Source organism: Schistocerca nitens, chromosome 4 (genome assembly GCF_023898315.1).
Source record: "Schistocerca nitens isolate TAMUIC-IGC-003100 chromosome 4, iqSchNite1.1, whole genome shotgun sequence".
Taxonomy (NCBI): Eukaryota; Metazoa; Arthropoda; class Insecta; order Orthoptera; family Acrididae; genus Schistocerca; species Schistocerca nitens.
Genome location: NC_064617.1, coordinates 393,979,519 through 394,051,607, shown reverse-complemented (window position 1 = coordinate 394,051,607; position 72,089 = coordinate 393,979,519). Strand labels below are relative to the sequence as shown.

At 44.5% G+C, this 72,089-nt stretch overlaps 1 pseudogene; it reads right to left on the bottom strand.

Moving 5' to 3' along the window:
• Positions 1-1,197: 1,197 nt before the first annotated feature.
• LOC126254208 (5S ribosomal RNA) lies at positions 1,198-1,315 on the bottom strand (annotated as a pseudogene).
• Between the last annotated feature and the right edge of the window lie 70,774 nt (positions 1,316-72,089).

Here is a 72,089-nt window from a genome sequence, read left to right as displayed (position 1 = left end):
TCTGCTAACAGTCATTGGATCTCGACCAACGCGAGCAGCAATGTCGCGATACGATAAACCGTAATCGCGATAGGCTACAATCCGACCTTTATAAAAATCGGAAACGTGATGGTACGCATTTCTCCTCCTTACACGAGGCATCACAACAACGTTTCACCAGGCAACACGGTCAACTGCTGTTTGTGTATGAGAAATCGGTTGGAAACTTTCGTCATGTCAGCACGTTGTAGGTGTCGTCACCGGCGGCAACCTTGTGTGAATGCTCTGAAAAGCTAATCGTTTGCATATCACAGCATCCTGTCGGTTAAATTTCGCGTCTGTAGCACGTCATTTTCGTGGTGTAGCAATTTTAATGGCCAGTAATGTGTATTGACAATGTGCTGCCGATAGTTTTATAGGCCAGTACGTCGATATTTTTTCGTGGAAATATATACGTATCAATACTGTCTTCGATATTCGGTTGCAAATTATAAAATGCTTCAAAGTATCGATATATCGGATTCCCGATATTTTTAAAAATTTCAACAGTCCTAGTCTGTATGTCGTTGTGGAGGACAACACGAAGAGAGGTCAGCAAACGCAGCGTCTTGTATCGTAGCCTTTGCCGGTAATCCGCCGTGGCCCCCAGTGTGGCGAATGCCCGCATTAGCGCTCGCCTGCACCGCGCCTCGCCGACACGCGGTTTCCTTTCGTGGACAACGCAGTCGTGTCGTGCGTGTCGACGCGCCCTCCAAGTCAGGCGCAGGTATGAGTTCGCTTAGAAAGTCGCCGCGCCGCACCGTTAGCTGCTTGAGTTTCCAGCAGCGTTCGTCCTTCTGGCGTAACTGGCACTTGTGAACGACAGAGTTAGCGTGCAAATGATTAGGTTGACTGGGAAAATTCTGTAGAATTGTTCCTACACTTTTCCTTCCCTATCAGGAGAAAGTTTCCGCAAAAATATCAGAGATATTCTCGTTGAAGTGTAGTTCGACAGACTTCTGAGTACACTGAATTCACCACGACATCTCGAATGTGCGTGCCCAGAGTGTATACTTTGTAATCAAACGTATTTTATTTATTTCTCAAGTAAAGACCTGCGGCCTGGTGTACGTTGTGTGACTCTCCCGGTCGTTATGATGGTATTCTTGACCGAAGCCGCTACTGTTCGGTCGCGTAGTTCCTCAATTGGCATCACGAGGCTGAGTGCACCCCGAAAAATGGCAACAGCGCAAGGCGGCCCGGATGGTCACCCATCCAAGTGCCGGCCATGCCCGACAACGCTTAACTTCGGTGCTCTGACGGGAACCAGTGTATCCACTGCGACAAGGCCGTTGCCACAAAAGCATAAAATAAAAAAATAAAAGTAAACATTATACAATAATTACAAAAGTATATGCACAATTTTGTTTAAGCTTGTTTCTAACTTAGATAATGATAATAAATACGATATATGATAAGTTGTGGATTAAAATTAAGAGTATGTTTAATGGAATAAAAAAGAGATGGCAATTTGACTTAGATATGATGTTTCCTTCTGCTACATACGTTGTCTTGACGGTGATAATAATAATATAATGTATTGTGAAAAATATTGAAAACACAAGAGTCCCGTGTATAGTCGCGTCCAATAGAGGTCGCCGATTTCTTCATTTACATTTGCACTACGAGTTGATTCAATGTCTCTAACCTAACAAACGCTTTCGAGATGTTCCCGGCCGCCTAAAATTACTCACGTACGATCTATCGGAATGCATGATTATGTGCAGAAAAGTGAACAGATACGAGCATGTGGAGAAAATACGCTTGACGAGTCAAGATTTTGCCGTTGCTTCACTCTGCGCGTTTCATTAATTGTTCTTAGAAAACATTCTGCCATGTTAAACGATAGAGTGTTCGTGGCCGTAAACTGAAACTTAGGTTTCATAATGCTGGTAACAGGTGCAAAAACATATAACTGTATTTGATGTATATTTTAGAATTATAATTAATTTGTCACTCAACGTTTCTAGCGTGATTTTAAGTATGATATGATGCCACAAGATCATGAAGTAATAGAAAGATGTTTGTGTAGTGATGCGCCACTGTGTAGCAAATGTTGTTCTGAAAAAACTCCAAGTTTGAAAAATGTCTGCAGAATGATGTCTACTGGCCTTTAGAATTTCGTTGGAGTATGTAGTTGGAGAGCTCCTTGTGCGACACTCTTTCTCGTCGGACTGTTAAGTTAAACCATTTGCATGTTTCTCATAGAAATTTACGAGGACGCCCGGGTCCTACCACGAAGAATGCAACGAAGACAGCAGTTGTTTTTCTGCAGTATTCAGAAGTTCTTCAAAGATGTCTGAGACCTAAACTCTCTTTCCTTATCTCTCTGTTCTCTCAAAAAAGAAATATATGTAATAAGTGAACTAAAAAAGGTATAACAATAATATTAGAAAAATGAAGTTTTTGCTTTGATCAACGCTACATAATGAAGCAGTTGTCTGCCCTTTTTCGCAGCTCTGCGTATCCATTATTTCCTCATGAAGCGAACATATTTGCACATATACGTTAACGTAATGTAAAGAGCAGTGGGTGACAACTTCCTACACGTGGAATGAAGCTCATGCTGTGCCGTTCTGTCGATGATTGTGATGTCACTGTGTGCACTTGATATGATCCCAGCATCTGAACAGAGGTAACAGGGAAAAGGTATGCAGGCTATGAAGTATTGTCCCTCAGGTATCAAGTATTCTTGTCGCCTGACTGATGCTAATTGGCAAATGTTAGAAAATTAAGCCAGTGCTACTGACTATGATATGGTTTTATAAAACATAAGTCTGGGCATTCAAGACAACTAAGGATTGTTGTGTTTGATTCAGAACCGACTCAGCTTCATTAAAATAGGACTTTGGCGCTGTCTATTTCTGTGTGTGGGTATTTCTCGTAACAATTTTGAAATAGCCTTGATCAAATGTTTCTTGAAAGTGATCAGGGTATTTGAGAAAGTAAAGAATACCAATCATTTAAATTCATTTTTAATGGTTTTAATGGTTTTAATGGTTTATGAACAAAACTTGAAAAAAATTGAATAAAAAGTCAAATGTTTTGTGAAATGATTTAGCTAAAAGTAAGGAAAAAAAAGTTAGAGAACCATTTAAAGCGCCTCAGATACTCGAAACGTCGACTGAGGATTTGAAGTTCAATGTTAAACTTAGAGGCTTATAATTGTAAAGAGTACGAGTCGTATTTGCTGTGCATTATTTCGCAAAATATTTGATCATTTTTTTCAAGAATTTCTATTAGAGTTTTCAACTAGATTATTTCACATACTTAGCAAACCTCTCATTAGAGCTCCAGTGTACCAAACGGATGAAAATGGTTTGCTAAAATGTTAATAGGGTACGGTAATTGCGGATGTAGTACTGATGCGGATAGCATTTATTTTATCCACGCAGACCTGTAACTATAGTTAACTGTGTTTAGGAATAGTTCGCATATTTCTGTCATGTACTACATCTCTGTATATCAACAGATGTCGTAACTACATGGGAATATAAGATGCTGGTTGGTTCAAATGGCTCTGAACACTATGGGACTCAACTTCTGAGGTCATTAGTCCCCTAGAACTTAGAACTAGTTAAACCTAACTAACCTAAGGACACCACACACATCCACGCCCGAGGCAGGATTCGAACCTGCGACCGTAGAGGTCTCGCGGTTCCAGACTGCAGCGCCCAGAACCGCACGGCCACTTCGGCCGGCAATATAAGATGCGTTTGAATGTTTTTATACAGTTTCACCGATATACGGGGTATAATTTGAATGTGTCGTACAATCACTAAATTATGTGCTACAGTCGCAGGTTCGAATCCTGCCACGGGCATGGATGTGTGTGATGTACTTAGGTTAGTTAGGTTTAAGTAGTTCTAAGTTCTAGGGGACTGATGACCTCAGATGTTAAGTCCCATAGTGCTCAGAGCCATTTGAACCAACTAAATTATGTGAAATTTCGGGATGTAAATTCAGCATCTAAGTACACGTTATTCTTGATGCTACAGTATTTTTGTTGTGGTCTTCCACCAGAAGACTGGTTTGAAGCAGCTGTGGACGTTTGTTTATTCTGTGCAAAACCCTTCACGTCAACGTAACTACTGAAACCTCCTTTCGTTACTATAGTGAACTCTTGGTCTCCCGCTAAAATTTCTATCTCCTACCCCTTCGACACACAAACACACACACACTCTTCCCTACTTTACCAAACTGAAGAGTCCTTGAGAAATCGAGTTTCGTTCATGTTGTTCCGCGATATGGAAACTGTGAATATTTAAAACATAAAAGACCAATTAAAACAATTATCAGTCTAACTCACTTCTATTTTCTTCGACGAGGTGTTTCAAGACTTTCTCAATGATGCACCTGAGGACTAGAAGTAAGCTGTCAAAAAGCGATGTAGAAGCAATTAAATTAGACTGACAGAGATAATTGCTCAAATTTGTGTTTTAGGACAAAGATCTGTACCGCTTTTAGGTTGTTCAGTCTGTTATTGTGTGGTCTTTCCGAAGACGTATATCTCCTCCTCAACTTTTACCCCCTCCCCTGCTTCTCGCCCCCCACACGTATTGTACCGTGTGGCGCGATCAGCGATATTCCCGCCGCCGGTATGGGTCATCTTTCCGTTGGTGTGCGCAGAGCGCTCTGTAGCGCCCCCTACTGGGCCGATCGGGGAGCGAGGCGTAAGCTCTAGCAAGTAGCGAGGATTTTGCTTTGGGACGCCTGGCAGTAACGTCGTTTGCCAAGTCTGGCGGACAGTGCAGGTGCCGTGCGAGGCAGCAGTAAGAGCACATCTAAAAGGGGCTGTTTACCCGTGTGACGGCGCCGTAGGAAATATCGCCGGCGTGGAAGCAGTCACGTTACTGGGAAGCTGTTGGTGTATTTCGCTTGCTACATGTCCCCTGGCACCGGGATAATCGGCTGCTGGCTCCGCAGCAAGAGGGTGGGGACCTTGCTTGTGGTGTAAATTGTGGCCGGAATCGACTACTGGGTTCAGTGCTGTTGACTTCATTTTCTTGGCCGGCCGTTACTACTCCTACTGAGCCGTCCTCGAATGTGTTAAATTCAACTTGCTTAGTACGATTGGTTCGTGTGAGAGTTGTATGTGATGTGATGATTAACATTTACTACTGCTTGGAGTGCTGATACATTCTGTTTGTAGACTGCTACTGTCAGTGTTAACCGCCACTGAAAACAGTTCGGCTGGTCCTTGTCTAAGTGCCGCCTGGTTATTGTATTTATATCACACGACGGAGTTAAGCTGGCTAATTGCTATAGATATACATGGATAAACTTTTTCCTGGATGTATTTTGCTGCGAATTTCAATAACATTACTGTTACATTTCTATCTGAACTGATAGTGTGTGAGAGACACGTGTCTAATTCTAAATGAGTAGTTTCATAAATTCGTACAAGTTACAGTTGTAATGGTGTATTTAAATAGTTTGAAACTGATTCTATTAATGAATGTTGTTGACTGTACTCTGAATTACTTTGGTAATACCAGTCACTGCAGTAACGAAAGACTACATTTCCTCGTTAAATTTTACTAAATTGTTCCTCAGGTTGATCATAGTTTTCGAGTAAATAGTTTTTAACTCATTTTACTAAATATGTAATAGGCCATAAGTGCCGTGATTTATGAATGTTTAAATTTTGAAGTAACTTGCTGTCACCTAAATGGTGATTTTAAAAATGTGTTGATGGTTTTATTTGTTATTTGTCTTGTTTAAATGTGCCAAATAAATGTTCAGTGCAACTGTCGATGGTGATTGCCTGATGTGTCACTTGGTGCAGTCCTACCACCCCACAGCCTATTGTGCTGAGCTTGTGTCGCTGTGTAAAAGAATAATTCCATGCTGTGCTGACACATCACGTACTACTATCGCCAAACAGATATTTTCTTGGTGCCTCAGGATGTGTCCTATCACGCAGAGCCGCTTCTTTTACACGTTATATCACAATGGTTTTTTCTGCTGTGTAGCACCACACTTCAAAAGTTTCTGTTTTCTCTTCGTCTATTCTGTTTATCGTCCACGCTTCACTTCGGTGCAGGGTCTTTTTCTTGATATTCGTTTCCAACAAATTTCTCTTTTACAAAAAACCTTTTCTAGATGTTGCCATTCTGAATTTTATATCGTTTATAATTTCGGCTATTGTAGGTTATTTTACTGATTAAACAGAAAAACCCATGTACTGCTTTCAGTCTATCTTTCCTAACCAAATTCCCTCAAGCGTAATCTGATTTCAGTTCACTACATTCCATTACTCCTGTTTTATTTTTGTTAATATTGATGTTGAAAGCTCTTGTCGACACAATATCCATTCCCTTCAGCTGATCTTCCAGTCTCTTGACGTCTGTGGCATCGGCAAACAAAGAGTTTATTTCTTCCTCGTGAACTTTAATTCCCATTCCAAATTCCTCCTTACTTTCCAATAGAATATGCATTTTTTTTTTTTTTTTTTGTACCCTGCTCGATGAAGTTAATACACAACAGTTTTCAGAAATAGTGAGTTGCAGTGCTGGAAGAAGGTGAGAGTAAACAAGCATTGGGTACATGGTTGCCTGCGCGCTACCAGAGCAGGTAGCAGGTTGAGCCAAGCCAGCCGATGCTGTGTGGTGTGGTGCGGTACTGCGCTGCGAGCCACGGCGCGCTGCGGCTCCGTTCCCGTTCCACCTCGCCCCTTGCGCCGCCGTATAAATCAGATTCGCAAATGTAATTTAAACAGTTTTTCTGATATAAAACATGGCAGAGAGCGTGCGCGCGCTGGGCTAAAATCCACCGAGGCTCCAATTCATCTCGCGTCCCAAAGTTATTTTCTCTCCTTCTTTTCCTTCCTCGTCCTCTCTTGCAGCGTGGCATGTGCCAGAACCCTCGCGAGACGAATGAAGAATTGACGGAACTGAAGTTTTCCTTTTACAGAAAATATAAAAAAATCTGGAAGAGAGCACGTTGCGAAGTGAATACTGCCGCGCCGGTGTTCATAATATTGGAGTGAGCGAGAGTGCCGAGGTCGCCGGCAAATCAAACAATTCGTTCACTGCCTCTCAGTTACTGGCTGGCGCAGCTCAGACGCTTTTCTGTCCTCACCTTCCGCCAGCTGTGTATGTCAAGCTCGAGCAAAGGCACTTTTTTGTACGTTTTTATTTGATTCTCGAACCTTGGAAATGGAAAAGACGTTCTGTCGATTGATGGACGTGGAATTTACTACAGTGGCTAAAAGTTATCCTCCACCAGTGACATCAGATCAATGTATCTTCTTTCTTCAGAAGCGTAAAAGGTACAGCTCGTCGTACGCTGCACTGCCTTGTATCACCTCCAACACAAACACACACACACACACACACACACACACACACACACACACACACACACACACACACACACACACACCATCACGTTCCCACAAGAAACTGTACAGTGTGTCTCGAACTGGAGATAGTACTGATCAATAATAAAAGAAAATTTCCTGTAATTATGTGTCTGGAAACCAACACCAGTTAAGATATGGACCGTTATGCCGGGTGATCAAAAAGTCAATATAAATCTGAAAACTGAATAAATCACGGAATAATGTAGATAGAGAGGTACAAATTGACACACATGCTTGGAATGACATGGGGTTTTATTAGAACTAAAAAAATACAAACGTTCAAAAAATGCCGACAGATGGCGCTTCATCTGATCAGAATAGCAATAATTAGCATAACAAAGTAAGACAAAGCAAAGATGATGTTCTTTACAGGAAATGTTCAATATGTCCACCATCTTTCCTCAACAATAGCTGAAGTCGAGGAATAATGTTGTGAACAGCACTGTAAAGCATGTCCGGAGTTATGGTGAGGCATTGGCGCCGGATGTTGTCTTTCAGCATCCCTAGAGATGTCGGTCGATCACGATACACTTGCGACTTCAGGTAACCCCAAAGCCAATAACCGTAGGGACTGAGGTCTGGGGACCTGGGAGGCCAAGCGTGACGAAAGTGGCGGCTGAGCATACGATCATCACCATACGACGCGGCCAAGAGATCATTCACGCGTCTAGCAATATGAGGTGTTTTTTTTTTTGTTCTAATAAAACCCCATGTCATTCCAAGCATGTGTGTCAATTTTTACCTCTCTATCTACATTATTCCGTGGTTCATTAAGTTTTCAAATTTATACTTACTTTTTGATCACTTGGTACTTGCGACGATTAATGTATTGTATTCATCGGTGCCGACAGAATGGACAGATGAAAATCCTCGACCAGTCATGAAATTGAAACACCAGGATCGTTTCAGTATCAATATCTGGGCAGGAATTGTCGGTGACTGGTAGACACATTATCAGGTGCAACGTATCACCAATTTCTGCGCGATGAATTACCACCGCCATTGGAGAACGTTACCCTTGCAGGAAGAAAATGCCTGTGCTTTAAGCAAATTTTCTGTGGATCATGCAACAGTACATGGCGAATTGGTCAAGAGCGATCGATAACATGGCCTTCGCGTTCACCGGAAATGAGTCCGTGGATTTCTGACTATGGGGACATTCAAAGTCATTGCTACACTCCCAACCATTCGAAAATGTGCAGGCGTCACGGGAGCGTGAGACCAATGCATGTGATGCAGTCTGAATAGAACCAAGTGTATTTGAAAGGGTGCGTGATTCACTGCGAAGAAGGGCTGAAGGATGTGTCACGGTGCGTGCCTATAGGATTTCTTGTATCATTATAGCAACTTTTCTTTCACTTGCGGCAAATACTACCTCCTGTCGGAGAATGTGACTCTTTGTTTAAACACTCTTTATCTCACTAACTTATACATATGGAATCTTAATCCAGCTGCTGAACCCGACTGATGCACCGCACGTTTCAATTTGACGGAATAGTAGCCAGCATTTTCATTCTCTGTCGAATGTCGTCGGGCCGCGCGGGATTAGCCGAGCGGTCTGAGGCGCTGCAGTCCTTGACTGTGCGGCTGGTCCCGGTGGAGGTTCGAGTCCTTCCTCGGGCATGACTGTGTGTGTGTGTGTGTGTGTCTGTGTGTCTGTGTGTGTGTGTGTGTTTGTCCTTAGGATAATTTAGGTTAAGTAGTGTGTAAGCTTAGGGACTGATGACCTTCGCAGTTAAGTCCCATAAGACTTCACACACATTTGAACCTAACTCGTTATTTCTTGTCCTGTGTATCTGGTTTTCCGATGAAACCAACACTTCCTTTTGATTCATTATTTTATCCAATTCGAGTGCTGCGAATCTCTTCTATAGCTACCGGTGATGTAGCACTTGAGACTGTAGAGATTTACATATCCCTCAGAGTATAATAGCAGCTCATGAACGAACCAACGTCAACGACCTCACACGTAGTTTCTTTTATTTTTTCTGCTTCACCTTCCTAAACTAACTTTTTTTCCCCACTCGTACACTCAATCTTTGATTTTCTGGTATTCATAGGCTCTTGTTCCCTTCATTGTATCAAGAAACCGTTCACTGTTTAATACACATGTACAAATGTAAAGTTTCAGTCATCAGAAAATCTTGTTGCTTCCACAGGGCTGGAAATTAAGGACGTCAGCTGTGATTTTCTAAATTGAGAAGAAAAAGGATAATCTCTACTTTTCGTCCTGACTGATTTCGTAGCAACTACTGCTTCACTGTCAGGCACTTTACCACTGTTTTTGATGTGATCTACGAGTCTTATAATTTTCGCAGTGGAATATGGTGGGGTTCATTACCGGAATATACTTAGAGTTGTGTCTGTCTTCGTAGCCTAGTGATCAGCGCGACATAACCTCACGAGAGGAACCCGGGTCTGATTCCCGGTTCTGGTAGGAATTTTTCCTTGGTGAGAGGGCTGGAAAGGGCTCCAGTCAGCCTCGTGATGCCAACAAAACAGCTACCTGACTGAGAGGTGAGAGGTAGCGGCTCCAAGGCCGAAACGTCGGCAACTGCCGGGAGTGCGGTTTGCTTACCCCGTGCTCCTCCATACCACATCTTATCATGAATGACTGAGGATGATACATAGGTCGGTCGACTATCGCGTCGTCTTCTGGGCCTCATCGCGGGGTTTCCTTTTTTCTTTCTTTTTTACCTGCATTCGTACATCACATCGACAACAGTGCTAAAGAGCCTAAAGACGAAGCCTAGCTGCTTCTAGATCGATTGCAAATAAATTAAAACAAGAAACATAGTTGACAGGAAGCAACGTAATAAGAAAATAACCTTCCCTACATAAGATAATATTTTTATTTCTTCATTCATTCTAAACGCGAGAGAGAGGTTCAAACATTATAAAATTCGGATGTTTCACGTCAGTCATTGGTTCTCGCAGCGTGAGATACATTTTGAAGTACCATTTCCATGAAGACTCCAGTGATCTTAAATGCAATCATACACCGTATAACTTACCTGCAACAAATAAAGCCTATGTTCATTTGTGAAAATGGACTGGATAAGCAAATGGTTCAAATGGCTCTGAGGGCTGTGGGACTTAACTGCTGTGGTCATCAGTCCCCTAGAACTTAGAACTACTTAAACCTAACTAACCTAAGGACATCACACACATCCATGCCCGACGCACGATTCGAACCTGCGACCGTAGCGGTCGCGCGGTTCCAGACTGTAGCGCCTAGAACCGCTCGGCCACTGTGGACGGCACTCGATAAGCAACCTGAGCTATCAGCCATCGGAATCTAACCTGCATAACACGGTGTGCGTGTTGTATGAGTGTCTGTTTCACTGTCATTTACGCCCTCAACAAATTAACATTTGGATGAGCTGTCTGACTGCAGCCGGCCGAAGTGGCCGTGCGGTTAAAGGCGCTGCAGTCTGGAACCGCAAGGCCGCTACGGTCGCAGGTTCGAATCCTGCCTCGGGCATGGATGTTTGTGATGTCCTTAGGTTAGTTAGGTTTAACTAGTTCTAAGTTCTAGGGGACTAATGACCTCAGCAGTTGAGTCCCATAGTGCTCAGAGCCATTTGAACCATTTCTATCTGACTGCGTATTTGAGTATGAAAAGCTACAGCAACAAATGAACCTGTAACAATAAATACCTAAGCTATCTGACTGCATATTTGAATAAGAATTTATAGGTGATACAGAATCTGGCTTGTGCAACGGAATTTACTGGATTAGAGTACATGACATTTTGTGGTGCGTCAGTGTCTCTGTTTTGGCCCTAAGTTTTACACTCACCTCTTTAGATGACTGCCTTTTTTCATGTGGTTTACAGGAATTCGCAGACGCATGCAGCAGCAGCAGCGGCTAAGCTTGTTACTAAGAATGAATTTAATAAAAAGGAGTCCTGTTAACTACTTAATAACTTGTAAATTACGTATATTTAAAAACTCAGAAATCATCATGACCAATAATAGTTTGACAAGTATTAATAATGGCGAAATGCTTGACAATGATCTCAAGTTATCAGTAATGGCTGAGTGCCAGATTAACGAATTATTTCAATTTCAGAGTTACATTAACATGTAATAACCACGGCATATTTATGAACTAGTTGTGGAAAATAATTTTTATTATTTGGTGGATAAGGAGGCTTCTTTAACTGATAAGCAAAACATGAGATTCTTGCAAACTCGGATTAACAATCACGAGCCTAACCCTTCAATTGCGCTTTATACTATGATTACGAATGTTACCTTGAATTCCATCTTCAAGCGTAGCTAAGCCATCTAAATCTCTCCTAGCCATATAAATGAAATCGGGCCTCGAGTGGGGTAAGATCTGCCATCACCGACGTGAGGGCAGCATGACACGTCTTCTGTCTCCGAGCTGCCGACCAACACTACTACATCCACTCTCGCAGACAGACCTCGTCTCACAACAATGCTTATAATCGCGCTCCCATGTTTCGCCCTCAGATTGCTACTATCGATATCTGAGTGCTTATTTATCTCCTTAGACAATCGTAAAATGCAAAGAATAACATTACATTGGCTACATTGTTTTTGATAGTCAGTGGAACATTTAATCAATGTGATGGAGAGTTCTGACACATTCCTTGCAACCGTCCATGCAGAAGGTTCCTAGACGGGCTTTTCTTCTAGCGTATAAGTGACATCAGCGCCGCAACTACGGTAGCAACTTGAACTTCCAACTGTAAACAGTAGATGTGCATTCGACCAGTCAGTTGTGAGCACGCGGTGTTAGACCCTAAGTAGTCGACGTGCAGCCGTATTGTGTCAACGTTATTGTGTTACAAATCGCAATGGAGCAACGTCTCTAAATCAACGGTACAAGATATTCTCCAATTTGAAGAGAAAAGTGTATGCAAAGTTTGTCCCGACACCTTAACTCCAGAACATAAACTACGACGCGTGGACGACTGCCGCGACTTTACAGAAACACACAACGCGGACAATAATTACCTGGGAAAAATCGTCACGGTGCTATCAACACGAACCGCCACAAAATGATGAAGTGCAGAAATTCACATGAAGAATCAACACTTTGACCACGTAACCGACATTCAAACCAATATGACACGCGTGTTGAACGACATCCGGAAGAAGGGAGAAGGGCTTTTCTGACAGTTTCACGTGGTTATATAAACGTTGTGTGCGTTGTTCTCAAGTGTGTGTGTTCCTCTATTTTTTATTTTTTTCAGCCTCGAATCTTTTTGATTGGCGGGGGTATTAACGCAAAAAGTGCTTCGACTGAAGAATTAAGGTAAGCTGAGCGCTCTTAAAATAATAATATATATGGTATTAGGTAAGTGAAAACTTCACGAAACGGGCAGTTGGTTTCAACTCTACATTATTGCAAAAATGTTGTGTTGACAATCCATTGATAATTATATGTAGTCTTTTGACAAAAGCAGTAATTATTCCTGTGTTGTGATTGTTGAAAACAATTTGCAAATGAAATACACTCCTGGAAATTGAAATAAGAACACCGTGAATTCATTGTCCCAGGAAGGGGAAACTTTATTGACACATTCCTGGGGTCAGATGCATCACATGATCACACTGACAGAACCACAGGCACATAGACACAGGCAACAGAGCATGCACAATGTCGGCACTAGTACAGTGTATATCCACCTTTCGCAGCAATGCAGGCTGCTATTCTCCCATGGAGACGATCGTAGAGATGCTGGATGTAGTCCTGTGGAACGGCTTGCCATGCCATTTCCACCTGGCGCCTCAGTTGGACCAGCGTTCGTGCTGGACGTGCAGACCGCGTGAGACGACGCTTCATCCAGTCCAAAACATGCTCAATGGGGGACAGATCCGGAGATCTTGCTGGCCAGGGTAGTTGACTTACACCTTCTAGAGCACGTTGGGTGGCACGGGATACATGCGGACGTGCATTGTCCTGTTGGAACAGCAAGTTCCCTTGCCGGTCTAGGAATGGTAGAACGATGGGTTCGATGACGGTTTGGATGTACCGTGCACTATTCAGTGTCCCCTCGACGATCACCAGTGGTGTACGGCCAGTGTAGGAGATCGCTCCCCACACCATGATGCCGGGTGTTGGCCCCGTGTGCCTCGGTCGTATGCAGTCCTGATTGTGGCGCTCACCTGCACGGCGCCAAACACGCATACGACCATCATTGGCACCAAGGCAGAAGCGACTCTCATCGCTGAAGACGACACGTCTCCATTCGTCCCTCCATTCACGCCTGTCGCGACACCACTGGAGGCGGGCTGCACGATGTTGGGGCGTGAGCGGAAGACGGCCTAACGGTGTGCGGGACCGTAGCCCAGCTTCATGGAGACGGTTGCGAATGGTCCTCGCCGATACCCCAGGAGCAACAGTGTCCCTAATTTGCTGGGAAGTGGCGGTGCGGTCCCCTACGGCACTGCGTAGGATCCTACGGTCTTGGCGTGCATCCGTGCGTCGCTGCGGTCCGGTCCCAGGTCGACGGGCACGTGCACCTTCCGCCGACCACTGGCGACAACATCGATGTACTGTGGAGACCTCACGCCCCACGTGTTGAGCAATTCGGCGGTACGTCCACCCGGCCTCCCGCATGCCCACTATACGCCCTCGCTCAAAGTCCGTCAACTGCACATACGGTTCACGTGCACGCTGTCGCGGCATGCTACCAGTGTTAAAGACTGCGATGGAGCTCCGTATGCCACGGCAAACTGGCTGACACTGACGGCGGCGGTGCACAAATGCTGCGCAGCTAGCGCCATTCGACGGCCAACACCGCGGTTCCTGGTGTGTCCGCTGTGCCGTGCGTGTGATCATTGGTTATACAGCCCTCTCGCAGTGTCCGGAGCAAGTATGGTGGGTCTGACACGCCGGTGTCAATGTGTTCTTTTTTCCATTTCCAGGAGTGTAATACATAAGCTTGATAGTATAGCGGCCTGAGGAAACGAATGACGAAGGGAGAAAAGTAACAAGTAACCAAGTACTACTCAAAAGTGATGCCTGACAACGTTTCAGATACAGATCAGGTTGCCGTTTGAGGCATAATAAGGTGGGTCTATAAAATACTGTTGACAAAGCAAGACGGAATAAGTTATTAGTAGCCCTGAGACGAAAGGGAATATCATATAGACGTAAACAAGTAATTCTGTGTCTATATGACAATAAAACAGGCACACTGTAAGTGGGAAACCAATAAAACGATGGAAGTTTGAGGTTGCAGCAAATCACATGTGTATCACTAAATCAGAGCGAAAATCAAACAAGCGCAAGATGGTGTAGGAACAGAAATGTAAGAGAAATAGATTGCATTGCTTACTTTATCAGCGGATTCTTGAATCTTAAATTCTACTCGATGCCCCCTAATGTGTTGTTACCAACTGAAAAATACACCATCACTTGGGAACGAATTAATCCGGTTGCAACGTATTAATGTGGTCTGTCAAAGAATTGCTTCCTGGCTAACTACAGGATAGCATGAAGGGCAAAAGACGTGTTTGAATCGTGGTAGAGTGTCATGAAATTCTGGAAAATCTGAGCAGGCAGATACTTGAAGAAACACGCCTACAATTCACGAAAACCGCCTTAGAAGAACTGGGTTTCAGAGCAGATAGTGTCAACATGCAGAAACCCATATTCGGACAGGGCCACCGTAGGTCAGAGACACTTTGGTGCCATTCTCCGCCTCCGAACCAAGGAGGGGAATCTCAAATTAATGTCAGCAAGACCATGTAGACAGGTTCAGACAATTACCAACCAAATATTACCGAGGTATATAAGCAGTTGTCCTTTCTACAGTTCACCTGCGAAATGTCGCTGTGTTATACAACAAAAAATATCCTCTGGCAAACGCTTTGGAGTGATCTACGGAGTGTACATTAATACACAAGGTGTTTCAAAGTCATTGCATTAAACGTCTAGGGGTTATAGATCGCGTCATGGAGAACAACTTTCGTCCAGGACAAAATGTTCGCTGATGCTTCGCGGCGACAAAAGGCCTCGTTTTGCACTTGTTATGCCCCTGAGAGTGGCACAGCATAGGCACCCAGCTGTGTCTGTATGCGATGTATGTTGCCTACCATCCAGTCTTCCGGCCAGTGTGAAAGGGTCTAGGCAGAGGAAAACTGAAGATCGTGATTCTCTTCTAAAATATCTTTCTCCACTTAGACAAACATGTTCTTAAGGTCTTCTTGTTGACCAGCCGCGGTGGCCGTGCGGTTCTAGGCACTTCAGTCCGGAACCGCGTGACTGCTACGGTCGCAGGTTCGAATCCTGGTGATGTTCTTAGGTTAGTTAGGTTTAAGTAGTTCTAAGTTCTAGGGGACTGATGACCTCAGATGTTGAGTCCCATAGTGCTCAGAGCCGTTTGAACCATTTTTTTCTTCTTGTTGAAAATCACTCTATTTGCTAGGGTAGGCAGTAAGCAGCACATCCAGTTTGTAGACACAACTTGTTCGGGGAAATCACATCGTCCCAGAGCCGGCAAATACTATATAGTACGTCCAGTTTACCCAGGAAGCGTCAGTGAAGATCTTGTCTCTAGCAAAATTTGTACCCCGAGAAGATATCACCCTGAGACGTTTCGTACAAAGACTTTGAAACACCCTGTACAGATTTAAGTGCGTTCTCAGTGTCCTCTGGCCACCTAATGACAAAGTAGTCAATATGAATTGTAGACAAGTAACACTGGGAACACCTCTCAACAAAATAAGTGTTAGTCTTCGAATTCAGATCCGGAATGAAGTTTTAGTACTGAATGTTTCGAATGAAATTCATTGTTCATATCGAATAGGTAAAATAAGTCTGGAGAATTGTGGACTTAGCAGCCTGTCAAGTGAACAACATTCTTTAGTCTGAAGGGCACTGCATACAATGTGCGCACTAACAAGATTCGTGACCAGGAGACCGGAGCCGCTCCTCCAGCCAGCCATCCGCAGTGCGCAGCGCCGTCTGCGGAGTCGTATGGCGGCCGATGGGGGCGAGCTATGGTAATAAGGCGGGCCGCCGAATAAAACGCTCAACACATCCAATAAGGCGGGAACCTGCGGGTCGCCATGGCGACGGCAGACGTAACCTCGTTCCACATTAGGTCGGGAAAATGGCTTTCCGCCCCGCTCCGCCCCCCACGTCGCCACTGCTGTTGAATATCAAATGCGAGGAGGCGGCGGTGGAGGCAGAGGCGAAGCGAGGCGAGGCTCCTAACCGACGCCGGGGGTGGAGGCGGGGGCGGGGCGGACGTCGTGGCGCTTATCGCGCGTCCGCCGGCGCGCTCGTTGCGACTGCGAGGTCGCCGACGCCGCCTCCGCGCTGCCGAATAAATTTCAGCGCGCGCCGTCCGATAAACTAAAAACGGGCCCGAGCGAGAGGCGTCGAAATGGAAGAACTTGGCTCTTCGCTTAACGTTCGTCACACGTGGGAAAGTTTCGATGTTTTACCTTCTCTAATCTGCGTTCATATCTGAGGCCCTACCATATATTAATGTGACGTACAAAAGCGAGGTAGCCTGTTCGAATCCCTGTGAACTAAGAAATTCTCACAACTAGCATTTGGTGCGTGGGGGGAGGAGAGAGAGTGGCAGCTCCTTATACTAGATGGTGCGTTGATACCGTAACTGAAATCCAAGATTTTTCCGATGTGTCTCGAATGTTGATGATGAAAAGCTTTCGGTTTTCCAGCTGGATGGACTGACTTCGCCAGACGATGAGTTACTAGGAGCGTTCAGTAAGTAAGCAACACTTCTTTCCCTGTGGCAATTTCGGTTGAAAAAATGCAGAATTTGTTTGTGACATCGTGCAATATCCCTCCTTCAGCCCCTATAGTTCGATGCGAGGCGGCTCAATACGTAGCCTTCAAAATGGCGTCTGTAACGGAGGTGTGTACCAAGCAGAGAGTTTCTTTTGTCGGAAAACACAGCATCAAAATATTTGTAAGCGCCTGCAGAACGGCCGTTGACAAAAGCACGTTGAGTCGCTGGGCGAGATGTCTGTCATCACGGAAACAAGGTTTCGCAAGGCTGTCGTATCTCCCGCGTGCCGGCGCACACAGCTGTGACTCGTGAAGTGTTGGAACGTGCGGACACTGTGAGTCGAGGTGATCGACGGATCACAATCAAACACCTCGCTGCTTAATTGGACTTATCGGTGGTACACAAAGGTGTGGCCGGCCGGAGTGGCCGAGCGGTTCTAGGCGCTACAGTCTGGAACCGCGATACCGCTACGGTCGCAGGTTCGAATCCTGCCTCGGGCATGGATGTGTGTGATGTCCTTAGGTTAGTTAGGTGTAAGTAGTTCTAAGTTCTAGTGGATTGATGACCTCAGAAGTTCAGTCCCATAGTGTTCAGAGCCATTTGAACCATTTGAACCACAAAGGTGTGTACCCGCTTGGTTCCTCCTCACGTAACAGAAGACTATAAGGAGCAACGAAAACCTTCTGTGCGAAATTTCTTGCGCGTTACGGGGCTGATCGTGACAATTTTTTGTCGAACATCGTAATAGGCTACGACGTCGACCAGTAAATTGGTACCACGCGGGAAAACAGGCTCTCTCAGTAAGGTGGCGTAAGGCAGCCGCATTGAATGGAGATTGTATTGAAAAGTAGGGTTTTGTAGCCCAAAACGTGTGGAATAATATGGTGTATGGGAATCCTGAGTAGAGATGTATTACATTCCTTACTGAACGTCCCTCGTATGACCTCGTCGAAACGTCGACATGTCTCAAGACAGCCACCCGGTTTGAAGCCCGAGAGCTTGTCATCGCAGTAAACGCAGGGAAAGTCTACATTGTTAGTGGTTGGTAGGGAGCGTTCGAAAAAAGGCACTGAGTACTATGGGACATAACTTCTGAGGTCATCAGTCCCCTAGAACTTAGAACTACTTAAACCTAACTAACCTAAGAACATCACACACGTCCATGCCCGAGGCAGGATTCGAACCTGCGACCTTTTCGGTCGCGCGGTTCCAGACTGTAGCGCCTAGAACCGCTCGGCCACTTCGGCCGGCTAGGGAGCGTTCGGTTTGGCTTTTTCGTTGACGATGTTCGATAGGAGAGGCTCACATAGTGTCAATGGATCCACCTTTTCCATCATCCTTCATTCCATCTTTCAACATTATAAGATACTCCATTCAAATCTCCACCCGATATTGCGTTCCAGTGGATTCCCTAAATCGCTACAGGTGAATGCTTTGCGGTTTGTTCAATAAGTTTCTTTTCTGTTTCCCATAATGGGTTCTTCGGCCATGCCCGATTTCATCTCTTAAATTACAGCTCGGTGTCCAACAATGACCCTGACGTCGACGGAGCTTTACATAACACTGTTCACTCACTAATCGACATCCATAAAACCATCCCCTAACACTTCGTATACTATCCGAGTATTCGTCACAGTCTTCCACGTGGCCGATACGAGGCTGAAGCACTACGATGAGGAAAATGGGCTACCCTGTATAATTAATTAAATCTGTCAAATAATTACTCATGAAAATTGGTCACAGCGTTTGGTCCCGAAGTAAGGAGTAGGCAGTATATTCTACCGGTTACAGCACGGTCACTAATGCGTAACCCCGGCTGCCGACAAACATTATCGCCCTTCGAACGTTGAAACAGACGAATTTGTGGGAGTACTTACAAACTGAATCTGAACAGCCGGTAGACTTTGAAATCTGAGCTTTGTTCTGTTTTTGAGAATCATGTATTTCCCGACGCTGATACGAAACCAGAAAATGCGCTTAGTATTACGTATTAAGTTACTTGCAAACTCAACAATATCAAGAAACTGGATTGGCAGTATTTAGTTGTAGAATTCACTTTTAGTACTTCAAGCCTATTGATTATTTTAAAAAAATCTAAATTTAAAGATAATTTTGCATCTAAATTTCCATTTCCTTCAGTTAGCATTCGGGCTCAAATCCAGCAGTAGGGAGTCATGTATCACCGTGTAACAGCAATTCAGTAGATTATTTGTGGCGCTACTGTAGCATGAGACGAATAACTGATTTGCGACATACCCCCTGCAAAGCATAAATTCATTCAGCTGAATCAGATTACGTCATCCTAAACTCCATGTAACTCATTTAATCATTTTAGTTAACGACGCTCCAAATGTAGCGATTCTCTTGATACGCTCCTCCGTTCGAGTCACACAATCTATCACGCACCAGCAACACAAACTATTTCTTTCCTCAGAACTTATAGACAGTATATCTGATGATCCAATCCCTCACGGTGACTTTGTCTGGTATTGTCAGGAAATGGAGGAAAGCGTGAAAGTTGTAGACCATGGCCGCATCTTCTAAGTCGACATTTATCTTATTATCCGGTGCGTAGTTGCTTAGGCAGTGTCTGTGGTTTTCCATTAGTTTGCTGAGGACGTTAATTTCCGCTGTACTTTATGACACTGCGTGTCAGCTCCGGGTTTTAACTTCTCCTTCGCCTCAATTTCCTAAATCAGATAGACATAACACTAGATTCAGCACGCACTTGTTATGTGTTTGCTTCTTGAAGTTAAGTCCAAAAGTGTATGAGAAACTGAATTTAAAATTTTCTTAGAATATAGTAAGTCAAGTTATTCAGATAAAAATTTACAGTAATCAAATTGATATTTCTTATTATCTCTTCTCTTGGCACGTAAAACAGGCCCCTAAAGTCAACACATGAACTTAAGTGACTGGCACTCCTCTTCTGTCGAGTTAGAATAAAACTCTTGCAGGATTCCCAAATACACGTCACTGTTCACTGTCGTCTCAAAAGATAAGGGCCACATAATGCTTGTGGAGGAAATGGCACGCCAAACATTAATCTTCTCGTCATGCAAGGGTACCTGGTGGATCACATTGGATTTTCTGTCGACCTGTACCAGTTGTTTTGGGAATCTATGTACCCAGGCAGGTGGAACCACGCCTCGTTACTCATGATGTGCCTTATTGGGTCCAAGACACCAATGGCAACATTTGTCAACAGGCGAGTAAATGCACCCTCTTACACAGGTCAGTCTCCATCGGTTATTGCGCAACACTTATCCGGTACGGTTTTAACTTCAGTACCCAGAAAACACGTCTGCAACTCCTGATTGACTTATGAGAACTTCTTCTCATTATCTCCTGTAGCTGTCTCTTTAATTCAGGTGTGTACACAGGTTGTGGTCTGTTCGTGGGAACATTTTGAACCGATCCTGTACGCCGCCATTTTTCAATTAATTCTTGTATGGTGCTTCTTGCTGGCACAGAACGTCCTGGAAATTTCTCCTGAAACAAATTCTTTGTCTTTATAAAAGATCCAGTGCGAATGAACGCTTCATCAATGGCAGCTCGCTCGGATAACGAATACGGCATTATCATACACTCACACTGTTACGGCCTCACACAACGAGGTCTTTTTCTCAATTGGCTTCGACAAGTCTCACTGGCTGCAGATGCGACTGCAACTGCATTACAGGACAACAAAGATCCGTGCAGTGTCGGTACATCATAGGAAATTGTTAGTTCGTGCGCGTTGTGTACGACGGGCCGGTTTTACATGCCGCGCCGTGTATATGTAAGAGAAGTGACAATATGAAATATTAATCTGAGAAGTGATCTAGTTGAAACAGGAAGGGTGAAAAAAGTGATCCACGCAGGAATCGATCGCACAAGTTCTCCTTTCCAGCCACGTGTTCTACTGCCAGACCACCAAAGCAGATGCGAATCGTACTTGCTGCACTTTCAAGCCACTTCTGCTGGCAGCTCTTCGCTAGGTAGCACATTTTCACAACGTAACTTTAATTCATCAGGATTCAGGAAATTTATATGAAATGTTTATAAATTACATACAAAATCCTTTCTGGTGAAACAGTGTATCTATTAATGAAAACCGGATCATAAACCATCCATAGAGCAATTCCTGAAATTAGACTGTACATACTGAAACATATATAAATTGATGTCGCCTTTTCACAGTCTGTTTTCAGGAACTGCTCTAGGGGTTATGATTCGGTTTTCACTAATAGATACACTGATTCGCCATCATGGCGTTTTGTATGAAATTTATCAATATTTCGTAGACATTGTCAGAATTCTGAAGTAAATGATGCCATTGCGACCTAACGAAGAGCCGCCAGCAGCAACAGTGACTTGAAAATGCAACAAGCAAGACCAAATTAGTATCTCGTTTGGTGGTCTGGCAATAGAACATATGGCTGGGAACGAAGGGCTTGTAGGGTCGAATCCTGGCCGGGTCACTATTTTTCACTCCTGCTCTTCACCTATCGTTTACTTCTCAATGATGTGGAGATTCGCCTGAAACAAAACGCGGATCGGATTCCACGTTACACTGTAGCTCCCCTTTCCCAGATTAGATAACTGATTTAGGGACATGCAAACCGCCTAAGTGACATCCATTTGATTGCAATCGTTTGAGAACAATTGTACGGCGGAAAAACGAGCGAATCCAAAACCTGTGATTTTGAGTTCTTTATGCATGAAGTAAAACATTTTCCGAAAATACGCTTCAACATTGTATGTAGCTATCCTTCATTTAAAGAAAGTTTTGCAGCAGCACTGAAGATTACTCAGCTTCCATTTTTCTGCTTTCCTTGCTTCAAAGGTGCGAACATGATTCTTTTGTGTGATGGCATGAAAGATATTTGCTCGACACTTATTATATAGAAGACTACTAAACACATTTCCAAAGGCGGAAAAGCGATTTAGGCCTTTTAAATATTGTGAAGGCATAGGGGTCCGTCTTCTTGAATGGGATACAGAAATTTCTTGCGGCTGGATTCACAAGGTTTCGAACTACTTGCACAGATGCTTGAAGGACACATTTTGAAATATGACAATTTATGACTGTTAATTTCTGCTTCTCTCAAATTGCTCCATGTGATCAAAAGTATCCGGACACCTCGCTGAAAATGACTTAGAAGTTCGTGGCGCCCTCCATCGGTAATGGTGTTGGCCCACCCTTATCCTTGATGACAGCTTCCACTCTCGCAGGCATACGTTCAGTCAGTGTATTTACTCATTAATGAAATATGTCCTAAATAATATATCTCTTTTTCCAACAAACAGCTCAGTTCATACATACAATACCTGAACAAAAATGATCTGCACAAGGACTTAAAAGCACTTACTTTAGTTCAAAAAGGGGTCCACTACTCAGGAACACTCATCTTCAATAATTTGCCAGTAAACATAAAAAATTTAGTTACAAATAAAGATCAGTTTAAAAGGAGCCTGAAAGACTTACTAGTGGCCAACTCCTTCTACTCCATTGACGATTTTTTTAATAGAAACAAATGATGTATATATTCATACTATTAGTATTGTTATTTCAGCTTAAAAAAATGACATGTTCCACATCCACGAGGATCTCCTCAGCACGGATCTATGGAACGAAAAACTAATCTAATCTAACCTAATCTAGGTGCTGGAAGGTTTCTTGGAGAATGGCAGCCCATTCTTGACGGAGTGCTGCACTGAGGAGAGGTATCGATGTGGGTCGGGGAGACCTGGCATGAAATGGGCGTTCCAAAACACCCCAGAGGTGCTCTATAGGATTCAGGATAATAACACGACACCTAAATCGAAATAAGTCCTCTGGAGTGAACTTCATCCCATCAGAATTACTGAAATCCTTCGAGTCTAAGATATTGTCAAGATAGCAGGAGTAAAATAACGGGACTGAAAGGGTCGAAAGACATGAAAAAGATGCAGGAGTGGACAAGGGAATGAGACAGCGTTGTAGCCTATCCCGATGTATCTCTATATGGGGCAAGCTGTGAAGGAACCAAGGAGAAGTTAAGAAAGTGAATTAAACTTAAAGCAGAAGTTTTCCGGTGACATTCTAATCTGTTTGAGTCCGCAAAGGACTTTGAATAGCAGTTGACTGGAATGGTTAGTGTCTTGAAAAGAGGCTATAACATGGACATGAAGAAGAGTGAGAGTGCTGTAGTCGGATTAAATCAGGTGATTCTGGGGAATCAGATTAGGAATGAGACACTAGAAATAGTAGAAAAACTTGCTTTTTGTGCAGCAAAGTAACTGTCAACGGATGAGTTGTAGAGGATACCAAACGCAGACTGGCAGTGGCAAGAAAAGCGTGATTGAAAAAAAAAAAAGAAATTTTTTGATGTGGAATACAGAAGAATGATGAATATTAGATGGGTAGATCCGATAACTAATGAAGGGTTAGTGAGTGGAATTGGGTAGAGAAGAAATTTATTATACTTCTTGACTAAAAAGAGGGAGTGTCTGATATCGTGAGGCAACAAGGTATCGTCATTTGGGCAGATGATCGAAGAGTGTGTGTGTGTGTGTGTGTGTGTGTGTGTGTGTGTGTGTGTGTGTGAAAACAATTGACACATCACCACCTTACGACGATAAGGACACTGTACAGATTTCTCTGTTACTAATGACTGCAGATTCAGGCTTCAGGCTATGAAGCTGCAGCAGTAAGACGCCTGTCTGAGGCGCGCCCACAGAATTAGAAAGGCGGCGAAGCGGCCGCCGCCGCTCCCCGCGCGTGCTGTGTGCTGCAGGCGCTCTTGGCCGCGCCTGTAGCCGCTCCGCCGCTGGAGATAGCGCAGCCGGCGTCTTTTCCATCCAACACCGTCTCCTCGTATATATAAATTTTATTGCATCCATTCCTCTTGCCTGAAGCTCTCCTCCGCCTCCGCCGCCGCCGCCGCCAGGCATCCCCCTATCGGCCCCCGCGCCTCTCTTTCTCTGTTTGTCCGCTTCTCCTTCGTCCTTGCTCCCTATTGCAGCTTCCAATTTTGGCGCCGAATCTGTCAGGATATGTGCAGCAGTAGCAGCGGCGGGGAGGCGGGCGCGCCGGCGCTCCACCATTATTTCTTTCGGGGAAAGCCTTTCCTTCCTCTTCCGCCGGCGGGAGCGGTTTCTTTCCTTTTCCCGGGCCCTGCCACCGCCCCGGGCTTGCGCAGAGCGCGCCGCCGCTGCCGCGCCCTACCTCGTCCATGTGTGGACGCGGGAGTGTGTGCGAGAGCGGAGGCGTGTTCGCTCACTTGCCTGGGAGAGGCACGGCCGCTATATTGCCCCGAGTCTTCGCGCACATATGCCCGTAACTCCACAGCAGCTACTGCGTCGATCACATCATTGCTCATAATGCTCTTATTGAAACTGTTATTTTATAACCAGGCGTAAGGTTTGCAGAAGCATTATATCTGCATCTGCATGTACATCTACACTTCGAAAGCCATCTTACAGTGTGTGGCGGAGGGTACTTTGTGTACCACCTTTCCTGGTTCACGGGAAGAAAGGTTGTTGCTAAGCCTCCGTTTGAGCTCGATGCTCTCTCATTTTACTTTCATTGTCTTTCTCACGAGATATACGTAGGAGGAAGGAATATATTGGTTGACTCTTTCGGGAATGTACGCACTCGGAATTTTAACGGTGGATTCCACCATGACGCATAACGTCCGATGAGCGTCTCTGTGACGTTTTCGTACTTACTAAATGAAGCTGTAACGAAACGCTGAAGTCCCCTCCATGAAAAACACGACCACACCATAACACAACCGTCTCCGAATTTTACTTTTGGCACTACACACACTGGCAGATGACTTCCACCGGGCATTCGTCATATCCACACTCTGGCATCGGATCACCACATTGTGTACCGTGATTCGTCACTCCACATAACCTTTTCCACTCTAGAGTCGTGCAATGTTTACACTCCTTACGCCAAGCGAGGCGTCGTTTGGCGTTTACCGTCCTGATGTGTTGCTTATGAGGAGCCGCTCGACTATCAAATCCAAGTTTTCTCACCTCCCTCTTAACTGTCATACTACTTGCAGTGGATCCTGATGCAATTTGGAATTCCTGTGTAATGGTCTGGATAGATGTCTGCGTATTACACATCACGACCCTCTTCATATGCCGGCGGTCTGTGTCAGTCAACAGACGAGGTCGGCCTGTACTGTCCCTTCACGTTTCCACTTCAGTATCATATCGGAAACAGTGAACCGAAGGATGTTTAGGAGAGTGGAAATCTCTCGTACGGACGTATGAGACAAGTGAGACCCAATCACCTGACCACGTTCGAAGTCCGTGAGTTCCGCGGAGCGCCCCATTCTGCTCCCTCACGATGTCTAAATGTGTAGTTGCTGATATGAAGTACCTGGCGGTAGGTAGTATCAGAATGAACCTGATACGAAAAACGTATGTTTTTGGGGGTGTCCGGATACTTTTGATCAACGCTACTAGCCCGATGGTTCGTAGTGGCCATAAATGGTCGTTGTGTTCTGTGTCTGAATTGACTGGTAATGTCAGTGCATTTCTTTTACTGATTGCGTTAACTCTCTTGAAGTGCGCACACAGTTGAAACCACCTGGTATTGTATAATCCTGATATTATCTAAAGAGTGATGCTATGCTAGTTTTGTACAATTCTCTGCTGCGGCTTGGCTGTTCACAGGTAGGATGTGTATGTTAATAAATCCGTTGTTGTGTATGGTACATGCAATATTCGATATAGCGAAGTGTTTTCTTGGAAGGATAGTGCAGCATTCTGGCAATACCTGATGCTCAGGTAGTGTTGGTTTGTTCTCCGAAAAGGAGAATGCTGTAGACTGTAATGGACTGCACTTTGTACTTGATTTTTGTTTCATATAGGGAACACAAATTACTTCCTCCCACTTATATCTTCTGGAAGGTCAACAAGGCACAGTGTCTTAACCCTCTGACTACCAGTTTGATTTTAAAACCATTAATGTTTGGTTATTTTAATTAATGTCTTAGTCAGTAGTCAGAAGTAACAATATTAAAAGAATGTTTCCCAACATTTCATATTCCTTGGGGGGGGGGGGGGGGGAGGGGGGCTTAGCATATACAGGATTACTGCTAAGTACCTCCAGAAGACAGATGCGCAAAAACTACAAGACATACTGAAATCTGATACACATCATTGGACAGAGCGTGTCTCCAAGTTTGTAAGTCAGAATACAGGTGCTCAATATGGGCTTCGATGTGATGTGGCAAGCGTCAGTTCGTGGGTGCAAGTCGCTGGCGCTGTGTGTCTGGGATGGCGCAGGGGCAGCCCGCACTTCTAATCTGGTGACTGGGTTGCATATTTGCAGGTGCCAACTAATTCGGTGTCACAATATGGAGACGGGGGATAACAGTGAAACTTGGGGACAGCACAACCTACAGATGGCATCTGTAGTTGTAACAATTCTGCTAATCATTAGTAGGCTGCCCATTACCAGTGAGCCAGCGATACAGTGCAGTAATGTGCAGCAGTTCTCTGACACCTGTAGTGGGACAAATACGTCCCGTTGTCTGTCAGAGGGTTAGGCATTCAGTCGACTCAGTTTGTTTACGGAAGATACGGGTTGATACGAAATGTAGACCTCGAAAATAAGGGTCTGCCTTTTGTGAAATAAGGATTCTATAATTACCTTCGCCGACCGGGGTGGCCGAGCGGTTCTAGGCGCTACAGTCTGGAACCGCGCGACCGCTACGGTCGCAGGTTCGAATCCTGCCTCTGGCATGGATGTGTGTAATGTCTTTAGGTTAGTTAGGTTTAAGTAGTTCTGAGTTCTAGGGGACTGATGACCTTAGAAGTTAAGTCCCATGGTGCTCAGAGCCATTCACCATAATTACCTTGTTTCTTGTCCCATGAAATGGTCTTCAAGACGCAACCCGAGAAGACCATAAGAGTGCACACATATGGGCTGCTTTTCTTGTACCTTGGAACATACGATGCTTCTGTAGCTTTTGAGTGTCTCATTGGCGCGTACATATGCCTCATTTTCGCATCAAAAGCATGTTTTCAGATTTCGTATGGTGCAGTACTGGCGCCCCACCCCCTCTTCACCCCATCCCTCCCGCTCGCAAGTATTTATTTATTTATTTCTGTTTCTCTAAGAGCTGGTTCCAATGGAAGCTTCACTTTCTTCCCAAAAACTGCAAGACGATTGAAAATTCGGATATTGTTAAACAGATGGTACGAAAGCAAATGCGTGGCGATCCGCCTTTGCAAAACGCAATTATAATATGAAATGAGAGAAGCGAAACAATTCCTCCGAGTCGTAAGACAGCAGACGGTACAACGGTTGTCGGCAGGGGCTTTTTCCGCGCTGTGTCCTTGCCGCCAGAATTCCCTGGCGACGCAGCGCGTAAGCTCCTTTGCAGCGGGGCGCGCTGCGCGTCTCGCCAGTTCTCCTTTAATGAGAGACCCGCTCATTTAGCGGCTGGCGGCAGCGCCCATCTACGGCTTCGCCTTGTTTACTCGCGTGCTGTGCTGGCCGCTAGCGAGCTACCAACGTTCCTCTTTGTTTTAATAACACGTCTCCATGGAACCGACTGCTTTCTCATCCGCTCATACACCATGGGTGCAATAGTAGCCTGTTAGACATACGCAAAATGAATCGCTTCTTTCTGTATACAACTTATTGTTGAGTTTTATGTTAACTGTCCGGAACTGCGAAAAAAGGAGTAAAACATCTGCACAAAACTGAATATTTGAAGAAGAAATAATAGACTTATCTATTGTTATTTTCTGATACCAGTCACTTTTACCTGTTTTATGTTCAATTTAACATATTGCAACGGGTGTCGAACATGTTCTGATCATCCTTAGGCGTTTATACATGCAGAAAATCGTTACTTAAAAATAAAATGTGGTAAACTAAATTAACACAGAACTTTTTGTTTATTGCTCGCTACTGGTGTGGCCGTAGGAGTCTGTGGAGAGAGGGGCCAACTACTGCCCCGCCTCTTCCCTCCAAATACCCCAACAGCCACACCAGTAGGGAACAATAAACAAATTCTTCTATGTTCTACATCTCATTTATACTCCGCAAGCCACCCAACGGTGTGTGGCGAAGGACACTTTACGTGACACTATCATTACCTCCCTTTTCTGTTTCAGTCGCGTATGATTCGCGGGAAGAACGACTGCCGGAAAGCCTCCGTGCGCGCTCGAATCAAAAAATGGTTCCAATGGCTCTGAGCACTATGGAACTCAACATCTTAGGTCATAAGTTCCCTAGAACTTAGAACTACTTAAACCTAACTAACCTACGGACATCACACACACCCATGCCCGAGGCAGGATTCGAACCTGCGACCGTAGCAGTCTCGCGGCGCTCGAATCTCTCTAATTTTACATTCGTGCTCTCCTCGGGAGGTATAAGTAGGGGAAAGCAATATATTCGATACCTCATCCAGAAACGCACCCTCTCGAAACCTGGACAGCAAGCTACACGGCGATGCAAAGCGCCTCTCTAGCACAGTCTGCCACTTGAGTTTGCTAAACCTCTCCGTAACGCTATCACGCTTACCAAACAACCCTGTGACGAAACGCGCCGCTCTTCTTTGGACCTTCTCTATCTCCTCTGTCAACCCGACCTGGTACGGATCGCACACTGATGAGCAATATTCAGATATAGGTCGAACGAGTGTTTTGTGAGCCACCTCCTTTGCTGATGGACTACATTTTCTAAGGACTGTCCCAATGAATCTCAACCTGGCACCCGCCTTACCAACAATTAATTTTATATGATCATTCCACTTCAAATCGTTCCGTACGCATACTCGCAGATATTTTACAGAATTAACTGCTACCAGTGTTTGTTCCGCTACCATATAATCATACAATAAAGGATCCTTCTTTCTAAGTATTCGCAATACGTTACATTTGTCTATGTGAAGGGTCAGTTGCCACTCCCTGCACCAAGTGCCTATCCGCTGCAGATCTTCCTGCATTTCGCTGCAATTTTCTAATGCTGCAACTTCTCTGTGTATCGCAGAATCATCCGCGAGAAGCCGCATAGAACTTCCGACGCTATCTACTATGTCATTTATATAGATTGTGGAAAGCAATGGTCCCATAACACTCCCCTGTGGCACGCCGGAGGTTACTTTAACGTCTGTAGACGTCTCTCCTTTGAGAACAACATGCTGTGTTCTGTTTGCTAAAAACTCTTCGATCCAGCCACACAGCTGGTCTGATATTCCGTAGGCTCTTACTTCGTTTATCAGGCGACAGTGCGGAACTGTATCGAACGCCTTCCGGAAGTCAAGGAAAATGGCATCTACCTGGGAGCCTGTATCTAATACAGTTTATGACATTTTATTTTTAAGTAACGATTTTCTGCATGTATAAACGCCTAAGGATGAGCGGAACATGTTCGAAACGCGTTACGATATGTTAAATTAAACATAAAACAGATAAAAGTGACTGATAACAGAAAACACAAATAAGTAATTCTTCCAGAAAGTTATGATTCCCAAATGTAGCCAGTATGTCCGCAGGACACGGATTCAAGGAGAGGAGATGGGGGTACGGGATAAGGGCAGAGGGAGAGTCATGACGCCTCCTCCAAAAGAATCGAAAAAAAAACGTTTTAGTAGAAGTGTTTTTGTTTTTACGTACGTCATTTTCCTAATTTCGCAGTTCATTTTCGGAGAAAAAAGACGCATCAAAATTAAAAGTCTAAAAAATGGTAAGGAGTTATAGAAATTACAAACTATGTTTACACAGGGTAATTTACATTTGCTACCTTCCAAACTTCACAGAAGTGTACCTGCACGCAGAAGCACTTCTGGATGGTAGGAGATGTGCTGATGGAAATAAAGCTTTTAGGACGGATCGTGAGTCGTGCTTAGATAACTCAGTCGCTAGTCCATTTGCCCGCGAAAGGCAAAGGTCCCATGTTCGACTCTCGGTCTGCCACACAGTTTTAATGTGCCAAGAAGTTTCAAACCATTGCACACTCTGATGCAGAATGGAAATTCATGAGACAGTATCGCGATGCCATTTTTCAAAAGGACAATTCTCGTCCGCATTGCACGTGTCTCCATGAATTGTGTTAACGTACTGCCGTGGCCAGAAAGATCCCCAGATCCGACGCCGGACACGTTCGGATATCATCTCCGTTCCAGTGACAGTGTCAGGGATATCGAGCACCAGTTGCACCAGTCGTGGGCTAGCTTGCCTTAGGAGAGGGTACAACGGTTTTATGACACCCTTCCCACCAAACCAGTTCATACAACCAGTCCATATGGGCTGCAATGTACTGACAAGTGAGCTCATACTGCAAAGTTCTTTTTAAATTTGATTCGATATTTTAATCACTGAAATAACATCACATACCCTCTCAATCAGTGAACCTGCATTTCATTTCATTCTCCCCTTCTGAGTGCTTCGTTTATTTTCTCATGCAGTGTATTTAATTGTAATTAAACAGTTTACTAATGTTATCATTGTTGTTGGATTAAAACGTTTTATATATTTTGTTATTATTAAAAGTATAAGCATCTGTGGCAGATTAAAAATGGTAAGGCACTTTCCTGTTCAAACCGACTCTGTTGCTGTCAACTGCTTTGTTCAGTAAATTCAGCTACTGCTGCTTGGAAGAGAACGGATCGTAGCAGCTTCTTATCCAGGACAACTTCACGATACTGCGGGAGTTTTGACGGGTTTTGCAGATGGCTCTGCTGTATTCCTGGTTACGCTGGTTAAGTATCACGCCGCAGAGATTCAGCATACATTTGCAAATAGTAGGCATATTTCTGTCCTCGACGATTCTGCGGAGACTCTTCTCCTTTCGTATCTATCCGCAAAATTTTCAGCTTCCCTCTGTAGTATCACATCTCAAACGCTTCGATTCTCTTCTTCTCCATTTCCATCACCGTACATGTTTCACTTCCATCTAATGCTGGACTCCGGACATACGTTCTCAGAAATTTATGCCCATGTTTGCAATCAGTAGATTTTTTCAGTCACGAATGCAGTCTTTGCCTCTGCTACTCTGCTTTTTACGTCCTCTTTGGTTCGTCCGTCCTGTGCTATTTTAGTTCCGAGGTAGGATAATGCCTTCACTTCATATACTTCGTAGTCCCCAGTTTTGATATTAAGTTTGTAGCTTATCTAATTAAAGCTTCTTCCCATTACTTTCGTCTTCCTTTGATTTACTTTCAGTCCATATAGGGTGCTCTTTAGTTAATTCTGTTCAACAGGTCGTACAAGAGTAATGATATCAGTGAATCATATATTCGAAACCCTCCACCTGAATTTCAGTGCAACCCCTGAACCTTTCTCTTGCTTTCGTCATTGCTTTTCAATGTGTAGATGGACAAGCGGGGACGAAAGACCACATCTCTGTCTCATACCCTATCTAAACCCAGGATTTCGTTCTTGGTCTGTCGTTCTATTGTTCCTCTTGTTCTTGTACACATTGTTTACTACCCATCATTCCCTATAACTACGACATATTATAAACTATTGTTCCGTCTCTTCTTGAAGTGCAAATGATTCAAATGGCTCTGAGCACTATGGGACTTAAGATCTGAGGTTAAAAAAATGGTTCAAATGGCTATGAGCACTATGGGACTCAACTTCTGAGGTTATCAGCCCCTAGAACTGAGAACTACTTAAACGTAACTAACCTAAGGACACCACACACATCTATGCCCGAGGCAGGATTCGAACCTGCGACCGTAGCGGTCTCGCGGTTCCAGACTGTAGCGCCTAGAACCGCAGGGCCACTCCGGTCGGCTCTTGAAGTACAAATTCGTAATTGTAATTGAAGCTAATTCGTAGAACATCTACAATTTTTTGCGTCTCGTTTATAATCACATCGATTTTCCTGCCGCGCGGGGTAGCCGCGCGGTCTCGGACCCCTTGCCATGGTACACTCAACTTCGTCCGTCGGAGGTTCGAGTCCTCCCTCGGGCATGGGTGCTTGTGTTGTCGTTAGTGTAAGTTAGTTGCAATTACATTAAATAGTGTGTAAGGCTAGGGACCGATGACCTCAGCAGTTGCCGGCCAGAGTTAGTTAGGTTTAAGTAGTTCTAAGTTCTAGGGGACTGATGACCTCAGAAGTTGAGTTCCATAGTGCTCAGAGCCATTTTTTTTAACCTCAGCAGTTTGCTCCCATAGGAACTTCCAACACACATTCCTATCGATTTTCCTGATCGCTGCGAGCATCCAGCACCACTTTACATTGTCGTTGTTTTTATAGGGTGCCAAATCCTATGAACGTGTCTTTAATTTTCGTAAGTCTTGGTTCCATTATCACGCGTAGCTAACACTCTGATGGCTTTACCTTCCCTAAAGCCAAACTGATTTTCATCTAACAGATTGTCATGTTTCCTTCACATTCTTCCGTGTATTACACTTGTCAGCATCTTGAATGCATGAGCTGTTAAACTGAATGACTGGGTGTTGTGTGATGTCCATAGGTCAGTTAGGTTTAAGTAGTTCTAAGTTCTAATGGACTGATGACCACAGATGTTAAGTCCCATAGTGCTCAGAGCCATTTGAACCATTTGTTAAACTGATTGTGCAGTAGTTCTCGCCCTTATTGCCCTTGCTATCTTCGGAATAGTGTGGACGCCATTTTTCCGAAAGTCTGACGGTACGTTATTTAGGACTGTGCAATATCTGAGCCTTGAAGTGAGGACACTGCACAAAGCAAGGTGAACATGCCTAATACAGGGATCTGCCATCCGGCAAGCCAGCTCGTGATTTGAATGTCGAATGATCCACTGTGGGTAGTAACCGTACACGGTCGGTTACGTACTCTCGCACTGCGGCGAGGCTCGACCAGGGCTGTGTACACACACTGTATATGGAGTGGGTGTGGGTGGCGAGGCTGACGTAGCGACGTCGTTTCCGGCGGCGGCGGCGGCGGCGCACGTGCTGGCTGGCGGCGTCTCCCCTCGCCGAGACGACGCATGTCTGCCGGAATGCGCAGCCAATGGGCGCCGCCGCCGCCGCGACATGTGTGAGCCGGCGGCCAATCACCTGAGCCCGCGCCGGCTTCTTACGTCGCCTACGCATCCTGGCTGCCGCGGGCAGCCGGCGAACAAGCGTCTCTGCATTTCGTACCGACGCCTTCTGCATTGGTGCTTATCTCCGTAGCAAAGAAGCAAAGTCTCCCACTGGCCAAATGTGCGGCTCCCGATGTAGTGGAATCGTTTTTGAAACGACGCCACTCGGTTGACTCGCTGCTCAACTTCGCTGCTTAGAAGTCTGAACAGGTTTTCTGTTGGCTACAGAATTCTGACTAGACCACTACGTATCACTCGACTGACAAAATTTCGGAGCTGATTATGAGATATTTCCTGAGTATCTTGGTATAAAGTGCCTGTAACCTCCCGTGGCTCCTTACACAGTGATTGCATTTCGCCTGTCTTCTTACTACTTTCGTGTTTGTACCTGTGTTCCACTGAAAATATCTGCGCAACGGTGCAGACGTCGAAGATATGACCTGCCCATCTTGGTTGTAAATAAAATTATTCCATTCACTCACTGTACTTGGTACTGAAAACAGTAATGCCGACTATACTCCTGGCGCTCAGGCTTGCATTCGTACTGCTCTGTTTCGTATCGGGGTTGTTGTTCCGGCAATATTCGTTGTATGTTAAGTCATGTGCCGGCCGGAGTGGCCGAGCGGTTCTAGGCGCTACAGTCAGGAACCGCGCGACCGCTACGGTCGCAGGTTCGAATCCTGCCTCGGGCATGGATGTGTGCAATGTCCTTAGTTTAGTTAGCTTTAAGTAGTTCTATGTTCTAGGGGACTGATGACCTCAGTAGTTAAGTCCCATAGTGCTCAGAGCCATTTGAACCATTGTTTTGTTAAATCATATGTAGCAGTATGAATAGGTTTACAACGTTGGCAATACTGTGATGTAATTGCCGTCGCTAAGCTAACAGCTCAGTATAGTACTGTTGTGCTGCTCTCATTGCATTCAATTAACCCATACACGAGTTGCACATCGACCAATCCTTGATCAGCAAAGGTCTTCATACTACTGTGTATCCCTGCTGGAAAAACAAACCCGAGACGGAACCGAGCAGCGCTGAGAACTAGCTTCAGGGCGAAGAGTAAAGTTGATACTATTAGTGTCAATAGCAGATGCCATGAGTGCATGGATGAAATGTGTTTCCAAACAAGACACACAGCACATACAGACCACATTTGCATTGTTTTGCAAATATTTTCAATGAAATACGAGTACAAAGATAAACTGGTCTAAGAAATCATCCGAAATGCCGTTACTCTTCGAGTGTAACCACTGTGCCAAAGTACTCAGAAAATATCACGGCGAAACACCCTGAAATTTGGACGATGCATGTCAGATTCAACCTATATTTAGTTGGCACACAGATTTGTAGCGTTTTTCATGAAAATTAAACATAAGTGATAAAAACAAGAGCATATTTATGCGTTAAGAATACTTTGTCCTGCATTATCTACAAACCCCACGAATGGTGCGTCAGTTTTTAGATATTACCAGCGTAGCAACCTGCAGTTTTGGAACTTAAGGAGACGTCAAGATAAGTTTATCGTACATTTTCTTCCAGAATGAAATTCCGTCGAAGACTGTTCGATAGTGCTTGATAAAGTTAAAAATCGGAGGGAGCAAGGCCAGGAAAAGAAGTAGAAAGTGGATGACCTCCCAAACCACTCTCTAAGATAGCTTCTACCCTGGAGGTAGTTGACTGCGGATAGCATTGTCGTACAGAAACAGTACTTGGTGTGGAATGCTTATAGTATGATGTAGAATGTTGACAATGTACAACAGTAACCAGCCAAAACTTGGTTTATATCGTTATTGGTTTCCACTTTATACATTCATCATCAGATGGATTGCAAGATTTTATCAAAATACTTTATCGAAACATTTATCAGTTTCGAACTGACACATTCATCGTTAGACGGCTTATTTGGTTTTATGAAACCAAGCAAATAGTAATGAAGACCACTGAGGGACCGTGTGAGAACATAACGAACAAGATTATTATTCGTTGGAGAGAGGCGACGAAATAAATGTTTAAGGAGATCTTTTCACGGCAGCTCACTTGTAACAGGCGTACCATGCGTTTTGATAGAATGTTGCAAGCCATCTGACGATGAATGTATAAGTTCGAAACAGTTAACGACGCTTTGTCAATAAGTAAACGAATACCAAGTTCTTGCTGGTTGCTGCTGCACACTATCAACATTCTATTCTATGCCACATAACACCACTCTTCTCAAATAATATCATTACAGCGTCTAAATGGCTTTAACACTTGATATAATCTTTATGATAGTTTTTGTTGGATTGTGAGTGCAAGCCGCCTCAGTTATTTGAAGTAAATGTCAGCAGTGATGGTCACAATACTGGTAAATAATTTGTAGTAGACGACACCCTCTTTCCAATACCGGATGAATAGCTGTATCTTTTGTGATTTGTCACTGGCCTTTGAACGATGATATGCTTTCTTTGCTACATATTACACACTCGTTTAAAATTGACAAGTGATATTTATTCTTCTCGCCACAACACCATTACACAGGAACAATCGATGCTCGTCGTGACCCAGCCATCGACAAGCAGACAAAGATGCGAACAGGGGCGCCTGATGATTTGCCTTGTTTCATGCTAAAACCTACGGTAGATTTCGCACGGTACATGAACAGTCACCGTTTGTTCATACTGGCCAATTCTTTGATACTACGATGTTCATCATGGGACCAAAAGGTCACACATCCTGCTTCAAACCCCAGCGGCCTCCTAAAATGTGTATAAGGACTTACGTCAAAAAAGGCACCCTGAAACGAGCAAGTCGTTTTTTTCGGATCGCGTCTGCACTTGCACCGCATCTGTAATTAATACAGAGGGAAGAATGAGCCAGGAATATTCTACTTTCCACTTGACACTACATTTCCCTTCGTCCCCAACAACATTTACTACCTCCAATACTTATTGTTAGGAAAAATACAAATTGGAAACAAATAAATCCACTCGCAGCAACCTGTGCACCTACGTACCGAAAACAAACGGTAAGACCTTACGCACCAGGCTAACACGTACGAGGTGATGACTAGGACTCAGTAGTTAGCAATACAAGACCCTAGTCTACGAAGAAATTCATTGTACTGAATCTCTGTGATTTTCAAGTGGAAGTTGTTGTTGGCAACGTACGATTTTTGTTCTTAATGAGTTCTTTGGACTATTAATACGTAACTATGTATGACATTCAAGGACAAAGGTTCGCAGAAGAGCTTCTGTGAAGTTTGGAAGGTAGGAGACGAGGTACTGGCAAAACTGAAGCTGTGAAGACGGGTCGTGAGTCATGCTTGGATAGCTCAGATGGTAGAGCACATGCCCGCGAAAGGCAAAGGTCCCAAGTTCGTGTCTCGGTCCGTATAGTGCATATAAAGGCGAGAAGATCCTTTATTGTATGACTGCCGATCAAGCATTAACATTAGTAACAACATCCGTGGAACTTCTCGTAAAACTAATCACAGAAAAGGTAGATGTCAGATCTGAGTCATTTGAAGAATCATCAGCGAAAGTAACTTACAAAAAAACTCATTCGATCAGTACTTGAATCTTGCTCGTCAGTCAGGGATCCGTAATAGGTAAGATTGATAGAGATTGATAGAGAGGAGATCCAAAGAAGAGAAGCGCGTTTCGACTCAGATTCGTATAGAAAGCGCGAAAGCGTCATGGAGATGCTCACACAATGCCTGTACCATTGTTGTACAAGAGGTGCTGGGCATCGCACTGTGGTTCGCTGTTAAAATTCCGAGAATGTACATATCTTGAAGAGTCAGCCAATATAATTATTGCGTTCAGCAAATACATTTGGCGTCCAACATAACGGTGGCAGGAAAAGAACACCTTCCACAGAAAGTAGTTGCTGTTATTGAGGTGGCTTGCTGGCACGCTAGTAACTAAACAATTTCGACACACGGCCGGCTAGATTTGGGCCGAAATTGGCAACACACATGACATCACTTAGCAAAATTTATTGAAAGAAATGTTACATTATTTAACTTAAGTGCGAAGATGATTCGTGGCGATATGGCTAAAATTTCATTTGCGGTCGTAAAATATCGAACAGTTGTCTAGTGCTGACTCCAGTGACCGACGCCTACCTTAAGTAGTAGAATGTCCAGTCGGTACCTGTTGGCGATTACGGTAGACAACTCTAGATGCTATCTCGAGGCACTGTCTGTTGATACACGCACTCTGCGACACTTCGTGTATGCTCGGTGGATGTTGGCGACACTGCGACACTGGCCGAGTGCTGCTGTCTGCAGATGATGGGGGACCGCTACTCCCCGACTGTCGGTGGAGTTCAGACTTCACAGTCATGCCTGCAATCTCAAATGTATGGAGTTGTTAATACCCTGACCCTTAGATTATTGAGTTATTTACTAACCTTTGGAGTGACCCACCGCCTTGGTAACTATGGTGAGACGTTCTCTGTTAAAAACCAGTAATAAGCTGCAGAGATAGACTCCTCGTCTTTTTCTGAAGCTTCTCTCAGTGCTGTTATTTTTCCTGTTTTTACATAGTAATATTGTTAATTAAAAAAAGTGTGATATGTGTCACACATGAATTAGCGTATTCTGTTCTGCTTTAGGGTAATGCTACGTATATGTCTGCCGTGAGACTAGCTCTTCGTGTATGAGGTATGACAGTACTGTTTGTTACTGCAGTTAATTACTCCGTCAGTCGCGCCATAAGCGGGAGTGGGACCCCGGAAGTGTGACCTAGAGCCTCGCCTCCCCGAAGGGCACCTCTTATCTGTATTGTACGCTCTTGTTTGTATAGTTGAGCCCTGTTATAATGCATATGTATTTTTATGTACAGTCTTACAAAGTTCACATGTTTTACAGTTTGCATCTTATATAGTTTACGTATTACACAATTACATAATTCAAAATAATGATCCAAAGATCTAAAAATTGTTTGTTTTTATTTTTACAAAAAGAAAAATTCGTTACTTTATTTCTTATTACTAACTTATTTTTAAATTCCGTTTATGTGTTACCTGCAGTATCGTTGCTGTCGTGTGATCTTATACAATGCCATATATGTATCTGTATGTGGCGATATTGGTGTGTTCGCCGGCCGCGGTGGTCTAGCGGTTCTAGGCGCTCAGTCCGGAACCGCGCGACTGCTACGGTCGCAGGTTCGAATCCTACCTCGGGCATGGATGTGTGTGATGTCCTTAGGTTAGTTAGGTTTAAGTAGTTCTAAGTTCTAGGGGACTGATGACCACAGATGTTAAGTCCCATAGTGCTCAGAACCATTTGAACCATTTGATATTGGTGTGTTCATGTCATCATCTGCGTTTGTACGTCCATCTGTTTCTGTATCAGCGTTTGGATCTCTGTTGTCGATGTTACCGTGTTGTGAAGTAGGATGTGTGTCTGGCCGTGATGTTGTATATGGCCGGTACTGCTTTTAAGTCTTTTTGTAACGCTCTTGATAATTCATCTGTGGTGTAACTAAGCATACTCCATTTATCTGGCTCTCTTAAAATTTGCCCCATGCCTTCGATTTCTGTCATCAGTCTTACGTATCTGAGTGTCTAGCATTGTAGTGTTACGTGTTCGGGGGACCCATGTTCCCCCTCCCCCACTCTTTCAAATGTTTCACTTTGGCTAAGGTGCAGTTGTGTAGGGTAAAGGCCATGGCCCGTCAGGAAGTGTACCATACCGCGACTTTGGTCGTCGTGTCTGAGCCTCTATCTTTTCGGGATGTCCGGGAAGAAGGAGAATACTCCACGGCCTTATTAGGTGTTTACCATTCTCTTTGCCACGGTTCAACCTTCCAACGTTTTAACTGACATTTTTTCTGTGATATGCTCCCCTGTTTTGCTTGCGTGTCCTCTTAGTCCATTTCCATGGCATGTCGGCAACTCGTGTGTCAGGCAGCAGGTGTGGCTACCGTGTGGTGTTAAGCCGCTGTCCTAGAGCGCGGACCTGTCTGTTGGGCGGCCGCTCAGTTCGTGCTTATAACAGCTGCGCAGCCTGACTAAACCTCTGACGTAGAGGAGGCACCTTTGAGACTCTAGGGAGGTCGGCCCATGGAAAGTTTCACGGGAGATTCACCTCTAGATGAATAGCCCTGTTTTGGAGTTGCTGGAGACGTTTGACATGCATCTCCGCCGCACTGCCCCAAACCACAGTGACGTAATCGAAGAGTGGTCACAGTAGACTGAGGCTGAGAGAGAACGCAAGGTGTAGCTCCAACTTAGACATTGGGTTTATTACTGGGTAGAATTTCGTCAAGCGACCTCTGTTTCTCTGATCATGGTGTCCATGTGCTGCTCACACGTGAGTCTCCTATCCAACATGTCTCAGGCATCGGGCAGTGCTGCCGCAAGGAACAGTAGCCCCCCTGCTATATCTGGTGGCACAGGTCGTCCGGATATGTTGAGTACTACCTAAGTGAGGCCGTGCATTCCCTTATTACCTTGACTGGATGATGAATGTTCAATAGAGAACTGTTTGCGTTAAGTCAGGTGAAAGCGTGATGTAGTCCGTTTCTTGAGCGCCCTCAGCGGCGTCGGACCATAACTATGACGGAGGTTAGTATTGTTTCAGTGACGTACAGTGGTAGCATTACATAGTCCGTGTCATACGAGCCCTCTGTTACGTCTGACCGTAACTATATTGCGCCAGATTGCAGGCTGGTCTTGCCGTGTGGCGCCCCTTGTTGTATGTTTTTCTCTTCTGGCGCACACAGGAATATTCCTTCATCCTTCGTATAGAGGAAGACAGGCCAGAACGGGACTGAGTTGTGTTTATTTCGACTGGAGACATTGTAGTAACGTGTAAATATGTCTCTGAATGGAAGAGAAGGTACGACAGCCATTTTTACCTGGTTTGGAGTGCGACTTGTTAGTGAACTGCTGTCTTTCATGTTTGCAGTTGTGTTTCTTGTTGCATTTGATGAATTTCAACGTGAGATAATCCGTTATTTATAATTATACGCCCTTCAATGACATGTACTCTTGAAGTGCGTGCCATTCTCTATACCTTACTTACGTAATATGATTAAATCCTTGGAAGGAGAGACAGCATTGGTCGTATTTTTTTGTTTTATTAACCGCAAAAAAATACGACCAATGCTGTCTCTCCTTCCAAGTATATCCACTATCTGGTCGAGGTGCACAGGACGCTCCATGGAGTCGCCAATCAATAATGATTAAATCCGTTAGTTATTATGGTCCATAAAAATTGTTAGGCTGAAATGTTTTCCTAGGGCAGAAAGGGACGGGGCAGTATGGGACAGCGTCTCGTTCTGCCTAGTCATTTTTTGATGCAAGTAGATTTCTTTCTCCTCGCTTTTTCAGTTTCTGTGAACTCACTTGAGACAGCAAATTAATTGAAATGGCAGTTTTAGCCCTTTTATCGTTTGAAATGGAAGTTTTAAAAGCAGCCACAGTGTATTCAATTCACTTTTGGGAAGATATGTTCCAAAAACTGAGACTAATCCTAGCTACAGAGTTCACAAAGCACGTGGGAAATTTAAACAGGTGTTTAATGCCGAACAAGAAAATGATCAGATAGCGTACCGAAGTCAATGGAGAACAGACTCTTTGGGACATCGATGAAATATTTCATTGATGATTAGCCATTAAATAGCGGAAAGAAATGGCTTACCACACAGATATGACAAAGAAACTTTTCAGGACTGGGTTATAGCACGTATATGAAGCATCGTACGTTGCCTATACGCAAGTCGGATGGCATCCGACGCACGAACGATGGGATTCAATAAAGTAAAAGTAATCGTAACAGCAACAGCAAGAACAGCTTGGTGTTCAGCATTGAATATAATTTTACATTTTGCAAAATGACAAAAAAATACTCGTATTTTCTTATCGTTAAACAACTTTGTCTTAATTTTAAGATGATACGCTTAATAATTTTAACGTATATGCAATAACCGCACAAAAAATTGCCCTATCCCATTATGTAAGATACATGCTGGTATGGTTGGAAATGAAGAAAACAGTTCGTACTCCGCGATCGCAGCGTAGATCCTTTTACTGTTCTTCCAAGATGACCGGTTTCCACAATCTTATTCTGGCATCATCTGATCTTATTTAGCTTGTAAAATTACTATGTTACATTACATCATGTCAAAGCCTTCTACGCTTTGACTTAACGTAATCTGACGTGGCTAATTTATAACAAGTTGCATAAGATCAGATAAAGGCAGCGTTAAACTGTTGAATCCGGTCATTTTGGAACAATCTGCAATCGCAGTGCACAAAGTGTGTTCATCATTATCCCATTTTGTCTCGTGGGTGGGGACGAACGGGAGATACGCAACCTTTTCTTAAAAATACGTAACATACCGTTTTAACTGATTTTCAGGTGATTTTCATACCTTTAAGAAGTGTTTTCTTCTGTAGCCTTATTTTTTTTTTTTAATGTTAAACGTTAAATATCCCGTACCGTCCCCAGTTTCCTACACTACTGGCCATTAAAATTGCTACACCACGAAGATGACGTGCTACAGACGCGAACTTTAACCGACAGGAAGAAGATACTGTGATGTGAAAATGATCAGCTTTTCAGAGCATTCACACAAGGTTGCCGCCGGTGGCGACACCTACAACGTGCTGACATGAGGAAAGTTTCCAACCGATTTCTCATACACAAACAGCAGTTGACCGGCGTTGCCTGGTGAAACGTTGTTGTGATACCTCGTGTAAGGAGGAGAAATGCGTACCATCACGTTTCCGACTTTGATAAACGTCGGATTGTAGCCTACCGCGATTGCGGTTTATCGTATCGCGACATTGCTGCTGGCGTTGGTCGAGATCCAATGACTGTTAGCAGAATATGGAATCGGCTGGTTCAGGAGGGTAATACGGAACGCCGTGCTGGATCCCAACGGCTTCTCATCGCTAGCAGTTAGGATGCCAGGCATCTTATCCGCATGGCTGTAACGGATCGTGCAACCACTTGTCGCTCCCCGAGTCAACAGATGGGGACGTTTGCAAGACAACAACCATCTCCACGAACAGTTCGACGACTTTTGCAGCAGCGAGGACTATCAGCTCGGAGACCGTGGCTGCGGTTACCCTTAATGCTGCATCACAGACAGGAGCGCCGGCGATGGTGTACTCAACGACGATGCTGGATGCACGAATGCCAAAACGTCATTTTTTCGGATGAATCCAGGTTCTGTTTACAGCATAATGATGGTCGCATCCGTGTTCGGCGACATAGCGGTGAACGCACATTGGAAGCGTGTATTCGTCATCGCCATACTGGCGTATCACCCGGCGTGATGATATGGGGTGCCATTGGTTACACGTCTCGGTCACCTCTTGTTCGCATTGACGGCACTTTGAACAGTGGACGTTAAATTCCATATGTGTTACGTTCCGTGGCTCTACCCTTCATTAGATCCCTGCGAAACCCTACATTTCAGCAGGATAATGCACGACCGCATGTTGCAGGTCCTGTACGGGCCTTCCTGGATACAAAAAATGTTCGACTGCTGCGCTGGCCCGCACATTCTCCAGTTCTCTCACCAATTGAAAACGTCTGGTCAAATGGTGGCCGAGTAACTAGCTCATCGCAATACGCCAGTCACTACTCTTGATGAACCGTGGTATCGTGTTGAAGCTGCATGGGCAGCTGTACCTGTACACGCCATCCAAGCTCTGTTTGACTCAATGCCCAGGCGTATCAATGCCGTTATTACGGCGAGAGGTGGTTGTTCTGGGTACTGATTTCTCAGGATCTATGCACCCAAATTGCGTGAAAATGTAATCACATGTCAGTTCTAGTATAATATATTTGTCTAATGAATACCCGTTTATCATCTGCATTTCTTCTTGGTATAGCAATTTTAATGGCCAGTAGTGGACTTGGCGAAAATAACGTGAAGGTAAAATGAGAGAGATCCGGGCTAGCACGGAGACTTACTAACAGTCGTTGGTCCCATTCACCATTGGTGACTGGAAAGGAAGGAGGATGGTGGGTGGCACGGGTACACAAAGTACCGTCTGTGTGGGGACATGCAAAGTACAGATCTAGATGTGAAGCTTCTCTGTAGACCCCGACGTCGACGGGACTACACAAAATCCAACCCGCTTTCCTGCTCGGTGCTGCTGTTGCTGCAACCCCTACCGTGCTGGACGCGTACGCTAGAGGAGCCCGAAGCAGCAGCTTTGCAAAAATGTCTGCTTCTAGCAGCGGCTCCGGAAACGTGATGGAGTTGCCGGAGTCATCGCAAGCTCGCCGGGCGTCATGTGTGCGCCGGTGCGTGGGACGGCGCAGCCAATGGGCGCCGCCTGAGCAGCATGTGTGGGCGAGGCGGCGGTGGTTGGCGCCGAGACGCTCTCGCTGCCTCCGGAGGTCCGTATTGACGGCGGCGTCTACGCAGGCGTCGTGCCCTCACGGCGCGCCGTGTGTTTGTGCCTGTGTGTGTGTGTGTGTGTGTGTGTGTGTGTGTGTGTGCGTGTGTGGGAGAAAGAGAGTCGGAGAGGCGAGGAGAGAAAGAAATTGGGTGGGGGCGGACACGAGAAGGGTCGCCGCCTCCGCCTCCGCCGACACACAGAATTGCTCCTTCGCCCAGCATAAAGGAAAAAGTCTCGGCGGCGGAGAAGAAAGCGGCCCCTCGCCTCGCCTCGCCTCGCCTCTCCTCTCCTCTCCTCGCCGCAGCCGATATTGTGCGCCCCCAGCACACGGCGACGGAAAGGCCGCCTCTGAAAATACTCGCGGCTGTGTGCTCGCGCGAAAGGCTGGCGCGATCACCGGCAGGGTGACGTCTAGCAAGACCGAGGGAATTCCCTGCCAGACGGCCGCTGTGCGGGGAGAGCCGTTATTAACGTCGGTACTCCTCTTCAGGGAGCAATGTCACTGACAGAATTGTCGAGCAGCCTCTGTGTGTAAGATCCGTCTGCATACGTCACTTCGAGTAGAAGGGTATTAAAAAAAACTTCTGCAAAGAAGGGATTATTTTCGCCACCTTTCTCCTTGCTGTCTAAAATTAGTACAAGAAATCTTAACAATTTCACAGTCACATCGCATGTTTAATAGGAAAGTCATGTTGATGGAACAAAAAAACAGCATCAACGAAGAGTTCTTTAAACAGGCAAATAGCCTGAAGTAACAGTAAATCTTCTTAAGTTAACTAAGCAACTTCACAGCCATGTTAAGGTACTGCTAAAAAAACGCAGGAAGTCGGTTGTTGCACTTATAACGCATATCTCATTATAACTTCATATTATCACTATTTCTTGCATAACTGCTATGACAGGATTTCAGAATGGAAGACGGTTTATTTTTCTCTCTTTTTTTTTTTTTTTTTTTTTTTCAAAAATGGTTCTAATGGCTCTGAGCACTATGGGACTCAACTTCTGTGGTCATCACTCCCCTAGAACTTAGAACTACTTAAACCTAACTAACCTAAAGACATCACACACACCCATGCCCGAGGCAGGGTTCGAACCGACGACCGTAGCAGTCGCGCGGTTCAGGACTGAAGCGCCTAGAACCGCTCGGCCACCGCGGCAGATTTTTTTTCAACGTGTTTTTATTAGGTTTCGTTGTGTGTTTGGACAAATTTTGCAATTGATGTTACACTAACTTTCCGGTGAGCTACAAACCTGAAAATTTCAATGTAGCTCAGAAGTGGATAACAGTGCACTAACGGCTCGCTCTGAGCCTGGTATATGGTGGAGGGTACTTTGTGTACCACTAACGTTTGCTCCTTTCCTGTTACAGGTGTGAATGGTTCGCGGCAATGATGATTGCTGTTAATCTTCGTGTGAGTTCGAATCCTTCTCATTTTCACCTTCACGGTCTCTTGGGGAGGTGTACGTTGGAGGAAGCAATATATTCGTTGACTCGGACGAAGGGAAACTGAGATAAATCTGAAATTTACCATGTGTCACTGTCGTAATTTCAACAAAATATTTGCAATCAATTGAAAAATTTCACACACACACGAATAATAAGCAGAAAATATTTATTTAAATAAAAATACGTTGTAATATAACACGTTTTTAAAACGTGGGACGGATGCAGCAGATAACAGTAATGAGTTTAGAGAGGAAAATCACACAACATTTCATGTATTTGGAATGCAATAAAATTGTTGGTGTCTTAGGTGAACTATTTATGCATCAGTTACGCATTGTATGCGCTTCACATTTCTCATTTTATGTCTTACAAGTATTTTCGTAGCTATTAAAAATTCACAAGCACAAGTTTTCAGGGCTATCTGTATTCGGTTAGGAGTCTGTATGAGGCTAGGAGACTGGGGCTTGGAAAAATTATTTTATACTTTTAGCCCCCTTTAAAAAAGTGTTGTATTAAAAAGCTTTGCGTTTAAATCATTATTTTACCTATTTGGTTAGTTTCTATAACAGATTGTCACGGCCGTTCTTATCGCTATTTATCGTTCTTACAGAAGCCACGTTGTCAACAAATAGCGACATTACACTCCTGAAGCACTTTTTTCCATTATCAGCTGTCGATTATTTTCTCCTCTCTAGTGATCAAGAATGTACCATCGATTCACATAGGTTGCTCTTGGTGAGCATATTGCGAGGCGTTGCTGCTTCCTTATTAGAAGTGTATTACCTTAACTAACTTACTCTGACATTGATAATATTATAATTTCTACACGATCAATGCGGGACAACAACAAAGTTTGTAGCAACATTAACTAGCTAATATCTTTGACGACGGTGAGTGTGATTGGCTAGTTCTCCACCTTTCGTCACTGTCCGCACCTGCCCGATCTGCAAAAGTGGCTCTCATCGGGAAACTGCAAAAGCTTTTCTTCAGGTACGAATGCAGCATTCCTGTGGGAGTGAGATAACTGTGAAAATCTTTATACAGAATCTCAGGTGGAGTACGAACTGTATTTCAGCATCTCCTTCAGTACTGCACCGAACAGTCTTCGTGCTAAGATTAGGTATGGCTACATTCTGTAAGAGTTGCATTGGAAGAGTGGAGATTTTAAAATGAAATTTCAACGCCTGTATTTGAGAAACAATTCTTGCGGTGAGCCTGGATAGGACTGCGAATATTTAAGAAGCCTTTGGCGTTATGAGATGAATTTCCAGTTCAAGTCACGTGGCATAGTTAGGAGCTAAGCTCTGAAGGAAAACATACCATGGCCTGTAGACTAACCTTGAATATGGAGAGCTATCCGTTCCTTTTTCGTGCCACTTCTGCCACTGCTGTCCTCTCGGATCGTGCACGCTTGCGCTCTACTGACAGCAAATACCCATAACATTAATTTAAAATTTTCCATTTCTCATTCCATATAGGAACACAGTCATCGCCGAACGTGTGCACGAGGAATAAAAGGCAAACCAGAATTACCAATTCAATCAGAATGTTCATGAACAGAACCCCAGTGACTGGCGTCTAGAAAATCATCGTGGTGCACAGCAGTGTCTGTAGAACAGTCATTGCAACATGCAATACGCCTGGAACATCCAATGGCAGGGGCAAACTTCCTTGGTGCACCACCAACTAATTAAAACTCCCTGGGAGAGAACAGCGGGTTTTCATCTGCGCCAGTGACACTGGTGCGTATTGAATCATATCAGAATCGACTGGGCCACTTACAGTACAGAGCTACACCAGTGGGGACGGAAGCCCTCTCCTCAATGTGATTCCGGCGAAAAACGTAATATACCATTTGAATGTTGTGAAGGACTTCCACATTCCCTTAATGTATTTAGAGAGACAGTAAAAAACTTCGCAGTTTGTCTGCAGAAGCGTCTGTTATGATTGCAAACCTGGACTTAGGGCTGCGAACACATTATGCACTAGGTGTGTATCTGTGTGGAACTGTATATGTTTGTTGTAAAGTGTTATCTAGTACTTCGTCGGATCATGATACGATAAATAAACAACAAAATCTCCTTCCACTGGATAAACAGAGACTGTCACAGACAAGCAGATGCGACGTTAACTCACTGTAGTCATAGTCAAAGTCATCAGTATCATTTGGCTTTTCTCCTTTCAGGCAAAAGTTACAAAGTAATTGGGGGGGGGGCTTTAAATCAGGAAGAGCTATCGCCAGGGCACTACACTAATCAGGAATTTTACATCTGACGTATGTAGTAGTACCTTATGTAAGGGAAAATTTATGACTGTAATTCGTAAATAAATATTCTCTTTCCATTTACATTAGTTCGTACACAATAGGTCCTTCTAATTAGGATGTAAGTTAGTCTTTAAATTTCAAGTTATATGTTACGTATGTTAATAAACCTATAGGACGTAAAAAAATGTAAACACGCGCAGTCTGAAATTTTAATGTACTGTCTGCGGTGAAGTCACTATTACCACAGCATCCGATGTAGGGACTTTTTTTTTCATTTAACTTACAGAGAAACCCACCGTCTAGTAGCTATGTTTGGTTGTACTGCTACTACAATATGTAGTGTTAGTGGCACTCATGGTCTCTTAGCCGGTGTGAGAACTTTTAGATGGTCATGAAAGTTCTCACACCGTCGCCCGTCCTTAGCCACGTGGAGACGGATCAGATTTCTTGCACGGTGTGCCACTAACCTTCCTCTGTTTATTGTTCCTTTTTTTGTATATATTGTTAATACAAAGAAACTCTAAAAGGAATTTAAAATGTTTGAAATTTAAGAAATATGTAAAATCAAAGAAAAATAAAATTTACATAAGATAATTTGTATACTAAAGATCTACTTCCTTAGCAGATAGGGCAAAACAAAAATGACTAAAAACTGAAAGCTCTGATTCCACAGTGCGCCACACCCACATGAGGGCTCGGCAAATCTTCGAGCTTGTTATAGTGGACGTGGATTTTGTACATTTGAACCTCTATATATGATCGTTACACTACAGCGAACAAGAAGCACAACAACCATGTATGGAAAACCTAACGATTGTCGATACGTGCATTTGAATCTCCGTGCCTCCAAATACAACTGCACAGTCTTTATTTACTGCGCCACTTCGTTTAGTAATTCGATTTGTTTAGAAATCTTTGTCATAAACATAGCAAATAGTATACCTGGAAATTCTTTGAGTTAGTGTACAATATCAAGATGGAACATACACTTGGGAAATACGAAAAAGATTAAATATGCTGATCTGAGAAAATTGTGAAGTCAGAAAAAGGACAGACGAAGAAATAACTAAGTAAACGCAATTTGCGAAGACTGCAATCTATGGAAAACAGTTAGCAATATAAGGGAGAAGTTTGTGAGACTCGGTAATAAGTCATTCGGAGCTAGCCAAAAAAGTTTTTAAGAATGTAGAGCAGAGCTTCCCAACATGTGGTCCGCGGGCCCTTTAGGGGTCCGACGGCTCTTTCTAGGGGGTCCGCGGCCACCTTTCACCAAATCGTCTAAAATATTGAGTAAAATTATTGAATAAAAATGCGAAAATAAAATTCATCACTCTTTTTTTCGTGTGAAAAGCATGTGTACTTTTACTTCAGGTCGTATTCCCAAGCAGCCTTTGCGGTTCCTAAGTGAGAACGCATACACAGTTTAGTGCTGGAGAATGCGGCTTCTCTGATCGACTGTTTCGCAACAATTCGGGGGTCGTTTGTGCCCCGGCTCACGGCGCTAGATGCGCTGAAACCTTTTACGCATGCGCGGAGCGAGCTTTGTCGACCAATCGCAGCGCCCAATGGCACGTATGCGGCCCCAGGCATCGTTAAATGTTAAAGTTGCTTTGTCAGTGCACTACCTATTTCATAAGTCGATTTTTGACCAGTTTATTACTTCTAACATGGATCAGTGGCTGAAGTCGGGATCATTGAAGAAGGGTGCGGTTTCTCCATCGCCTTCACAACAAGGGAAGTTTCCAGTTGAAATGGAGGAGGAGGGAGGACGACCAAAGGAAGAACAATCACAAAAAGCTCCAAAGACTATTGATACTTCGGGGAGGGGGGGAGGGGGGTCATTGGGAACATGGCACTAGCATTAAGAAGCTTTCAGTTCCCATGGGTTTCGCTTTGAAATTTAAAGTTACTGTGGTCTTGACTGACTAAGGGTCCGCCATGGATTTTCGACTGTAGAAGGGGTATGCCAGATGAAAAGGTTGGGAAGCCTTGATGTAGAGGAAAACATATTATCGCGACGTTTGTATAAACAGTGCATAAAGTAGGAAAGTGCAAGACTGACAGAAATGTTGGACGAAATCGATCCAAACGAAATACTGACTCGAAAAGAAAGAAAGAAAATTGTGTACAATAAGCTGATTACAAAAACCGTAAATGTGTCCTTAATATAGAGTTTTCAACTCAACTGCTCATTTTTTAATGATTGGTACTGGGTAATAGATACTGTTAAACCATCCATTACAATTATTTGATGTCTTGATGCCTCTGTTCCCGACGCGCTCTGTGTGCGCTTCGCTGTAGTAGCAGACGGGTAAAAGCCCCGTGTCCTGTTGACGACAAAATCGGCGCTGACGTCACCGGTGGCCGACCTCAGCTCGGCGGCGCCGGCGGTGGAGGGGCGGCTTCAGAGTTTGTGTCGCCGGACGGCGACTCGCCACCCCGCCTCTCCTTCTTCTACTTATTAAGAAGCTGCTCGCCGGCTCATTCTCTTTGCTTCCCCCACCCCGCCCGTCGCACCACTTTCCCTCTTTTCCTCCTTTTTTTTTCGCCTGGCAGAAATTGGGGCAGTAAGCCAGCGTGCGACCTTGCCCCATCTATTTTCACCCCTCCCTTGTAAATGTCCCGGAGGTAATTAAAGAGGGGAAGCCAAGTCGAGGCGGGCCAGGCAGCACTACTAATTGATGCAACAGACGCCGGGGGAGGGAGCGGAGAGGCGAAGAAGCGGGAGAGCGAAGGCGATGCAGCCAGGAGGCCGCCGACACCCCCTCCAACCACCACCCCTTCTCGGCCTGAGAAGCTTTTCCCCATCCCACCCCCGGCCTCCGCCGCCCTCATTCTGTGAAATGACTGGGTCACGAGGGGCAAAATAATAAAGGAAGCGTAAAGTTAAGAAAGTCTTTAAAATGAGCGCGCGAGGGAGAAAGGCTGTTTAACCCTCTTCTTTGTCACCATTCATTACCGCTCCTAATAGAAATCTGCATCTCCTCTTCTCTCACCCACCATCTCTATTTCTCCGAGTTCCTCCTGGAGTTGTTGGCGCGTATTCCGTGTTCCTTTGCCGTCCCGATCCCAAACTTGTATTCAGAGGCACAGAAGGGTAGCCACTGTACTTTAAAGGGTGGAAGACTCGCAGAAAAAAAATGATGTTTTTGCTAGTCTACTGTCGCTTTACTTTTCGTCCAGTGCACAATGGTACTTAAAGAGTTGCAACATTGAGCCGTTCTCTATTCTCTTAGATAAAAACCTGTTTAACTTTACTGATTGTTATCTTTAATTTGATCGCTGATCAGCATTTTTGTAGTTCTACGTAATATAAACGTAAGACCTGCTACATTGTGCTCATCATCAATGTTAAATGATTTGTGGTGTCATGGTACAAACTTCACACTCTGTACAACTAACTAATGTATTGATGAAAACATAAGTAAAGAACTTGAAACAGCAATGGTCCATCTGCACATGGACGAGATTCTTTGCAGCGTAGTGCATAAGATCCAAAGATGGTGACGTAGTTTGCAGAAACCGGTAATGTAAATGAACTGAAGAGCCAAAGAAACTGGTACACATGCCCAATATCGTGTCGGGCCCCCACGAGCACGCAGAAGTGGCGCAACACTACGTGGCATGGACTCGACTAATGTCTGAAGTAGTGCTGGCGGGAATTTACACCTTGAATCCTGCATCATTGTCCATAAATCCGTCAGAGTAAGAGGGGTGGAGATGTCTTCTGAACAGCACGTTGAAACGCATCCCAGGTATGCTCAATAATGTTCGTCTGGGAAGTCTGGTGGCCAGCGGAAGTGTTTAAACTCAGAAGAGTGTTCCTGGAGCCACTCTGTAGCAATTATGGACGTGTGGGGTGTCGCATTGTCCTGCTGGAATTGCCCAAGTGCGTCGGATTGCACAATGGACATGAATGGATGCAGGTGATCAGGCAGGATGCTTACGTACGTGCCACCTGTCAGAGTCATATCTAGACGTGTCAGGGGTCCCATATCGCTCGAACTGCACACGCCCCACACCATTACAGAACCTCCACCAGCTTGAACACTCCCCTGCTGACATGCAGGGTCCATGGATTCATGAGGTTGTCCCCATACCCGTACAAGTCCGTCCGCTGGATACAATTTGGAACGAGACTCGTTCGACCAGGAAACATGTTTCCTGTCATCAACAGTCCATTGTCGGTGTCGACGGGTCCAGGCGAGGCGTAAAGCTTTGTGTCGTGCAGTCATCAAGGGTATAGGAGTGGGCCTTCGGCTCTGAAAGCCCATATTGATAATGTTTCGTTGAATGGTTCGCACACTGACACTTGTTGATGGTTCAGCATTGAAATCTGCAGGAGTTTGCGGAAGGGTTGCACTTCTGTCACGTTGAACGATTCTCTTCAGTCGTCGTTGGTCCCGTTCCTGCAGGATCTTTTTCCGGCCGCAGCGATGTCGGAGATTCGATGCTTTACCGGATTCCTGATATTCACGACACACTCGTGAAATGGTCGTACGGGAAAATCCTCACTTCATCGCTGCTTCGGAGATGCTGTGTCCCATCGCTCGTGCGCCGACTATAACACCACGTTCAGACTTTCTTAAACCTTGATAACCTGGCATTGTAGCAGCAGTAACCGATCAAACAACTTCGCCAGACGCTTATTGTCTTATATAGGCGTTGCCGACCGCAGCGCCGTAATCTGCCTGTTTATATGTCTCGGAATACACATGCCTATATCAGTTTCTTTGGCGCTCATGACTGTCTGAAGCTTTTTACTTCTGTTTTCATATTAAGCTAGATCGCCCTCAAATTGGAACAACGTGAAGTATATATAATGAATTCATCTCTCAGTACCATATTTTGATAGTAACAAAATCACCAAGGCTTTACTAGACTGTATACGGCCGTTGCTGTTATCAGTAAGTTCGAAATTTTCATGAGCATGCCACTCAATACTGAGAAATGTTGTCCTTTAAGACACGTCTTCTTATGGCTATTCTAAATTTAATAGTATTTTTGCCTGTTGAGGTCTTAGGGTTCTTCTTAACATCGTGCAGGCAGTGGAAAATATCTTGGTTGTGCTGAAGAATACCGGCATCCATGATCGTTTGAGCTGCACTACACTGTATGACACACAGTATTATACCGGAGATACAGAAGACCTTCGTGGCCTAACTTTTACCTACACGGCTCGGTCACATTAACACGAGTGACGTTCAATAAGCGGGAGATCGGATATGTCGGAGCGATCTTGTTGCGATGATGATAGACCCCTCGCCGAAGGATTCACCGTGCATTTGTCCATTGCCAGGTCTCCGAAGACATTCTGCAAGCACCTGCGGATATCTGCGATGTTCTGGTTTTTCGCCAAATGAAACTCAGTGGCAGCTCTCTGCTTGGAACGTACCTCCATGACAGACGCCGCTTTGGATGTTACATATTGCGTCGCCACCTGTCGGAACCTCATGAAACCGTAGGAACTGAAGAGGGAATATTCCACGGTGTCCCACACTCAAAGATAATTAATAATCGCATGAACAATATGATAGAAACTGTTTCAAAGGACCAAAAGGGATTCATATCAGGTCGTTCATGCACAGAAAAATTAAGTACGTTATAGGAAAACACAGAATTCAATGTGGAAATCCATATGGCCTTTGTGGCCCATGAGAAGGCTTTTGACGGTGTGAGCCACGATAGCCTGTGGAAGATTGTGTCTGAATGTTGATATCCTTAACACCTAATAGATGTAGTGAAAATTCTTTAAAAAACTAGACGCCTTGTTGTAAACATAAGTAGGAATCGATTAGAACAGACACAGACGAAAGACAAATGGCATAATTCCTTTAATTCCAATGTGTATCCTTGCTTCTTCTGAAATTTCACGATTCTAGGTCAACGGCAAGTATCCTGTACGTTTTCATGAGTGTAAGTTAGCAAGTACCAAAATATGTGACGTAAATGGCCGTATCTTTTGAAGCTTAAATTTTTCAGGACACCGAGGACCACAGATCTTAGTATGTGACGTAAATTTCAACATGAAACCTCTGATTGTTCACGAGAATGAGATGTCATAACAGTCGGACAGGCAAACAGACGTAGAACAAATGATCGTGTACGGGTTCAGTTTTTCCGAATGAAATATCAGTTTTTCCGAGTGAAATACGGAACCCTAAATCCAAGAAAATGAAATTCAAACACCAGAGATGAGGTTCCTAAGGAGTGCGAAGAGATGCACAAGAAGAGACATGATCAGAAATGAAGATATTAAAACAGAATTAAGTATTTTCAGTATGAATGAAAAAATTCAAAGGTATCGTGAAAATAGGAGACAACACCTCATGAGAATGTGAGGTCACAGAATTCACCAGATATTGAACTGTAAGCCGAATAGGAAAAGAGATATTAGAAAAAAATGGTAATTATCTTATTTCTGAAATCTGAATAGGCAACAGTTAATCCTTGAAAGGATGATGATTATGATGATGATGACTAGACCATCGCTTAGTAACGGAAGTACGATTGGTATGGGGTATCAAAAAAATTTGATGATTTGTTGATAGGTATGACGCAGCATGTGATCGTGAATGGAGAGTCATTGACAGATGTAAAAGTAGCGGTAGAAGTGACTTAAATTGTGCCTCAGAGAAGTGTGTTAGGGCCCATTGCTGTTCATGTTGTCTGTTAATGATATAGCAGATAACACCGATAAACACTTCCAACTTTTTCAGATTATGCAGTTGCCTATAGTGAAGTAGTGTCAGATATAACCACAGAAACATTCAGTCAGATCTTGATAAGATTTGGAAGTGGTCAGAAATGTAAAATTTTGCACTTTACAGAAAGTAACAACGTAGAACCGTATGACTGTAATATAGGTCAGTCAGTCACTACTGGAATCAGTCGTACAGTTACCTGAAGGAATCAGTTTGTAGGACTGGACTGATAGGCTCAATTGTAGGTAAAGCACGTGGTTGACTTCGGGTCATTTGTAGGATACTGGGGTAATGCAGTGTCTCCAAAGTGATTTCCCTAAATCGCTCCAGGCAAATTCCAAGATGGTTTCTTTGAAAGGGCACGGCCGACTTTCTTCCCCGTCCTTCCCTAATCCGATGAGACCGATAACCTCGCTGTTTGGTCTCTTCTCCCAAACAACCCAACCCTCTCCAAGGGAGGTTGCTTACAAATACTTGTGCGACCAGTCGTAACGTGTTGCTCAAGTGTGTGGAATCGGTACCAGATAAGGCAAACGGTATATACTGAGCAAACACAAAGAGGGGCAGCAAAAATCGCGACAGATTCGTTCGAGACACGGGAATGTAGCGTCACTGAGATGCTGGAGAACCTGATCTGGCACTCGCTTGACGCTAGTCGCCTAATGTCGCGCGAAAGCCTATTTGGAAATGTTTACTGTCTCTTCCGTCGCTTCTTGGTAGAACGACACAAATGTAAATGGAAAGTACAGATCTGTGAGTTTTCTAGAGTTTCTGTGGAACATTTGGAATTTTGGTCAAATTAGAAAGTTTGAAGAATCATTCTTAAGTAAAGAATGTAGAAATATGCAGGGATTGGACAAAAGTATGGAAACACCGCGAGAAATGCATGCCTGAACATAAATGCAGATGCTCTCCAACGCTGCAAGTTGCACTGTTGTGTTTCACCACGAACGGCATCTTCGCAATGTCCTCAATACGTTGCAAATGTCAGCTATGGTCGGAACAGTGTTCTGCGTAGTTTTGACTGCATTATGTCGAAGCTGAGTGAATTCGAACGTGGGAAAATTGTTGGTGCTCTTGTGATGGATGCTTCCATAACCAAGGTAGGCGAAGTGTTTGATGTTTCAAGAGGCACAGTATCAAAGATATACACCGCATACAGGGAAAGCGGAAAACAGTCACCCGCAAAGCCACGACGTGGACGAAAGTGTGTCTTGAGTGATAAATTGCTCTGAGCACTATGCGACTTAACTTCTGAGGTCATCAGTCGCCTAGAACTTAGAACAAATTAAACCTGACTAACCTAAGGACATCACATACATCCATGCTCGAGGCAGGATTCGAACCTGCGACCGTAGCGGTCGCTCGGTTCCAGACTGTAGCGCCTTGAACCGCAAGGCCACTCAGGCCGGCCTGAGTGATTTTGGCAGACGGTCATTGAAGAGGATTGGACGACAGCTCTGAAAGTCGCTGCAGAACTGAATGTCGCTCTCGCGAACCCTCTTATCACAAAAACAAGAAGGCAGCTCTAAAATCAGGGAACTGCAGAGCGATCTCGAATCTCAGTACTATTCATCAGTGATAAAAATGCCCTTCACAGGAAAACTTGGAACAGAAGCCATAAAATCTGGACTATGAGACAATGGAAGAAAGTCATTTGGTCGGATGCGTCTTGTTTCACACTGCTTCGAACTTCTTGCCGAGTTTACTTCCCAAGACTGAACGGTGGCAGAGATTCGGTGATGATTTCGGCTGCTATATTGCGGTATTCCATGAGCTCCATGGTTGCCCTGCAAAGCTGCATTACTTTTACGGATTATGTGACCATTTTGACTGATCAGTTCGATCCCATGGTAGCGTGTTCGTTCTCCAATGGTTGTACTGGTGGTGGTGATGGTGGTGTGTTCGGTGAAGAGAGAGCTGTTGTTCACACAGTTCCCATCGTCGAGGACTGGTTTTTTGAGCGTGATGATGCACTGCCGCTTCTCCCCTAGCCACCACAAACACCAGACCTCATTGATGTGGAGCCTTTGAGGTCTGCTTTGGAGAGAAGGGTGCGTGATCTCTATCCACCTGCATCATACAGGGTGTTTCAAAAATGACCGGTATATTTGAAACGGCAATAAAAAATTAACGAGCAGCGATGGAAATACACCGTTTGTTGCAATATGCTTGGGACAACAGTACATTTTCAGGCAGACAAACTTTCGAAATTACAGTAGTTACAATATTCAACAACAGATGGCGCTGCGGTCTGGGAAACTCTATAGTACGATATTTTCCACATATCCACCATGCGTAGCAATAATATGGCGTAGTCTCTGAATGAAATTATCCGAAACCTTTGACAACGTGTCTGGTGGAATGGCTTCACATGCAGATGAGATGTACTGCTTCAGCTGTTCAATTGTTTCTGGATTCTGGCGGTACACCTGGACTTTCAAGTGTCCCCACAGAAAGAAGTCACAGGGGTTCAAGTCTGGCGAATAGGGAGGCCAATCCACGCCGCCTCCTGTATGTTTCGGATAGCCCAAAGCAATCACACGATCATCGAAATATTCATTCAGGAAATTAAAGACGTCGGCCGTGCGATGTGGCCGGGCACCATCTTGCATAAACCACGAGGTGTTCGCAGTGTCGTCTAAGGCAGTTTGTACCACCACAAATTCACGAAGAATGTCCAGATAGCGTGATGCAGTAATCGCTTCGGATCGGAAAAATGGGCCAATGATTCCTTTGGAAGACATGGCGGCCCAGACCAGTACTTTTTGAGGATGCAGGGACGATGGGACTGCAACATGGGGCTTTTCGGTTCCCCATATGCGCCAGTTCTGTTTATTGACGAAGCCGTCCAGGTAAAAATAAGCTTCGTCAGTAAACCAAATGCTGCCCACATGCATATCGCCGTCATCAATCCTGTGCACTATATCGTTAGTGAATGTCTCTCGTGCAGCAATGGTAGCGGCGCTGAGGGGTTGCCGCGTTTGAATTTTGTATGGATAGAGGTGTAAACTCTAGCGCATGAGACGATACGTGGACGTTGGCGTCATTTGGACCGCAGCTGCAACACGGCGAACGGAAACCCGAGGCCGCTGTTGGATCACCTGCTGCACTAGCTGCGCGTTGCCCTCTGTGGTTGCCGTACGCGGTCGCCCTACCTTTCCAGCACGTTCATCCGTCACGCTCCCAGTCCGTTGAAATTTTTCAAACAGATCCTTTATTGTATCGCTTTTCGGTCCTTTGGTTACATTAAACCTCCGTTGAAAACTTCGTCTTGTTGCAACAACACTGTGTTCTAGTCGGTGGAATTCCAACACCAGAAAAATCCTCTGTTCTAAGGAATAAACCATGTTGTCTACAGCACACTTGCACGTTGTGAACAGCACACGCTTACAGCAGAAAGACGACGTACAGAATGGCGCACCCACAGACTGCGTTGTCTTCTATATCGTTCACATCACTTGCAGCGCCATCTGTTGTTGAAAATTGTAACTACTGTAATTTCGAAAGTTTGTCCGCCTGAAAATGTACTGTTGTCCCAAGCATATTGCAACAAACGGTGTATTTCTATCGCTGCACGTTTAGTTTTTATTGTCGTTTCAAATATACCGGTCATTTTTGAAACACCCTGTAGATAGCTGAATTTGCCACCTTTTAACACAATGAACGAAATAAGATTCCCTTGAAACCGTTCAGGACCTGTGTTTATCCTTTCTGAGATGACTGGAAACTGTTTCGAGTGCCAACACGTTTTCTACGCCTTCTTAGGCTAGGTAATGTGTTGCTTTTGGCGTTTCCATATTTTTGCTCACTAATCGTATTACAACATTCTTGTGTATCACTTCTGTAGGAACCGCGAAGAGAAGACTGAAAAATTTACAGTGCACACGATGACATTCTAGGTATCATTCTTTTCGGGCTCCGTACACGAATGAGACCGGTCTTAGCCACTTTCGGTTTAAAAAATGCATGTTTTGTTGTGGGACGTCTTGGAATATTCCCGCTTTAGCCTCTATAGTTTTAAGAAGCTCTGATATGTGGCGGAGCTATACGTAGCCGTGAAAATGGCATCTGTAATGGAGATGCGTTCCAAGCAGAGAGCTGTCATTGAGTTTCTTCTGGCGGAAAGCGACAGCCCATAGATATTCATAGCCGCTTGGATTATGACTACGGAGACCAGGGAGTGAGCAAAAGCACGGTGAGTCTTTGGGCGAGGCTTCTCACACCATCGTAACAAGGTCGCGCAAACCTTTCTAATCTCCTGCGTACCGCCCAGCCGCACATGGCTGTGCTACCGTCATAAAATTGAAGAAACAACTTCAGCGTATTCGTCGCCACAAAAATGCAAAAGAACTTCTCCTCCATGACAATGCAAGGCCTCACAGAAGTCCGTGCGCCCGAGAGTTCACAAAATTTCATTGCACTATTGTTCCTCATGCACTCTGCAACACTTAATTGTGTAATTTTGCATTTCTTTTAAAGTCTATAACTCTTCTGGTCCCTTAGTGTTGTTCCGGGTATGACTACCTCGCGACTATAAAAATGCACAGAAATGATAATGTTTCTAGCGAACGATCTCAAATAAATCAATCTGCTGCTCTTGTTCAAAATAATCCAACCAGGAATTTAATGCTCAACGTATGTTATTATAATAGTGTAATCAATAACTGATTCTGTTGCCAAGTGGCCCACCAAAATATTCACTTTTTCGAAATTTTTCAAAAAATATAAAATAACAATTCTTTTTCTTTTCGCCCCCCAAGAGCAACGCTACAATTCACCTGACCAAAAGTCTTGCTCCTTCTGCCTTCGAACTTCACTAATTCCCACTATATCTAACTTTAATCTATCCATTTCCCGTTTTAAATTTTCTAACCTACCTGCCCGATTAAGGGATTTGACATTCCACGCTCCGATCCGTAGAACGCCAGTTTTCTTTCTCCTGATAACGACGTCCTCCTGAGTAGTCCCCGCCCGGAGATCCGATTGGGGGACTATTTTATCTCCGGAATATTTTACCCAAGAGGACGCCATCATCATTTAACCATACAGTAAAGCTGCATGCCCTCGGGAAAAATTACGGCCGTAGTTTCCCCTTGCTTTCAGCCGTTCGCAGTACCAGCACAGCAAGGCCGTTTTGGTTATTGTTACAAGGACAGATCAGCCAATCATCCAGACTGTTGCCCCTGCAACTACTGAAAAGGCTGCTGCCCCTCTTCAGGAACCACATGTTTGTCTGGCCTCTCAACAGATACCCCTCCGTTGTGGTTGCACCTACGGTACGGCCATCTGTATCGCTGAGGCACGCAAGCCTCCCCACCAACGGCAAGGTCCATGGTTCATGGGGGGAAAGACAGCTTAGAACATTGTTAATATCGACCGCTGCACTGCAAAGTAGTGCTGTCGCATTAAATGGAATGTGAGTAGTATTTTAAACCGACAATCAAAATACACAGGCGGGTGACAGAAGCGATGCTATGACCGTCTTTACTATTATTAAGAACTGAGCAAAACTGAGACCGTCAATATTATTGGGATGGTCCCTTTGTCTGGCCGACCCCCGGTCTACGATTTTTAATAACTCCGTGTGTTTTATTTTGTGTCTGGAGAGAAAACCAGTCTAGAAGTTTGTTTTTCCGAGTGGTGTGGACTTTTGTAGCGACCACTTTTTGTGACAAGGGGTAGCCATCCGCTTCTGGTTTCTTGTGAGGCATGAGGCAGGTGTATGCAGGTCTCTTCAGAATGCTATATTATTCGTGGTCTCAGAAATGCAGAGTGATTCTAAAGTCACTATAGATTTTGTACTTAAATTTCAATATCCAATATGTAATGGCACTGCAACTTATGTTTCAATAGGTCATAATTTAAGTATATTTCAATGTGACCACCTTGCATGTCTAGGCACCCCTCTCCCTATCCTATGATCTCACACCTCCCGACCTCTATCTGCTTGGCCCAATGAAGCATGTACTTCGCTGGAAGTATTACGGAGTAGGCAGGGAGGTTATTTACGCAGCGAGAGGTTCTCTCCGGCTTCGACCATTAGCGTGGTACCATATGGGCATAAGGACCCTCCTCACAGTAACGCAGCCTTAGATCGTCGAACTCAACCGAGGTTACGTTTAAAAATGTGTTTGTGTACCCAAAAGAGTGGGAAACATGATGTATTGGAAACTTGAATAAAAAGAAAGTGTTGTTTCTTATAGCACGACCCCATATTAGACCTCCTGGTGACAAACAGACGCGAACTAATTGAAACAGTTAACGCAAAACAGGGAATCAGCGATCATAAAGCGGTTACTGCATCGATGATTTCAGCCGTAAATAGAGATATTAAGAAAGGTAGGAAGATTTTTCTTTTTAGCAAAAGTGACAAAAAGCAGATTACAGAGTACCTGATCGCTCAACACAAAAGTTTTGTCTCAAGTACAGATAGTGTTGAGTTCAAAACCATCGTACAATATGCGTTAGATGAATATGTGCCAAGCAAGATCGTAAGAGATGGAAAAGAGCCACCGTGGTACAACAACCGAGTTAGAAAACTGCTGCGGAAGCAAAGGGAACTTCACAGCAAACATAAACATAGCCAAAGCCTTGCAGACAAACAAAAATTACGCGAAGCGAAATGTAGCGTGAGGAGGGCTATGCGAGAGGCGTTTAATGAATTCGAAAGTAAAGTTCTATGTACTGACTTGGCAGAAAATCCTAAGAAATTTTGGTCTTATGCCAAAGCGATTGGTGGATCAAAACAAAATGTCCAGACACTTTGTGACCAAAATGGTACTGAAACAGAGGATGACAGACTAAAAGCCGAAATACTAAATGTCTTTTCCAAAGCTGTTTCACAGAGGAAGACGGCACTGTAGTTCCTTCTCTAGATTGTCGCACAGATGACAAAATGGTAGATATCGAAATAGACGACACAGGGATAGAAAAACAATTAAAATCGTTCAAAAGAGGAAAGGGCGCTGGACCTGATGGGATACCAGTTCGATTTTACACAGAGTACGCGAAGGAACTTGCTCCCCTTCTTGCAGCGGTGTACCGTAGGTCTCTAGAAGAGTGTAGCGTTCCAAAGGATTGGAAAAGGGCACAGGTCATCCCCGTTTTCAAGAAGGGACGTCGAACAGATGTGCAGAATATTGACCTATATCTCTAACGTCGATCAGTTGTAGAATTTTGGAACACGTATTACGTTCGAGTATAATGACTTTTTCTGGACACTAGAAATCTACTCTGTAGGAATCAGCATGGGTTTCGAAAAAGACGGTCGTGTGAACCCAGCACGCGCTATTCGTCCACGAGACTCAGAGGGCCATAGACACGGGTTCCCAGGTAGATGCCGTGTTTCTTGACTTCCGCAATGCGTTCGATAGAGTTCCCCACAGTCGTTTAATGAACAAAGTAAGAGCATATGGACTATCAGACCAATTGTGTGATTGGATTGAAGAGTTCCTAGATAACAGAACGCACCATGCCATTCTCAATGGAGAGAAGTCTTCCGAAGTAAGAGTGATTCCAGGTATGCCGCAGGGGAGTGTCGTAGGACCGTTGCTATTCACAATAAACATAAATGACCTTGTGGATAACATCGGAAGTTCACTGAGGCTTTTTGCAGATGATGCTGTGGTATATCGAGAGGTTGTAACAATGGAAAATTGTACTGAAATGCAGGAGGATCTGCAGCGAATTCACGCATGGTGTAGGGTGGCAATTGAATCTCAATGTAGACAAGTGTAATGTGCTGCGAATACATAGAAAGATAGATCCCTTATCATTTAGCTACAATATAGCAGGTCAGCAACTGGAAGCACTTAATTCTATAAATTATCTGGGAGTACGCATTAGGATTGATTGAAAATGGAATGATCATATAAAGTTGATCGTCGGTAAAGCAGATGCCAGACTGAGATTCATTGGAAGAATCCTAAGGAAATGCAATCCGAAAACAAAGGAAGTAGGTTACAGTACGCTTGTTCGCCCACTGCTTGAATACTGCTCAGCAGTGTGGGATCCGTACCAGATAGGGTTGATAGAAGAGATAGAGAAGATCCAACAGAGAGCAGCGCGCTTCGTTACAGGATCATTTAGTAATCGCGAAAGCGTTACGGAGATGATAGATAAACTCCAGTGGAAGACTCTGCAGGAGAGACGCTCAGTAGCTCGGTACGGGCGTTTGTTGAAGTTTCGAGAACATACCTTCACCGAGGAGTCAAGCAGTATATTGCTCCCTCCTACGTATATCTCGCGAAGAGACCGTGAGGAAAAAATCAGAGAGATTAGAGCCCACACAGAAGCATACCAACAATCCTTTCCACGAACAATACGAGACTGGAATAGAAGGGAGAACCGATAGAGGTACTCAAGGTACCCTCCGCCACACACCGTCAGGTGGCTTGCGGAGTATGGATGTAGATGTAGATGTACATAGACGACAGCTAGAAGGATAATGGGAATGGACGTCTGAAAAAGAAGTAAGAGGCAGGATAACTCCACAGCACGGCCCTGACGCCAGGAGCAGCCTCGGAGGCTGGGAGGCAGGGCACGCCGCCAAGTGCGCCGCCGCCGCCGCCCCCGCTCGCCGGCGTGAGAAAGGGGAAAAGAAAGAAAGGAAGGGCTGCTGCGGGGAGCAGCCAGCCATCTTGGATCGATGTGGGTGGTGGCGGGTGCTTATCTGGAGGCGGGGGCGGGGGCAGGGGGCGGCACGCGGCCCGGCGGCGCACACGTGCGCGAGGTACGTGCGGCCGCGATTTCTAGCAAGCGCAACAGCAACTCCGTGTTGTACCGCCTGCCAGGCTGGATTGTTTGACTGATACGTCATCCCCTTTGGAAATTCTTGTCCACGTACGCAGCAAAGGGGTACCCAGAGTCTTTTGGTTATCAAACGAAGAGTGTGCGATATATTCCTCCGCTTATCACCCTCTCGGAAGACTTGAGTACCTGTAAGACGAGTGCTGCGTGAATCAGTTGGCGGAAAATGCAATGTTAACTGTTCTGCACGTCGACACCGCTCTCATCTTATTCTTCTGGACTTGCACCGGCGGAATATAGTAAGGCGGTCGCGTCTCAGGTAAGGAAGACTGTACGACAGGAATAAAGCCTGTCGCCCCAACTATTCAACCCACCCATCGAAGAAGTAATGACGGAAATAAAAGAAAGTTTCAGAAGTGGGGCAGTAGGTTTAAATATGATGGTGATGAGACATCAGTGATAAGATTCGCAGCTCAGAGAGAGTAAGGAAGAATTGCAGGATCAGTTGAATGGAATGAACGATCTAATGAGCACGTACTATCGCTTGAGAGTAAACCGCAGAAAGACGAGAGTAGTGATGGGCAATAGAAAAGAGACAGGCGATAAATTGAACATCAAAATGACGCAAATAACGTGAACAAATTCTGATACTTTGGAAGCAAGTAACACATGACTAAGGAATCAAGAAGGACATGAAAGGCGGATTAGCACAGGGATAGATGGTAGTCGTAGTCAAAATATAATAGCATCAAAGATCGACCTCAATTTGAGGAAGAACTTTTTGGAAACTTATGAGTTTAGCACAGCACCGGCTGGAAGCGAATGATGGACTGTTAGAAAATCGGAAGGGAAGAGAATCGAAGTGTTTGAGATGTGGTTCTACGGAAGGATGTTGAAAACTAGGAGTTCTGGTAAGCAATGAGGTTCTGCACAGAATCTGTGAAGAGAGAAGCATGTGAGAAAAACTTTGAAAAAAGAAGAAACAGGATGGCAGGAGATATGTAAAGACAATAAGGAATAATTTCCACGGTACTTGATGAAGTTTTACAGCGTAGGGGAAGACAAGGATTGCAGTTTATCCAACAAGTAATTGGGGACGTTGGGTGCAGTTGGTAATCTGAGATGAAGAGGTTTTTGTCACATGAGACGAAACTGTCGCGGACTGCACTGAAACAGTCACTACCTGATGACCATATGCCCCCCCCCCCCTTTCCCCCAAACCCCGCCCAAACGAAATGCAGAAGAGATTACAAACTGGTTTGACTGTTTAAACATGGTTCTCTGGCGGAGACCATCACATTGAGTTGTCAGCAGCCACTACTGATACAGCAAACGGCTCTGCCGCAGTGGTAACAGCGGTACCCATCAGATCACCGAACTTAAGCGCTGTCGGGGTCCACTAGCACTTGAGTGGGTGACCCTTGGGTATGTCGAGCGCTGTTGGCAAGCGGGATGCACTCAGTCCTTCTGAGGCCAACTGAGGAGCTATTTGGCTGAGAAGTAGCGGCTCGAAAACGCGAAACTGACAACGGCCGGCAGAGAAGCGTGCTGACCACAAGCCTCTGCATATCTGCATCCAATCACGCCCATCGGCTGAAGATGACACCGCCGGATGACTGGTTGAAACTAAGCAGCATCACAGACAAAATTTTACAAGTATTCCGCACAGCACACAGACAGGGACAACCTTACATGAGACGGAGGATAGCGAATCATCCTGCAAAACAACAAAACACATGGAACGATTCCGACAACTCACAACCACTGACTCGTGTGCCTCAACAAACTCAGAACAAGATAACACAATACGTGGAACAATGTAACATTAAATAGTAGAACAATGAAAAAAGTGTAAATACAGAACATCAGCCAACGATAGAAAATGTATATAGGTTGTGAATATAGATACGTAACACGAAAAGTTTAATTTTATACCGGCTTACATTACAGAAACACACTGAGCTAAAACTCTAGGAGAGGTGACGCTCGACGAATTTCCAAGGCTTCCGTCCCACGGGCAAATCCATTTACTTGCCAGAAATTATTCAAAAATGTCATACTACTGTCAAATGCCATCTAAATTTTCCATAATAGATCACTTTCCATTATGCATTACTAAAAATTGCACTATAGCAGTAAAATTAATATGAGAAATGTAGGCTAATTCGAGTCCTCCCTCGGGCATGGGGGTGTGTGTTGTTCTTAGCATAAGTTAGTTTAAGTAGTGTGTAAGTCTAGGGACCAATGACCTCAGCAGTTTGGTCCCTTAGGAATTCGCACACACATGAACATTTGAAAAATTGTAAATAACATGATGCAGTACAATTTGTACCTCGATCTCGGCAAATTTCTGCTCCATCTGATACTGGCTCGAAGTTGTTCCGATGCCTTCCAGCCGGAACAGTCAGGTAGTGGGACACCTTCTTCTATTAAAAACCTCTCCTCTCATCTGTTAGCTTCTTCTGAAATAAACAGATTGTTTTTGTTTTATTTTCCTCAAATTAAGTTCATTTTATGTTAGTATAAACTTATTATTGTTACTCTTGATTTTGCTCAAAACAAATTTTGTTAGAAATCTGGAACAACATAACATGTAAAATTGTAAAAAGTACGACTTCCTTTTAAAATAGGCTACACGTTTTAAATAAGCAAAAAATGAAATGAAACGATATGGTACCATTAGCCCTTTCGAGGCCTGTTTGGACGGAATATTAGTGGCATAACTGTTACCAGTGCTGGAGCTCGTACCACTGTAGTTACGAAAAGAAAAATATTGCTGTTACTGAGTTGCTGACGTGCTGATTTGGTTGGTTTCAGCAGTAGACTACAATCCTAGAAAATTCAGCCTTTACTGAATACTGCCCTCTTACGCGCGTAGTAATCAGTATAAGGAAAGCGTGATTGTTACGGGAACCGAGCGCTGCAGCTGCTTCTCGCCCGTTAGTAGTAAAATTCGCTGCAGCGACAGACTCCTGCTCCTAGCTGCAGTCGCTCCATCTGTAGGTGGAGACCTGGAACAGCGGAGACGCGACACGGCCGCGAGCCCTTCCGCCGCCTCACAGGTTCCTTCCGCCTCTCCTCCTGGCGGGGTGGAGGTTTATGTAGCCACCCTGACCCTGTTTTCTAATTTTGAACATATAATACTGGTGTAAAATGTGTTACTAGAGGGCGCGAAATTTAGTGGCCCAAAAAATACATTATCTGAAATACTATCTGGACACGGCGATGTTGCCAGAGTCGAACCCGCCGGAATAGGAGGACCCTTTTAAAGTCTCCCAAATTGGTGACGTGATTGTGAAGTGGAAACGCGATGGAGTAACCGCAGCTTAACAGAGATGCGGCAGACGTCATGTAGGAGGGTAATTCCAAAAGTAAGGCCGGCCAGTGTGACCGAGCGCTTCCAGGCGCTTCAATCTGGAACCGCGCGACCGCTACGGTCGCAGGTTCGAATCGTGCCTCGGGCATGGATGTGTGTGATGTCCTTAGGTTAGTTAGGTTTAAGTAGTTCTAAGTTCTAGGGGACTGATCACCTCAGATGTTAAGTCCCATAGTGCTCAGAGCTATTTGAACCATTTTTGAACCAAAAGTAAGGTCTCCTATTTTTTTATAAGTACAGAACACTGTTTGTGTGGCAGTTGGTCACACTGTTACGAAGAGTGCTTCACGCGCTGTGTGTAAACATGAGCACGACGCTCTGAGGCGCTCAGTCTTGGTTGGCAACCGTTGGGAATGGAGCTCTCCTTGGATGTTACCGCCAAGTGCGAATTGCGCGCAGTTATTCGGTTTTTGAACGGAAATGGCACTGCGCCGATTGAAATCGATCGCCAATTGACGGAAGTGTATGTTGAGTCGTAATGGATGTCAAAAATCTTTGTAAGTGGTGTAGAGAGTTTGCAGCTGGTCGCACCGAAATTCACGACGAACAAAGAAGCGGGAGACCGTCAATTTCTGAGGAGACACTGTTGAAGGTCGAGCAAAGCATGCGTGAAGATCGGCGGACCACCGGAAGGTGTGCCCAAGATGGGTGCCACGCATGCTGCCTGAAGACCACATGCGGCAACGAGTTGACGCTTCCCGCGCATTTCTTCACCGCCCTGCAACTGAACGGGTCGACTTTCTGAACTCAGTTGTCACGGGTGACGAAAACATTTGGCCGGAAAGCGATTCATCTCAGACGAAGAGGTGGAAGAAGGGGTTCATAACTTTCTAAACAGCATGGCGGTGAGCTGGTATGACATGGGCATACAAAAACGGCCATAGCGTCTACAAAAATGCATCGACAGAAATGGTGATTATGTAGAAAAATAGCTAAATGTTCAAGCTGTAAACTGATGTAAACCATTGTAGAAATAAACAGGTCTATGTACTTAAAAAAATGGGAGACCTTACTTTCGGGATTACCCTCGTACTGACGCACGGGGAAATCAGCGGAAGGAATAATTTGTCAGTTTCAAAGTGCTACCAGCAGTCCAGGCAGGACAATGACTTTGCGCGGGGGGTTAAAAAGAATAAAGTACACCCGTCCAGCAGCTCCTTATTGCCCACACATTTCTGTAGTCAGTGGTAAGTGACACTTGAGGTGGCATAAAGGACTACTCCAATGGACAGTGGATCACTGGAAACGAGTGATTTGGGGTGTCGAATCACGTTATGACCTCTGGTAATCCGATGGGAGGGTTAGAGTTTGGCACATGCCTGGAGAATGTTAACTGCCGTCATGTGTATAGAACCAAAGATGTAGTGCAGAGGTGCAGGTTTTATGATATGGAGCGCTTTTCGTGGTTAGGACGTGGCTCTTTATTGCGCTTAAGAAAATACGAAGTGCGGGACTATAAGAACAGATTTTTAGTGTTATGAACTGCAGACAGTTGAGAAACAGTTTGGAGACCAAGATTGTTTGTATCACCGTGACAATCCATTCTGTCATAAATCAGCATCCGGCAGGTGGTAGTTTGTAGACAGTGACAGTACTGAAATGAACTGGCCAGACCAGACTCCTGTCTTGAACTCAATGTAACATCTTTGGCATGAGTTAGAACGTCAACCCAGCGTTCAACATAACTACCTTCTTTAATTTCCGCTCTTGTGGAAGAGTGAGCTGCCATTCCTCCCCTGGCATCAGACATCTCACTGAAAATACTCCCAGCAGAGTTCAAGCTTTCACGAAAGCGAAGGGTGGATGCTATCCATAATAATGCCCACTAATAGGTGTCCGTGAGAAAGAGGCTCTAGGGCGCTGAGCTTCCAGGTCACTGGATGCTTCCATACCGCATTGTTTACTCACTGCACAATGTGAGTCAGTGATTTGACAGTGGCCTTCAAATGACTGTTCGACGATCCAAATGGACGTATTCTATGTAAATCACAAGGCTATGACTGATTTCCTCCAGTATACTCATCGAAAGTAGAGGAGCTATGGGAACTTCTTTCACTTTTTTCAAGGTCACAGTGTAATCTGATACCCCACCAATGCCTGTCGGGCAGCTGCGTGTGGCCTGTCTCAAGACGGTAGGTGACGGTCATTTTGCTGTCATTTTTTACTCTCACAGTTGGCCAAGATGAATGAGTTGCACAGAGGTGGCTTTATCTTGGTATGTTGCTGGTATCAGGTTACATCCTAACTTTGAAAGTACCTCAAGCAAATGTTTGAGATACTTGGCAGAGGGGTGGTGGATGGGGGCCATTCCCTAATCACATCAGCACACCATGTAAGTTGTTAGAGTTCATAGAGCAACCTTCTTGGAGCACTGTTCCAGACATGTGAATCAAAGTGGTTAAGATTGGGATCATATGAGCATACAACTTGATACACCACCATGTGATGATGATGAGGTCCCATACTCCGAGGAGCATACCGGACGATGCGGGAGACCCGCACCGCCGACTAAGGAAGGTCCTAGCGGACGCGGTGTGCCATTGCCTACCTCCGTCCGTAATGGGGATGAATGATGATGACGAAGACGACTCAACAACACCTAGTCATCTCGAGGGAAAATCCCTGACCCCGCCGGGAATCGAACCCGGGACCCTGTGCTCGGGAAGTGAGAACGCTACCGCAAGACCACGAGCTGCGGACACACCACAATGTACGAGTATGATATGCGGCATTCTGTGAAGACTGTATGAGAGGTAACGGGATCACCTTCAGAGGGCACCACGGGAGGTAGGAGCCACTCGAAACCCGCGTTTACAATAAAGGGGCAGTGCTTCCAGAGGTGGGCATTCTTAAACTTTGGGATCTTGTTTGCCTCGGTGTGCATTTCCACACGTACTGATTCCTATCTAGAGAAATCAGTTACATGTTTTACTTAGAGTAAATGGCATCTAGAACGAAAATGTCGTGTGTTAATCAGTAAATTTCCAAATTTTGATGGATCTGACCACTTTATACCTTACATCTTTGGTTTACTGTAAATTGTGCTTTCTGTCTCCTTAGAACTGCCTTTCAACTACTGCCAGGCTATAAACACGAATTCAATAAAACAGTTTCTGCGTTCTAGATTTTGTTATGTCCTGGAGTTTAATGGGGAATGGGGCAGAATTGAAAGTATAATTCACCCACACTTTAGACGTATGGTATGTTGCATTTCATTTGTAATTTTTGTCACAAGCCGTAAATGACCAAGCAAAGCAAAATTCATCATGCTCAGCACTATTTTGGACATTAATACGAGTCTGTTTAGAGACAATATCCCTTGCAAAATGGATAAAAAGAGACCCCCCACTCCATATGATGTATCACAGACTTGCGAGTACACCTCGAGGTGGAGCACTTGGCGGTGAGACTCGCCAAACCCTCTTCGCTGCTTTTCGAAAGAACTGTCCAGTGCGACACTCATGGTAAAAGTTCTGAACCACTTTTCAGCAAAACTACTCAATGGTACGGCACCACTACGACCACAAGTGGAGACAATGTTATTTTTCTCATCACCATTACTATCTTCTTTCAGCGGTGCATGGGTTCGCAGCATAGAACTGCGCTGCATTTAATGGCTGGATACTTTGGTTTATTAACAGTTATGGGAAGCTCCCTTGCCAAAACAGGATGACGAACGTTATTGGAAGAGGAATGGTCTTGGTAGACTGCAGTTGGGTTATCTAAGTGGGGGTACGACATCAGTCCCCAAAAGTGCTTGGAACCACAGTATAGCCCAGTGTGCTTGAACGGAATGGGTCAGGGAGCTCCCTATCGGTCGAGGATGAGGTGATAGTCGATGCCTATCTGATAACTGAAAAAAATGGTTCAAATGGCTCTAAGCACTATGGGACTTAACATCTGCCCCCTAGACGTAGAAATACTTACACCTAACTAACCTAAGGACATCACACACATCCATGCCCGAGGCAGGATTCAAACCTGCGACCGTAGCAGCTGAAGCGCTTAGAACCGCTCAGCCACATATCTGATAACTGATGTCAAGATAGTCCACGGTGCGTGAATGCATCGTTGACAGCCCGGCTGGAGTGACGTTGACAGCCGTGGCTGAGGGGAGCGCTTTGTCGACAGGTCTGGCCGTGCTGTTGTTGGTTCAAGCCTGCCTCCTTCAGAGGAGAAACGATATTGATAAGTATCACATGTACATATACAGACATTTGTATAACAATAATTTCGAGTACTTACGTAGTATTTCATCAGTATCCGTATTGTTGAAATAAAGGCTCTTATCTCATCATCAGTCAGTGCCTCTTAGCAGCGTTTCCGAGTACAGAAGTCTAAGGTCAGCCACCACCAAGAGCACTATCCCTTTGTTGTGTACATAGATTTCGGCTGCCTTCTACCTCCCGTGGTGCATTTTTGAGGTTACCCTCTGCCTCTCGTGCAATCTTCACAGAATGGCGTGTACTATATGTTGCCACATATCAAGCTGTAAACTCATACTATTCCAGTCTTAAAACTTTTTGATTCGTATGAGGGGATAATGCTGTAAGATGGTAGATCTATGTACTCTAATAACTTGCATGGCATGTTGGTGTGATTTATCACAACGTCATTCCTATCACTGAATCGCAGGAATGTGATGTCTTCTACAAGAAGGCATTTGATTTTCATATTTGTCGGCTGTCGTTGGATAGGAAAGCGAAAACTCCACGTATAGACCACCGTTATCTAATGGGGAAGTTTCATGACAAAGCACGCAGTGCATGCAACTTGAAATATCAGCTACCGCGACACATATCCATTTTCTTCCATAATTTGAGCGGGCTGATGCTTATTTCGTTGTTTAGCGCTTAGGAGATTTCGGCTTGAAAGAAGATACGATCAGAGTTCTACCTGACACTACTGAAAACGACATTTCATTTTCGAAGCAAATCACGCCAAAAATTTCGTTCCGCTTTTTGGAATCACCACGTTTTATGACTATGTTTCAGGACGACATAGTGTCACTAGAGATGCGTATTCCAATGATCAAAATTGCAGCTTGTGACGAAGAAGGAGGTCTTTCCATACGAATACCCCGATTCGGTGGAGAGACTCAATGAAAGCATATTTATCAGCACAGCCTCTTTAACAGTAAACTTGCAGACCTGGCATAAAATTCAAAATATGGCCAAGAGCTCAACATCTCTGATTTAGGACAGATGCTAGATTATACATGGACACAGATGTTTGCCTGCTTCCGGATATTTTTGAGAAATTATGGAATGTATGCACGTATCACACACACATCTGGATCCTGCCTTCTATACCGTGGTATGCAGTGTTAGAAAGAGTATGTGTCAGCATCGAGCTATTGACTGATGTTATGGTGCTACTCTGTTTTTAATGCGGGATTTGTGGAGGAATTTCCCAATGTGTGCACAGGAAATCCGAGGCAGATAACACGTGAACGAGTTAAGAGAAGTACAGCGCATCTGGCGATTTGAGATACATCGTGTTCTTGGATATAAACAACTTATACGGGCATGCCATCCAGCATCTATGACGATTGGAGAGTTTCACTGGCTGTCTGATAAGGAAATCATCAGGCTGGACGAGTTCAAAGATGTGGCTGCGCATTCTGATGTAGGATATATCGCAGAAGCAGAACTACTGTACCTAGTAATTTGCATCTCACATAACACACACACACACACACACACACACACACACACACACACACAGACACACGTCCCACACAATGGTTCCGTCCCCAGGCTGATGAGGATGCTAGCGTATAAAGAGAAATGTGTTGTGCATCACAGAAACCTCCACTAATGTTTCAGTTTTCGTATAAAACTTAATAGAGTCACCTGTGCCATCTCCTTCAACCAGTCACACTGGCTAAAGTAGTGTACAGATGTCAATACCGAAAAGAGAGCTCTCATGAAATATGATTTTGAATATTATTTTCCAAAATTAATTAGTAATTAAGTTTTCAGAAAAACTATGGGGGGTTCAAAGGGCTCTGAGCACTGTGCGACTTAACTTCTGAGGTCATCAG